The sequence below is a fragment of the Natator depressus genome, chromosome 3 (assembly GCF_965152275.1).
Source record: "Natator depressus isolate rNatDep1 chromosome 3, rNatDep2.hap1, whole genome shotgun sequence".
NCBI classification, from domain to species: domain Eukaryota; kingdom Metazoa; phylum Chordata; order Testudines; family Cheloniidae; genus Natator; species Natator depressus.
In genome coordinates, this window is record NC_134236.1 from 5,848,629 (window position 1) to 5,920,717 (window position 72,089).

Consider the following 72,089-nt stretch of genomic DNA (forward strand, 5'->3'; position numbering starts at 1 on the left):
CAGAGCCACATTACAAACACCCACATTCAAGGAGCTCATTGACAATTACTTTTTGAGATCTGTCAGTTAGCCATTAGCCTGTTCTCAATCCATTTAACCTGTGCTCCAGTGATATTGTATAGTACACTCAAGAAGGATGTTGAAAAATTGCAGAGGGTTCAGAGAAGAGCCATAAGAATGATTAAAGGATTAGAAAACATGCCTTGTAGTGATAGACTCTAGGAGCTCAGTCAATGTCGCTTAAAGAGGTTAAGAGTGGTTTGATTAAAAGTTTATAAATACCTACATGGGGAACAAATAATTACAAATGGGCTCTTCAATCTAGCAGAGAAAGGTCTAACATGGTCCAATGGCTGGAAGTTGAAACTAGAGAAATTCAGACTGGAAATAAGGCGTACATTTTTAACAGTGAGAGTAATTCACCACTGGAACAATTTTCAAGGTCCTGGTGGATTGATGCTCCATCACTGGCAATTTTTAAAATCAAGATTGGACATTTTGATAAAAGGTATGCTCTAGGAATTACTGTGGGGAAGTTCTTTGGCCTGTGCTAGACAGGAGGGTCAGACTAGAAGATCACAATGGGCCCATCTTGCCTTGGAATCTGTGAAAAACAACACCTTACAAAAGTCTAAGTTTGTCACATCTATGTTTGACATGACCCATGTTCCATAAAACATTGTTAACCTGCTTTAAATATACTCCCATCCTTTAATTCTTTAGTGATTGAATCCCATATCAATTTTTCCTTATTTCAGGCTAACTGGCCTATCATAAGCTGGGTCAACCTCCCGTACCTTTTTGAATATTGACAAAACATGAGCACACTTCCAGCCTTCTGAAATTCCCTCAGTTATCCTAAATTTGTTAAAAATTACTGTCAGTAGGCCAATAACCTCCTGAGCCAGTTCTTTGAGGACTCTTGGGTGTAGATAATCTGAGCCTGCTGATTCAATAATACTTATGTTTGGTTCCTGCATTCAACTGGCATCAATCCAGCCTTTCCATCTCTCGGATTCTCACTCACCTCAGATCTGGCGAGGCTCATCACAGCATGAAAGACGAGAAACAGCACCATGCATCTCAGGATGCTTAGGCAGGAGGCCCAGTTGAAATATAGGAGGAGTGAACTCATTTCCCCGGGCTCAGACACTAAGAACCAAAGACACTCTCAAACCAGCAACAAGCACCCAGGCTACACCTGACTGCAGCTTGCTGCTCTGGCATCAGGCAGGCGCTGATGTCGTCTCTAGGTCAGAATGGGCCTGCCCTCCTGCAATCTCCCTCTCGCCTGTGAGCTGTCAATGCCATACTTACATCAGGAGATAGGATGGGGCAACCGCCCCAGGAGGCTGAGCTGCTGAGCTCAGAATAAGGCAGGAGAGAGGGTATCCGATTTCCCAGGATAACCCTGGGTCTTTTCCGAGCTTTACGACTCTCAAGCCCCTAGGCAAGGGACATTTTTTCCCTACTTGTGGGAACTCATAAAATCCCTGTGACTGAGGCAGAATCTCCCAGCCTGAAGCGAGAAGCAGCCCTGAAGTGATTATCTAGCGTGACGAGTGCAGACAAACTTTCACGGTATCGCCAGCCCAAGCATTCCAAAACCATGAGTTGGGCCCCACCAAAATCATGAGATTGGTTTCAAAATAGTGAGATTTTCCAAAAAAATTCCTCTGGGGAACTCTTCATTTGCCTGCTGGTGTCTGAGCTGCTAGGGTGCATTCAATTCACGTTCTCCAGCTTCTCTTTCCAGCCATGAGGGCTTGAAAATGGTTAACAAATAAAATAAAAAGCAGAGATTCTCAAATAATTCACTTGACTCCAGGACTGGAAGCTTTAGGAAAAGCACCCTCTATCATAAGATAATAAAGAGCCCTACCTCTTATCTAACATATTCAATCAGTAGATCTCAAAGCTCTTTACAAAGGAGGCCTGGAACATTAGCCCCCTTTTAGAGATGGGAAACTGAGGCACAGGGAAGAGCAGTGACTTGCCCAAAGTCACGCAGAAAGACAGTAGCAGAGCCAGGACTAGCACTTAAGCCTTCTGAGTTCCATCTACCGGGCGGGGTGAGGGGGAGAAAACCTGGATTTGTGCTGGAAATGGCCCACCTTGATTATCATACACATTGTAAGGAGAGTGATCACTTTAGATAAGCTATTACCAGCAGGAGAGTGGGGGCAGAGAAAACCTTTTGTAGTGATAAACACCCATTTTTTCATGGTCTGTGTGTATAAAAACATCGTCTGTATTTTCCACAGTATGCATCCGATGAAGTGAGCTGTAGCTCACGAAAGCTTATGCTCAAATAAATTGGTTAGTCTCTAAGGTGCCACAAGTACTCCTTTTCTTTTTGCGAATACAGACTAACACGGCTGTTACTCTGAAATTGTTATTGAAGTTACACATTTTGACCTGTGACCTGTGCTGGCACAGGGGCATCATTATTAAAACGAGTTTCTCACAGCAGGTTGCATCTGAGTTCTTGTTCTGCCTGAACACAAGTTAACTGGACCATGTCTCCGATGTCCCCATGAGAAAGTTTAGAAGCCATTGAAGGCCTTGCAGTGCACTGACATACTGGGATTTTCAGAAAGCCTTTGACAAGGTCCCTCACCAAAGGCTCTTAAGCAACGGAAGCTGTCATGGGATAAGAGGGAGGGTCCTCTCATGGATCAGTAACTGGTTGAAACATAGGAAACAAAGGGTAGGAATAAATAATCCATTCTCACACTGGAGAGAGGTAAATAGTGGGGACTTTTCATTTTTGAAAAGACAAGTACAGGGGATATGATAGAGGTCTTCCAAATCATGATTAGTGTGGAGAAAGTAAAGAAGAAAGTGTTATTTACTCCTTCTCATAACACAAGAACTCAGGGTCACCACATGAAATTAAGAGGCAGCAGGTTGAAAACAAACAAAAGGAAGTATTTCTTCACACAATGCACAGTCAACCCAAGGAACTCTTTCCCAGAGGCTGTTGGGACGGCCAAGACTATAACAGGGTTCAAAAAAGAATGAGATAATTTCATGAAAGATAGGTCCATCAATGGCTATTAGCCAAGATGGGCAGGGATGCCACACCACGCTCTGAGTGTCCCTAGGTTCTGTTTGCCAGATGCTGGGAATGGGCGACAGGGGATGGATCACCTGCTGATTCCCTGTTCTGTCCATTCCCTCTGAAACACCTGGCATTGGCCACTGTCGGAAGACCGGAGACTGGGCTCGATGGACCTTTGGTCTGACCCAGCGTGGCCGTTCTTCTGTTACAGCTCTTCAATCTCCTTGATACCTGTGATGTCATAATCCTGCTCAGTTCCCCAGCCTTCCATGGAGTCTGGGTGGAAAGACAGGGGAGATGTCACCTCGTGAGCTGGGCCTGTAAGAGCAACCTGTGTTCAGGCAGAGAGGGGCTCCTGGGAGAGCAGAGTCAGTGCTCCGTTAAAGAGCCGGAGACAAGGGCCTGGCCTCAGTGTAACCCACCAAACTTTATTACACCCGTACCCATAATAATTCCACTTTAGTGCAGGGCTAGTGAGCAGGTTCAGTCTGTTCTGACAGCGGAACTCCCACCTGTGGAGAACAACACAAATATGCCAATTGGGGCAGTTGGGGATGCCAGTCACCTGAGTTGCTCCGATTTGGAGGAAAGACACCACAGTGTAGTAAAGCTGCTCAGACTAAACAAAAAAATCCTTCCCTTTTTAAGAAGAAAATCTGTGGGTTAACTAAGACGCCTCATAAATCTAAACATGCTCTTATCATTACAGCAATACAGCACCTAGCGGTCAAAGAAAAATAATAATATCCAGCAAACAGATTTCTTCAGTACTGAAAGGTACACGGGCCACTAAGCCTATGCATTTGAAGCATGCGCTGCTTATTTGGCATTTATGTCCTCACACCCTCCTGAGCTGAGCAAGCAGCAAGCACCCTGTTCTTTGAATGGGCTGGGATCCTTCTCCTGGCAGTTCTCTGCTTGCTGCAGGTAGTCAAAGCAGGCCTGCGAACATCAGCCCTCAGGGCAGGGATCTTCACTGCCCCTCCGATACGGCTGTCTCCCTCTGGCGCTGGATGAACTGGCGGAACAGGTTGGCACCCCCCTTTTTTTCAATTTGGGAGTGGAATTGGCCCTCCGCCCTTGGAGATGCCCTACTGAGCATGTGTGACCCAAAGCAGCCTTCTATTCACACCCTACATGCTATGGTAAGAATCTTTGTATGAAATATGCCTTGTGAGGTACCATTTGAAAAGGAACAACTCTCTGGTCAATAAGATCATGATGCAACATTACAAATAGAGTTATGAGTTCCCCCTCTACGACATTACTTGGGAAAACTCGACAGCCCCTCCTTGGCAAACGCTGTGAAAGATGTCTGTCCTAAGCAAAGGAGTGGGGGTTTATATAAGCAGCAAACAGGGTCCTCAAGACAGCAGAGGAAGGAGATGATAGAGAACAGAGCAATTTACATTTCAGCAAACACAAGTTGGGGCGGAAAGAAGAGCACATGTAACGTTGACAGACCCTGGTTATTGGCAGGCAGGATCAAACCTGGGACCTCTGGAGCTTAGTACAGGAGCCGCTACCGCATGAGCTCAGAGCCGACTGGCTGTTAGCTAAGGCTGTAGAGCAGACTCATTTCACTGTCTCTAAATGGTCTCGGTGCCACTCGATAGGACAGAACACCACACCCAGGAGGCGTGCGGGTTACATACTTCCCCTCGCTGAGGAAGCACGTCCCGAGCTCAGAGACTTCCCGGTTGAAATCCCAGACGAGCCCCACTTGTACCCTTGACAGACCCCTGTTGGCGGCGAGCGGGATTGAACCTAGGGCCTCTGGAACATACTGCATGAGTCTCTACCGCATGGGCTAAAAGCCGACTGGCTCTGAGCTGAGGCTGTAGCGCGGACTCATTTGATCTCTCGCTCAGTAAGTGGTCTTGGTGCCACTAGATGGGACAGGACACCTCACCCAGGAGGTGTGTGGGTTACACATGGAGCCTTCACCACCAGACTTCAGGTCGCCCTCCTCACAGCTTGGATAAACTTTGCTTTGAGGGGTGTCCTGTAGAACAGTGGCTCTCAACCTTTTCCATCTACTGTGCCTCTTTCCGGAGTCTGATTTGTCTTGTGTACCCCCAAGTTTCACCTCACTTCAAAACTACTTGGTTACAAAATGAGACATAAAATACAGATGTGTCACAGCACACTCTTACTGAAAAATTGCTGACTTTCTCCTTTTGTCTGTACGAAATGTTAGTTTGTACTTATTTCACTCGTGCTTTTTATGTAGCCTGCTACAAAACAAGGCAAATATCTGTAGGAGTTGCTGTATTCCCAAGAAGACCTCTGTCTACCCCGTACCCCTGTCTAAACCACTGCTTTAGAAGAATCAACTTCCAAAGGTCAGTGGACTATAAAAGAAAGAGGCAGACAACCCCACATTCTTTCACCTAAGAAAAGAAAAACACCAGCACCTTTGGACCCCTGAAAGAGAGCCTGAGCAAGGGGAGAGCCAGTCCCCATTTTGCCGCGAGACTGTGGATGAGAGAAACCACCTTGAACAGAGCCTGTGTCTTGCTAGATTAAGTTTTAGACCTTTTAAAGTGCAGCTTGTTTTGTTTTACTTGTAACTCTTTCTATCTGCATTCCTTATACTTGACTTCGATGACTCCTATGTGGGTTTTGTTAATAGACTCATTTCAGTTTCAGTTTTACCCTAAACTCAGGGCTGCGTTTCAAGGGAAGGGTCTAGTTACCCCCATTTAAGTTAATAAGCTGTGAAGGGCTTTGGTGTCTTTAAAGGAAGAAACAAACCAAATGATTTCTCTGGACTGTCCATGGGTTGAGGAAAATCCAGGACTGGGTGTGTGTTGGGGTCACCCTGCATGTAGTAACCCAGGCTGGTAGAAGCCAGAGTGGGGCTGTAGACAGGCTACTGGGGTCAGAGCTGCGGAACCAGGCCACCTGGCACACAGAAACTCAGGGGGTGACCCGCTTGCTGGTAGGCTGGTTGTGAGTGGCCCAGGTTGGGAGCTACAACAGCAAAGCATTGTGAGGCACCCACGCTTACAGGGAAGATGGTGACACAGCCCCTCGCTGGTCTGGATTTGTACCCTGAACCAGAAAGACCGTGACAGCACGTCCCAAGGGTTTGTGAACTTTCCCCCCTCCATTAGTCCCAGGCTAGCTGGAGCCAGTATCCAGCTGCCTCACTCTTCTGGCAAAAAGAACAAACCATCCTGTACTACTGTTTAAAGGAACAGTGACAGATGCATGTGTTACATGCGCACATGGGAAGAGGCCCTGGGAAAGGAAGCCAGAACAGTCTGGGATATAGGAGAGGCAGACCAATTGTTTGGGATCCCAAGGCCTGTAGTAGAGGGCGGGTGGGTGTTCCCCCTATGCTGCCCCATAACAAGGGCAACATTGGAGCCCAGGAGGGCTGGATGCTGGAGCCAACTGAGGGGCTGAAGCCAGCTGGGGAAAGGACAGACCCTCAGAGGAAGGGCTGGGCTGGAAGATGGGGTTTGGCATTTTCCTTTGGACTCTGATTGACTCCGACTGTGGTGAACTCTGTGACTTGGCTAAGTCACCCCAGTGCAGCAGTGTTCCCACATGAGAACCCCACAGCCGCTTGCCAGCCTGTGGATAACTTCTGAGAGGGGAAACTGAGGCAGAGGCTGGGCCTGCTGTCAGACTGGGTAGATTCCTATGCCTGGAGACAAGACCTGAATTTCTCATGTAAACCCCAGTAACAAGCAGAACCACCCCCACCCCCAACACACACATTTTCCAGCTTTCTGGCGCTCCCCCACCCTTTCCCCTTTGCAGGGGTGAACTGAGACAGCCATCACCACCGGCTGTGCACCGCTTGTCTCCAAGGCTCTTTGAGAAGGTCATAAGCAGACCTGAGGTTTTACTTTTGGAGCTGCCAGCACGGCTCCCTTTTATTCAGCCTGAGCCTGACTGGCAGGACTCGGGGATCTGGTGTGGCAGCCTAGGAATGTGCCCTTAAAGGCTGCTAAGAGGTTGGGGGAGCAGCTATGACAGAGGAGCAGAGTGCTTTGAACCCAGCTGCTTTTAAGCCAGCAGTGAACTCAGCTTCCCTGCTGCTGTTGCTGCTTCGTATCGTTCCCGCTTGGAAGCACTAACTGGAGCGATGTCGATGCTGAACATGAGGGTAGAGCAGGAGCAAACATCCTGAGCCTGTAAGCACGGACTTCTCTCCCAGCAAGGAAACCAAGGGTCAGATCGTCAGCCCGCAGAAATCAGCATGGCTCCACCAGCTGAGGCCCTGGCCCCAAATCTTTCCTGACTGCTAGGAAGCTACAACAAACGCAAAAGCAAAGTATTCCATGTTGAATCAGAAATTCACCTGAGGAGCTACACGTTGCGCTCGATTTGGAGCCCTGCAGCACAAAACACCACCCCTTAAGCTAGAGCAGAACCTCCGTCAGCTGACACCAGGACAACACCCACACTTGTCTGCTTTGCCCATGGTGGAGAAATAATATTTATCGCTATGTTAAAAGAGTAATAGGTAAAGCAAAGCGTCACTCCCCGAACTCCTGCTTTTAATACACTCCTCTGGAAACGACTAACCCTCTTTTAATTGGATTTGATTTTTGCAGAGACAGAATAATTACAAGAGCGAAGGGAGAAGCAGGGAGCTGCAAACAAACCTGGCTGAAAGGATCCGTTACCATGACTCTGAACAACCTTCGTCCTATGAATTTCTGGGTTTTAACCCCATTTGATGGCTCTTCCCCAACCTCAGATCTCAACTGTAGGGTCGTCTCTTATTTCCCTATGTTGCTTTTTATTAAAAGCCACACCTGGGGTTGGATGTTAAAGGTGGATATTTAGGTAGCCACATGAAATGGGTTGGAGGGTTTGGGAGACCAGGGAACCAGGGCCCCACTGTCCCCTCCCAGTTATTTGTGGGCTGAAGCCAGCCCCTGCAATCACAGGTCTCCTCTCCCCAGAGCAGGAGCTCAGGGCAGCAGCACCAGGACAATGGTGGGGGAGGCATCTTCACCGCCTCCTGGACCCAAAAGGATGGCACCAAATTCTGCTTTCTACCTATGCACTCTGGAGACTGTTTCCTCTCTACTGATTGGCTGTTTGTGGCAACATCCTCTGACCCATCTCCCGCAGACAGTCTCACTCTCCTGCCCTCCCTGCTCCTCCCTCCTCCCTTCCCTCCTCATGACGGGGGGAAGGATAGCTCAGTGGTTTGAGCTTTGGCCTGCTAAACCCAGAGTTGGGAGTTCAATCCCTGAGGGGGCCATTTAGGGATATGGGACAAAAATTGGGGATTGGTCCTGCTTTGAGCAGGGGGTTGGACTAGATGACCTCCTGAGGTCCCTTCCAACCCTGATATTCTATGATCCCCTGTCCCTATGCTGCCATGTCCCTTTCTTCCAGGGCTGGATTAACTTTTTGTGGGCCCGGCGCCAAACATATTTGTGAGCCCCCCCTGGGGAATGAAGAGGAATCAAGTTATGTTGAAAACTTTTCAGATGAGTTTTACAGCTATATCTCTGCACTGAGCTGAGGATGGGGGTGCAGGGTCTGGAAGGGAGTTAGGGTGCAGGAACAGGCTGGGGGCTGGGGTGCAGGGTCTGGCCAGGAGCTAGAATGAGGGAGGGGGTTCAGGGTTGGGGCAGGAGGTTGGCGTGTGGAGCGCTGTCCTGGGGCAGCTCCCATTCGGTGCAAGGGGTGCAGGTGGGTATGTGGGGGGGAGGTGGGAGAAGCTCCCGTTTGTTGCTCAGGGTGGGGGTGGAGATGTGGAGGGGGGTGCAGGAGTCAGGACTGCGGGTTGGGTGTGTGTGAGGGGGTGCAGGAATCAGGTCGTGGTGTTTGGGGTGGCTGGGTATGTCTGGCGATGCAGGAGACAGGGCTGGGGTTCTGGAGGCATGCAGGAGTCAGGGCAGAGGGCTGGGGGGCGTGGGGGGGGCGGGAGACAGGACTTGGGGCTGGGGGTGCGGGAGGGGGTGCGGGAGTCAGGGTGGGGGGGGGCAGGGGGATGCTCCGAGACCCTGGCCCTGAGTGGCCCACGGCAGGGGGCTGGAAGGGATATGCCCCGATTCCACCCCCTTCCCAAAGCCCCCCGCTTCTCCTCCCTCACCCCACCTCGCGCGGGCATACAGCAGATCGGTGGCAGGAAGGGCGGGGGTCACAGTGCGCTGGGGGAAGAGACGGCGGGCGGGGGGAACTTGGCTGCCACGTAGCCTGCCCGGCTGTAGCAGGACAGAGCCCGGGGAGCCGTGGCACCATAAGAGCCCCCTATTCCAACCCCTTCCCCAAATCCCCTGCCCTGCCTCCTCCCCCGCGCCGTGCTGGGGGCCGCGTCTCCTTCCACTGCGCATTCGACACACACAGCTCGCGGAGAAGGAGAACAAGGGGGAGAGAAAAATCAGACAAAGGAGACGTCCTCCCAGCCCAAGGCCGGGCAGACGAGACAGGCCTCAGCTGGAAACACGGCCTGTTCCAATCCTCACACCTGCGGATCAGCGTCCATCTCGAGCGCTGCCCTCCAGCGCTGCCTTTTCTCTTGCATGATGGGGAAGCTGGTTAATTCGCGCCAGGGTTGCCAGAGGCTTCCTGTTATGTCACAGAATAGCAGCTCCACGTAGGAGGTCACTCTACGCGCTGACACTCACCTCTCCGGGCCCTTGGCGATCGGGTCTTAGGCATGACGGAGCAGCCCGGGACCCCGCTATGAAAAGAGGCTGCGGGGCAGCATGGTTGGGTGTCTGGAGCCAGACCCCCCCTTGGTATAAAGCAGGAGAACTTCATTGGTGTCACTGGAGCTGGGCTGATTTACATCAGCTGAGGATCTGACCCATCGTTACCAGGCTGAGCGGTCTCTGGGCCGCTGGTTCTGACCCACGTTAGGCTGGCAGTGAAGGGAGTTTAGGCCCAACTCTTCCAAAGTGGCCCCTGGTTTGCGGGGGGCTCTTCTCTTTTCTATGCCCCGCTGAGATTCCTGCAGGCCACTTTTCCAAGGTGCTGAGCACCAGGGGCTGCCGTAGGAGCCAAGTGGAGTTGTGAGTTCTGAGTGCCCAGCACCTCTGCAGCTAGCTCCAAGGTGTAGCATGTTGGATGCCCAGAAACAGGGACGCCCACCAAGCGGGGGTCCTTGGGGGACATACAGGGCTGAGGGATTATCGGCTTCCTTCTGAGCACCCAGATTTCCTATTCGTTTCTCCTTTGAAGAAGAGGCCAGAGGATGTAGGATGACATATTTCTTTTAGTTCAGGCCACGGGGCTGTTTAGGAGCAGTCAGAGGTGACCAGGGACACTGGGAGCCTGACCTGAGACCCTGATTCTCACCCTCACTCCAAAAATTAGATCCCTTTAAGGAGAGCCAATCTGGGCCCTCAGAAAATGGAGGCATCTGAAATCACTAGGCCCGGCTGAAGATCTTGGCTCGGAGGATGAGAGTTAACATCTTGTGAAGGCCCCAGAAGTCCTAGCATGTAGCACGCTGCAGGCCAAGAACGCGGGCGGGGGGATCTGTTGTGGTGTTTAGCGGCCACATTGCAGCCTATGCTCATGCTTCTCTCGGCCACGTGTAACTGGTGCAGATTTGCTTTTGCTGAAGTGTTTCTGCCTAATTCCACTCGTCCAGGTTCCCCCGGTCTGTTTTCCCTCGGAGTGAATAATAAGCCCGCTCCTTTGCTCACCACCCTGCCTTTCCTAGGGCAGCTGAAATACCTACTTCCCAAACGCTGGCCTTTGGTCCTGACTGCTCCACACCTGAGCACATCCCCGGCCTCCTACAATCTAGTGCTCAGCACACGCCAACGCCAGCTGCTTTCGGGTACAGGGTCTCTGTGCGATCGGCCCAGAGCGACTTCTCCAGGCCCTGAGCAGAGCCCTTCTGGCTCCTGACAGCTCACATGGGAAGCTCACCTGGCAGAGCCGCTACCTACAGGCTACGAGGATCCCAAGTGCTTTGGGAAACTGAAAAAAAAAATCAGACCTCCCCCATGTATGCCTTGCTGACCTTTGGGAGATGCTTATAAACATAGTGATCTCTGGTGGTAACTGGCTGGTGGCCCACTGAACTGCCCTCCTCCTGTGGGAGAGGGCGGGTGCCTGCCTATCCCTGTTGGAATTGCTGTTCAGCCTTTCTGCCCCAAATGAGATCAAGAGCCCCCGGTGCATCCGCATAGCGAGCGACTCAGTCATTGCCCCGCAGAGCTTGCAGTCTAAGTGTTGGGGAGCGGGGCGTGGGCAGTGTGGCCGAGTGGTCGCAGCAAGCATCAGGAGCAGGGAAATCAAACCCAGAGTCAGAACCAGAGTTAGAGGGCAGATGCCAGAGCCAAGGATCAAGCCAGAGACAGAACCTCAGGAATTGTAGCCCAGTGTCAGAACCGAAATCAGGGGTCAAATGCCAGGCCAAGGGCCAAGCCGAAGTCCGAGTCCGAGGCAGGGACTGGAGCTGCAGACCAGAATGGGGGTCCCTGGAGTCAGGGAAGGCAGGAGAAGGGCTGGGTCCAAGGCAGCAGCAGCAGCCCTCAGCTGGTCTCCTTAGAGCAGATCTGCTGATCCACTCATCCTACAGGCGGTTTGGCCAATCAGGTGGCTCAACTGGGGCCCAGCTGGATTCGTTAGGCTGGAGAGTTTAAGCAGGCTGCTGTGGGTCCTTATTCCTGACACTAAACACACAGAATGGGCAACAGGCAGGAAGGCAACCAAGCACAGGGAGAAGCAAAGTGACTTGCCCAAGGTCACAGAGCAAGTCAGTGGCGGAGCCAGGAAAACCCACTCCATCTCCTGCCTCTTCATCCACAAACCAGGCCGCTCTGCCACACACATATGATCAGAGTACCTCACAGCCATTAATTAATGCTCACATCCCCTCAGGTGGAACCCGTAACCCCTCCTGCATGCCGCACCCCATGGCTCCAGCCCGGAGACCCTTCCTGCACCCCAAACACCTCATCCCCCGGCCTCACCCCAGAGCCTACACCCCTAAAAATTACTAGCACCCTGCCCTGGATATGCCCTATCTACAGTCCTTCCTTGCCTCCTGTGAGATGTGTGCCCACGCCAAGATGCCAAGCTACAAGCCTCCCAACCCGGCCACCTCAGACCTGTTGCAGCAGATTGGTGAGGCCCAGGAAGAAATGAAGAAGCACCTGGAAAAGGCAAGAGTGAATTATAAGCAGTATGCAGACAAGCATCAACAGCAAGGCCCCACCGATGCAGTGCGACAAAAGCTATGGCTCCCCACGGAGCATCTCTGCACGGGCAGACCTGCTCACCAGCTGGACTTTCGGTTCCTTGGCCCTTTTCAGATCCTGCGGCAGGTTAATCCAGTCATTTCTGAGCTCCAACCACCCCGCTCTCTGCAGGTCACCTGGTGCTTCACGTATCACTTTTGAAACCCTACCCAGAAAACCCTTTTCCTCACAGGACCCAGCCACCTCCTCCAGTGGTACAGGGCCACGAGGAATACATGGGCCACAAAATCCTGGACTCTAAAGGTGACCGTGGCAGGCTCGGGTGTCTTGTTGACTGGGAAAGGTATGGTCCTGAGGAGCGCACCTGGAAGCCTGTGGAAAACATAGATACTCCTACCTTTGTGCAAACGTTCCATAGGAATCACCCTGAAAAACCTGGTCCCACGTCACTCTGAGGGTGCCCCTCAGCAAGGGGCTGATGGCAGAGACTATGCGTCTTGAACCCTTGTCTGTACAGGCCATAGGCACTAGTGTGGTCTAACCTGCCGTGCAGTGACCATCTAACAGCTGCTGGAATAGGAGCTGAACTCTGAGAGAGACTGTCAATTCTGTCATCTGATTGACAGGACTCTGGGGATCCTGATTGGCGCACAGCTTCCATATAAACCCAGCAGAGGAGCAGGAAGTTATCCATGCAAGTGGGATCCACCTACCCCTGCCTAACTCCTGGTTTTGCCCTCTGGCCCACCTGGGGCTCTGACTTCCTGCTTGCTAATGTGGCCTGACTCCTGCTCTGATCACTAAGTTAGACGACCCATGCCCTGCTCATGACAACAAGTGGTCCATACTGGAGGGGGAGGGAACTGGCGTAGGGCAGAGGAGTGATCAAAGGCTTCACAGAAGAAGTGAGTTTTTGCTCTGCACATACAGCACCTAACACACTGGGGCCCTGATCCGTGACTAGGGCTCCTAAGTGCTACCAATATACAAATAATAATAATGCCTAGAATCCAGAGGTGCTGAAGGCAGAAAGGGCTACCCCACCTACTCCCAGTCTGAGCCTTGTCACCGAGAGCCCACTGATCAGGCAGGATGAGGGGCCGATGCAGACACAGCCAGGGGACAGTAACTCTTCATCCTTAGTTGAGCGATCTCTGCTTTAGATCTTTAGTTTTAGTTCAGTCTGCTCCCTAGAGCTGCTGTTCTTGTGAGAGCCGGGCTGCCTCATGAGTGCATCAAGCAGAGTCAAAAAGGGTAAAGTTTACAGTGTGAAGGGAGAGGAGGAACCCAGTGGTTCCTGGTCTTGTTGGCTGCCCCTGCTGCCGGCACCCAGTCCCGAGAGGCTAAACAACAGCTGAGGTTGGTTCGCTACCCGGTGTGCTACACCCAAGAATCACAACCGGGGGGAGAAGCAGAAAAGTTTATTTGCAGCTGCAAAAAGGTACAGGGAGAATAGAATCTCAAATCCTGCACCCAGAGCAGGAAGTTACACAGGCTTTTATACATCCTTTTTCCCAGCATACTTATCCAATAGCAAGCTGCCCTAAGTATCCATATAGCCAGCCAATCCAGTTCCCAGCTAGTTCCCTTCTTCTCTGTATCATTTGTTAAACCATACATAAAGCTGCTTTATTCAGCATTGTTCTTCCATATCTGCCCTGTGTGCCCTTGCTTAGTTTCAGGCAGTCTGAGTCTGCAACATATTGTTGCAGATCCTCAGCATAACTGCTGCGTGTGCCTCCAGGTCGGGGGGCCAAGGACACTTGGGCCTAGTACGCAGAGCTGCTGCAAGTGCCTCCAGGCGGGGGGGCGGGGGGGGGCAAGGATACTTGGGCCTAGTGCGAGGGGGCTTCATCGACACTCGTGGTCTTCCATCCCCTCGAGTTACCTAGTGTCCATGCCCCAGTGACCCCAACACCCCCAAGGAAATCTTTCAGAGCGATTTCTGTGTGAACCTGTGTGGGTAACTCTCTGCCTTGCCCTGTTCCCTGGCTTTGCTTCTTACTTCACATCCACTTAGCCCCTGAGCCAGGCTGCTCCCCACCTGTCTCTTGCTCTGTGTTTGCCCAGCCCTGCGGCCCTTCCCTCCCTCCGCACCGGCCCTTCCCTGAGCCCTGGTCAGTGCATTGAGTTCACACCAAAGACAATGTATTAAACAGCAACGGTGAGGAGAATAAGGAAAAATGGAAGAGGGTGAAGGGGAACAAGGGACCCGCCCTGTGGGCTCGGGGGCACCACCACCGGCGTCTCCGGGACGTAGGGAAAGTTCACCGGCTCTTCCTCACACCCCCAGCCTCCCTCCCAGGCCCGGGCTGGGCGCGGTGACACCGCGGGTCGCACCCGGCTCTGGCGCTGGCCACGGGCCCTCAGGCGCGAGCTGGCCGGGCCCCCCGACGGCGCGGCTGGTCTGCACGGCCCCAGCTCCCGGCTGCCCCGGCTCCCCCAGCTCTGGCCCCGCTCCGGCTGCTGCTCTGCCCTTAGCTCGGCCCCGCTCCCCTCCGCAGCTCCCCTCACACGCAGGACGGGACCCCAGGCTCCGGCTCCCTCGTGGGCTGGCCTGCCCTGTCAGTCGGGCTGAGCTGGAGCGTTGGCGTCTCCCCGTTGGCCCTGGGGACTGTCAGTCTCAGGACCCTGATTTCTCTCCCTCCATTCCCCTTTCTTTGGGGACTGGGAGAGGCCAGCCAGAAACCCCTCTGAGGGTCAGTGGGGGCCAGCAGCCCCCTCCCGCCGGCCTGGAGCCGATCTCCAGAGCAGGCCCCGTGGACTGAACCGGAAATCGGGTTCAAAACGCACACAGGGAGCCCCTGACGCTTGGAGCTCCAAACAGTCCTTAGATCTGGCGGAGGTTCCCCCTTCCAAGCTCTTCATCCACCCACCCTCCAGTCCCTCTTCCGACTGCACGGGAAGCCCGGGGCTGCCCTGACAAAACCTTCAGCACATCTGCCAGGGACCGGGTTGGAACGGTTCCCATCCCATACAGCTTGATATCAGTCTGTTTGCCCCGGGGGCCTCTGTCTGGGCTCGGTTGTGGTGGGTTTGCTTCACTGTGGAAACCAATGCAGATTGCCCCAGCACCTCCTGTCTGCAGCTCAGGCTCCCCTGGGACATGGGTTTACTGCAGGCAAAGGGGGGATGCCCCTCGATCACACAGTGGCCCAGACTCCCTGACTGGACGCCTAGGCACTACCACAGTGGGCTCTATCCAGAGCTAGAGCTGGGCACATAATGGATATTTCCGTTCAGTGGCACTTATGAGAAATACATTCTTTTGTTTGGGGTCAAACTGAATGTGAAACTTTTCAGTGACTCAAGGACAGGCTGTGGTGGGTCTATTCCAGAGCAGAGATTTGAACTGCTGTCTTTTACAGCAAGGGGAAATGCACCCGAACCACTGGACTAAAGACAGAGCAGTTGCAACAACACCAGGGGAACCACCTTTCTCCTTCTCTCCTGGCCCTTTTGGGACTGGCCAAAACTGTGTGTGTCAAATGCGCTATTCATTTCAGGTCACTCAGAAGTGCATTTTTCATGTAATAATCCTCCTCATCCAAAGAATGACACCCAGTTTTACACAGAACACCAAGAGCTAAATTCACAATGGACTGAGGTGCGGTGACACTGAACGTCACCATGCCGATCTTTCGGATGATTCACAAACCCTGCGTTGGTGCCTGGGCTCCCTGTAGAACAACTGGAGAGAGACAGGCACCTGAGAAAGGGGATCACAAAAGCTGGCGATGGAGAGGACTCCAGATGGAAATCCCACCCTCTAGCTGAGGGGAGAAGAATTTGAATGAGGATCTGCCACCTGTCAGGTGAACACAGTGGGCTTTGGGACAGCCTGACAGGGGCTCCCTCAATCACTCCCGTTGAAGCTATTCCATCGTGGGGGAAATAAGTAAAAAAAAACCTTGGTGCAGGGAGATTGGAGATTGGGTCTTTCACCTCTCCATCCTTCCTTCAACCTCTGTAAGCTCACTTAGAGGAGCCTGATCGGGCTCCACAGCCAAATTAGGTGGCAAACTCCGACCGTCCCTGGTGTGGGTGCTCAGAAACACAGATGCCCTGTGAACTTTTATTACAAAAAATGTTTAGGACCCTGCAGTGGTGAGCAGCAGCTGAGTGGGGGGTTGGGAATCCCAGTGGGGTCTGATTCTGGCAGTTAGGTGCCTAAAGGAACAGTTAGGCACTGAAGCCCTTTGGCCCCAAGAAGGAGGCAGAGCTGGGAAGAGATATGAGCTCATCGGAAGAAGAAATCACAACTGGGAGGGGCTCAAGAAGTTTAGGGGCTTACTACCTGGTATCCCCTCGGAGCCATTCCCATCTTTTGGAAAGCAAAGAAGTTCCTCCTAGACTTTAAGGCCAGGAGGGACCATTGTGATCATCTAGTCTGACCTCCTTCACCTTGCAAGCCAAAGAACCTCACCCATCCCCTCCTTTAATAGACCCATAACCTGCCCGGGCCCTTATGGCTTGGGGCAAACCAACCAGGACTTGGTTTTGTCATCAGTTGATCTCATCAGGTTCCTTGGGCTAGATACCACAATAATTCCCAGGCTTGAGAACCTCCTTCTGGAGGTATCAGCTACAACACCTTCCCTGGGCCCTAGTGCCACCCCATCCAGCCTCTCCCCACGCCCACTGATGCTGAGGATGGCTAGCCACTGGGTTGCTTGTACTTGAGGTTTGTATCCCTTTAAGACCGGAGAGTCCTGCTGTAATAGTACCTGCCTCTCTCAGAGGGTTAGCAGAACCTTATCTCCAGCCACTTGTCTGCTCCCAGACACCAGGTAGATGGCCCACGTTCTGCTCTCCAAACCTTGGCCTTGCTACGTCCCTGTGCTGCAGGTCATTGAGCCCAGAAAGCTCAGCTAACATGTGCAATGCAGGCACAGTAGACTGGGGTTTAAGTTGCAGGGCACCTCAATTATCCAAGCCTCAGCTCTTGAGATCTCTGTTTTCCACAGCTTGGCCGTGGCCATTCATTATGCTCAAGCCCCCTTTAATTATTGGTATCTATCTCCCCCGCTCCGACACCCCAGGCCCATGACATCTCAGCTCTTGCAAGGTGTGATGTAGAGAGGGGAAATGGGGGTTGGTCATCACTCCAGGTGGATGGCACTCCCCTCAGGTCTGTGGCCGATCTCTCCTTCTTTCTCTCTTTGGTTCAAGGACCTCACTTCCTGCCTACCCCAGCCCCTCCCTCGGGTTTTGGGTCTGCCACCTTGGAAATTCCAAACTCTGTCTTTCCATCACCCCAGGAAAGACCTGCCCTTTATCTCCCAGCAAGTTTCTCTTCTGAGCCCTGTGCAATCTAAGTGCCCCATGGAGTCCCCTGCTTTCCACTAATATAAACATCTCTGGGGCTTTTCCCCCCACTGCCACCACCCTTCCATGTCTAGCACCAGGTCAGTTTCTGAAATCTTGGAGGGTTTGCTCTTATCCTCCTCCATGGATTGTTGGCTTTTCTTCACACTTGTGGCCAAAACATCTGAAAGGACAAGACTTATCCCATGAATCTGCAAAGGAATGATTTATTCTCGAAGTAAATGAGGTAAAGTAACAAATCCAGTGAGCTATTCACACCCTCAGTCTCATCCAAGCCCCAGGCCTGCCTTTCACCTTGGAATCTGGGGTTAAACGTCATACCCCAAGGACAGTCTCTTATACATCAGTCTCTGTGTCCCAGGACAACATGCAATTGTTCTCAGCCACTTTGGTCCATGCTTATTAGGCCCGCTGGATGCGAGGGAGATGGTGGAATTTTTGGGCCCCTTCTGTGAGTGGGAATGCTGGCAGGGTGGGATTCAGTAATATGGAAACTGGAAGTAGTAGAAGGGCCCTACTGTCAAACAAACCCTAACCCCGCCCCTTGGCCCCTGAAACCCCGCCCCTTGACCTCTTATGCCCCGACCACCTGTCACTGGAAGTCCCACCAATGGGGGATATTACTACCGGGGTGAAGGTGGACACATGACCGGATGCAAAATGTGTCATGTGACCCCTCTAAGAACTCCTCCCACTGCCCTCAACCAATCAGGATGGGTTTTGCCCCAATACACCCGCTGCGAGAGGAGATTTGACCAATCAGTGGTGTTCCAGGGCAGGGTGACCCATCTGGAAGTGGTTCGTGTGACCCCTCTAAGACCTCTTCCCACCGCCCTCTACCACTCGCGATAGGTTTCAGCCGCATAGGACCGCCCCGAGAGCAGATGTGACCAATCAGGGGTGTACTGGGGTGGGCGACCCGCACTGAAGAGGGCCATGTGACCCCTCAAAGAACTCATCCCAGCGCCCTCTGCCAATCAGAGCGCAGCACCCTCATCCCATAAGTCCCAGCGCAGGGGCAGAAGAGGGCAGCTTTTACCAAGAATGCGTGCTTTAGTAATCGTGGAAAGATGGACACCTTCACCACCCTCGTGAGAACTTCGGAGTTTGTTTTAGCCTCGAGGGCCTTTAGACTTGTGTGGAGAAAGTGCTACATCAGCGACAGGTCTGACGAGGGCCCTTTGACTCACCCGTTGATGGATACGCCGGAACCTGAAACCCAAACTCTTCTGAGGCACGCCGAGGAGCATGATGGGCTCTCATTGTCAGCCCCCCGAGAGGTGGAAAGCAAACGCAGCTCGGGGGAGTCACCGGAAGACAAGGTGAACGGAAAAGACGTCGCTCAGGTAAATGAATGATTAAGAAGTGGCGGCTGATGAGGGGGTATAATGGGGTTAGGAACCGGGGGGCCGTGTAAATCTAAAAACAAGCAGTGGGGTGCTTACACTGTTTCTTCTCTGAAAATCTCTCAACAGCTCGACGATGCCTTCCCAGAGGCCTTTGAGAACTTCTACATCGGTTGCCCCGTGGGAATAAATATATCATGCATCCGCTGATTTTGCTCATGTCTGAGACACAGATCTCAAGAGGAAAATCCAGAAAAGGACAAAATGGAAGAATCACTCCCTTATGGTAGGGGTCATGGCGTCCATTTTTACAGGGGGCTGTAAAAGGTCGTGTTAAACCAGGCGATTAATAACACTTAGTTAAAAGTGTCAATATGAATGTGTCCCCCTTCATATTTGTGTGAGTAAGAGACGGTACCAGTAAGAGTCGTGTCTACACAGGCAGCTCTGTGAAAGAAAATATATTTGACCCCCGGGGAAGTTGGGAGCTTCGGCAGGGTGAACCCTCTTTTTCAAGTGGCCAAAAAGCAGAGTAAAACTTTAAATGAAGACGGGTAAGAGCTTGATTTTCACACCAGGACGCTTACACTTGATACAAACCAGCTCGAATATGTTTTAAAAGAAACAAGACCATTGTTTCAGATGTGGATGCGTAATGGCATGCAGATTTGATGGATATGCACCGGTTCTCCAAACGCAACAGCGGTTTTAAGTCCATCTTAACAGTCGTAGACATTCTATCCAAATATACCTGGGCCTTCGGCCTAAAAGACAAGATGAGTGGTGAGTTCTCCAAGGCCTTTACAGCTATTTTCAGCAAAGATCACGTGCCTCAAAAATTACATTCCGATCGGGGGAAAGAATTTTTAAACAAACCTTTAAGGAGACTGTTAAAGCGGCATGGAGTTCACCATATTGTTACTGATAATGAAGTCAAAGCAGGGGTTGTAGAGCGATTGAAGAAAACTTGAAAAACTAGGATGTGGAGATATTTTATGAGGGTGAGACAGTTACTGGATCTTTTTACCCTAAAGAATTACAAAAAGTAAACCCCAAACAAGACAGGATTTACAGGGTTGAAAAAGTTCAAGCGGCGAAAGGAAAAGGGAGAAAAAAGCAGCTACTGGTGAAATGGTTGGGGTGGCCCGATGAGTTTAACAGCTAGGTGAAAGCTTTTCAACTCTGTGACACTTACACCCAAACAGAGAGAGCGAGAGGGAGAGAGAGAGAGAAATGAGGGACGGCGGGTTTTACATTACTTTGCCCAGCAATGCCAGCTCTGCAGCGTTTCCTCAAAACACCAGCTCCAAGGTTACAATAGGACTAATTAAGCCCTTGGATCTCCTGGGTGCCTGGGAGGTGGGGTTAGTGGAAAGACAGTACCCGCACAGCTGGAACACTATCCACGAAGACACCCCTTTCAAAATCACCTTTGGAGATATGAGGTGGAATTTCATCCTACGACGAGGTTATTACTCGACCATACCCGAATGACTGGATCATATGAACAGCACCATGGCTGCCAATTTTACGTACATGTTTTCTACCAGCAGGGAGCTAGCTAACATTCTGGGTTTGGACCCCAAGCGCGGCGCTCAAAAATTTCCCGTCTCGGCAGACATCACAGGGGGTTTCAACTCCTTGTATCTGTACACAGATATCAAACAACACCAGTTTGTGGGGGACTTTTCTGTTGCCCTGTTACTCTGCGTAACCTCACTACGTCCCTGTCAGTAAAGACCACATTGACACCATCACCATTGAACTAAAGACAGATCAGAACAGACACGTCTCATTTTGCTTTGGCAAGGTGATCGTCAAGCTCCACCTGCGTCCGCGGAGAGAGTGAGGTTTCTAAAAAGCAAACTACTATTTTGGCGATCCTAAAAAATTACGGTGACCCCGCAATCAACAGGAACTATTACAAAGCCCAGGCTGGATACGCCCTTCCTGGATGTCATGGGGCCCCCGTGATACACGGGGCTGGTGTGGGTGGAAGATTTCACACCCTTTTTTGAAAAGCTGTACCACTTTTGAGGAGGGGGCTAGAGATTATAAAAGTCCACATAAAAACCGCCACTCAAAACATAGCTACAGACGTGGTAGGTCATGTCTCCCACGCTGTTCTGGAGAAAGTGGGGAATACAGTTTCACAGGAAGAATTGGGGCTGATGTACAATAAAAGGAGGAAGAGCACGAGAAATGTGTCATACCCGCAATGCTCAGGTCCCCCAAAACCCTTTAAAAGAAGGGCTTTGACCCGCAGGGCCAGCCACAAGTGAAAGTCCAAGAGGAAGCCTGGGCGAAAGAGGAAACGCTCTCCACCTGGTGAAAGAGATATATTTGAATCAACATGGCTTTTGTTCACTGCGGGTCTGAAGAGTGGACCACATCTGAACTAGACTTGTTCCAAATAGCCCCTACGCAGACCAGCATTGAGAAAAGCATCTACATCGAGGTGCCGCCTCTGTCGGTCATTATGGAGTCTGCCCCATTGACTTTTTTGTAGCAGGGAATGGTGTAGATTGTTTGGATTTAAACAACCCGCTGCTGGAGCTGTGTTGCAAGATTGTAAAAGGAGACGAAACTGAACTCACCGTGGACGCCGAGGTGGGCCTGGTGAATTACCCCGTGGCCTCTATTTTTAGTCAGTGCGATGTCACGCTGGGAGACCGCCTCGTAAGGCAAAGCAACAACTGTTACCCTTACAGGGCCTTTATAGAATTCGTACTCAATTACAGTGACGACACCCTCGCCACGCAGTTTTCCACCGGCCTGTTTTACAAAGACACTGCCAGACAACAGGAAGAAACTCGAGATGGATGGAGGGAATCTAGGGTTTGTGAGGTGTGCAAAGCTGATGGCCCAGAGCAGGACGGTAGAGCTGCTGGTTCATCTGCACAGCGACCTGTTTTTTCAAGAAAAACTTTTGTTGAATGGAGTGGAAGTGAAAATTAAACTGACGCGCAGTAAAGACACTTTCTGTTTAATGGGCAGTGCGGCTGAAGGCTTTAAACTGTGCATTGTATCACTGTATCATTGTATCAGCGTCCCTTTTTGAAGGAAGTACGGGTGTCCCCGAGTGTCGCATTTGCCGAGCGAGTGTAGAGATTTGTAATTTATCCCTGGGGTTTTTGAACAGAACCATGTACTTTGTGTTTAGGTTAATCTTGCGACTCTTTTTCCCCTGACAAAATAGGCTTTGAACTATAAACATAATGCTCTGGTTTCTGTGATGCACGTACTTGGTAAAGCCTTCCTCGATTTCACTGCTTTCACAAGCAGAGTTCATCAGATCGTTCATCAGATAATCGTCTTTACTTTACTGGTAGGAAACAAACGGTCATCGTCACAAGCATCAGGCAGCAACTCCACAAAACTGATAAAGGGATATTTACAGAGCAATTCTGTATACAGAGGTTGCCAACAACTGTAACACCACACGATATTCTCAGGCATAACAGACAGCGTTTGTTGGGCATTATCCAACACATTTTTTATAAAGTAACTTTTCTGGCAGTTGCTAGGCCCCGTGAGAATTGCAGAAAAGGGGTGTTTCGAAATTATCCATTTTTAAAAACCATGGGGCAGGGTTTTAAACCCTCTCCTTGACCTTCTTGTTGTAAACGACTTTCTGTGTTTGTTTTCTGAAGGGTTTTTGTCCCTATTTGCCACTGATTTTTGCTCCTTACGACAGAGGGCTGCCGCACCTCTGTCTTTTTTGAGGTGTTTTCTCGCAGGCCCGTGCAATAGTCCAGAACTCGGTCTTCCATACTGTCAAAGTTAATCTTTTCACAGTTTGCTACGTTCAGGATAATACCATTGACTTTCCTAAGGCCTTTCCTCCCGACAGCTTGTACCCATATGTTTTTGGGCCTTCCGACACAAAGTCGGTGATGTGTGGATCAGGCGGGATCTCGCTTGTGACGTCCCCTAAATAATCCCCCAGAGGGGGATTCCGGTCACCCTCCCTTTTCACAAATGTCACCAAGTCAGTGTCGTGGTACAGACACCGCTCTTGCAACCTGTCTAGGAGGTTGTCTAGTTCTAAGCGGGCATAAGCGGTGTGAAACAGGCTATGAAGACTGGTATTGCCAGAGACAGAGTGCTGGTCTTTTGCGTGCTTCCAAGACACATATGCGGTTTCATCCTCGATAAACTCGCAGGATGAATCCTCGTAATTGGGGGAAAACAGATACTGAAAGACTTCATCAGGATCTCTCACGATGCTGGTGTTGGGTAGATTTGTTCTTTGGCCAAACTGACCCCACAGAGATTTTAAAAACAGTTTAGTGATTTGGCATTTAGCGGAGTTTTAGACAGGCATTTGACTCGCTTTTTCGATGCACAGTCGACGTGTCTGTCTAAACGACAATACAGTCTAGAGCTAGGACACCTCAGCTGCACGCCCATGCTGTCCAAGCACGTTACGCTCAAACGGAGCCGGCAACGATACCTGCAAGAGTGGTCCTGACTGTACCCTGTGTGGCAAAACTCACAATAATTTTTCTCACCAAACAACTTTTTCACGTCCAGAACCCCATAGTAATGTTCATCGTGCAAGAGGATGAAAAAAGTCTTGGGGTACATGGCCCCCACCCCGCCCATTTTAAAGAAGCCCCGTCCGCCTTTCGCCGCAGACAGCACCACCTGTATGGTGACTCCTCAACGCTCTTCCAACGTTGCTACGGCACTGAGCAGAACCGTTTTTCGATCTGACCAGCCCAGTTTCTCATGCAACTTTCTCGCCCCCGCTAACAATTCCGCGTCCGTAGGTTTACAGTCGGACAAAACGGCCAAGAGCCCACCTGCAAAACCGGTGTAAGTCAGGACTACTAAGCATTGTCTCTTTATATGCATGATTTGACTACTGAGGATAGAATTTAAAACTCTACGAGCGCCACCACCCCTGTTTGTTCCAATTGTCACAACGTCCCATCGAGATGCAACTCTCTCTTGCTCTGTAGCAGCTTTGAGGCCTGATTTAAGAAATCCTCAGCAGACAGCTCATCCCTAGTTCTTCTGACCTCATACAAAGGGTTAGTTAAATTTCAGCTCTCTAAACGTAACTGAACAGAATCATCAGGGCCTACCCTACCATTAACCTCACCCAGAACTAACTCTATTCCCCTGTGTATGGCTTCACAAACATGCTGAGCTGAATTTATTCGCTCAAGATTGACAAAACAAAATTCCGCACAGTACACCGACCCCCCAAATCTAGGTAATTCACATTGCCACCTTCTCACTCTCTCCATGTACACCTCTGCATTTTCAGAGTTACTTGGGGGTTCCTCGACGGGACCATCAGAGGCATCTTCTACATCAGAGGCCATTTGAGAGTCAGACGCCGAGGAGCCTCCGGTATTCTGAACAAAGCGTCATATTTCCCCCAAATCTTCATCAGTTTTCTGAATACAGCATCATACTTTTCCCAAATACTAGAATATGGGGGAGGTGTGATGAGCTTATGGTGTTGGGAGAATGGTTTGTCAGTCCCGAGTTTTTTATTCACAACCCTTAGAGCGCGTGCACCGGGTTTGTGAATGTGGACGTTTTCGCTCACAGTTTTCTCAGGGCTTGGTGTGGTGGTGGCCTCTGAGGAACTGGAGGGGTGTTTGCGTGGTTGGTTTTTGTTTTGTCCTTGGGTTTGACGTCTAGGAGGTTTCGACTGCCCTGATGCTTCATCTGCACCCTTGTGCTGTTTTGCGTTAGCCTTCTTAAAGGTCTCAAAGCAGATTCCTGGTTCTTTGGCCGTTCTGGTGGAGGTGTCCCTGTCGCTTCGACTACAGCATTGCCAGGAAAGCTGCCCATGCCTGTGGGGGGCGGGGGAAAAGCATTTTACAAAACCGAACGTTACCATCTTTCTCACCCACACCTATGTATTTACTTCAAATACAAAACCTCATAAAACAACCAAACCAATAAGCAAAATATATTTACTGGGCTTCATCCATCCTTCAGTCACTGACGCTGGTCAATTTTCCTTTTCAGCTGGCTCTTTTCCTTTGTCTTTTCTGCTTGTTTACCCTCTCATGTTTTGACTGTACTGTGAAGCAAACAACATTATAATAAAACACATGGAACTGTCTTGTAAACTTAAAAAAATAAAATATTATTCGGATGTTCTTCTATTTAAAAAGTCACACCTTTAAAACAAAATAATCCCTTTCAGGCTGTACAACAAACACAGGTTTCTTTCTACCAATTGAAACAACTAACCCACAAACATTGTTTTAAAATACATCTCATTTTGCAAAATAAAAACCAAACTGCTTTTAAAACCCATTCTAAAACCCATTTTGCACAAAAACCCTTGTTAGTTTTAAAAACACCATTACCATCCGTTTGCAACCAAATACTTTTGAAAAAACCACCCCATCTCTCTCTCACACAGACACACAAAAACAGCAGCTTCATAAACACATCAAACCAGGTTTGCAACCAAAAACTCAGACACACACAACACACACACACACACACACACACTCCAGCAGTTGAAAAACACCAACAGTTTGCAATCAAATACTTTTCAGTAAACCCACATGCATTTAAAAGTCACACGGTTGTTCTGTTTCCCCGCCCCATCCCGATGTGTGTTTGGGCCTTCAGGTTAAAGAACAAGCAAAAATGTTAAGTTAGGGTTACTCTCTATACAACCTGTGTAATACCTGAAGTTTGTTTTTTGTTTGTTTGTTTTTTCTGTTTTTTAAATATAACAGTATTAAGCACAACTATAGTTAAAATGGTTTTTACCTTGGCCTGGTGGTGAAATGCAGCTTAAAGTTACCGGTTCCACGCTAAACAGATCACACTGCAAGAGAGATAGGCACCATTATTTACGAAGACAGCATGGCCAAAGAATGAACTTATAGAATATATATTTTCACAGTTAAAAACAGGGAGCATACCTTCTCTTCCAGTCCAGCAGCAATTCAAGAGAGTTTCTGTTGAAAGAGACAGTCTCCAAGCAACCTGAAGCTTTGTTTCAAAATAGTTAGCAGGGTGATTGGATCCCCCCTCCCTAGCATTCCCTTTTGTGATCTGGGGTGGGGGAATAAGTTGTCTGCACAACTGGGTTGCTTTTCTTTTCTTTTCTTTTCTTTTCTTTAAAAGACATACAGCTCCGTGAAAAGAAACCAAGGGCCAGAGACCTTCTAACAGAAACACAGATAGTCACAAAGCCCTTTTTTTCTTTTTTTTTCAATTTACAGCTACCAAGTTTTATGTCGCTGTTTGTCCCCTCACCATTTTCTAACTTAATCCTTTTTGGTTTCTTACAACTGGTCTTTTTCTGAAGCAGGGTTCTGTAACTTTTTGTGCAGACCAGACGGTCAATATAACGCTGGAAGCAGCATCTTCCGGTTTGGTCATTTTCTTTCAAAGACGGTCAGGGTCTGCACTAAATGGCACAGCATTTATCAAGGTCACCCCGTGCGCTAAATGTTCTTGGGTGAGGCACAGACATTGCACAGCTTAACCTATGGCAAGAACAGTGTTTAATAGGCTTTCCAAACACAGCTCAGCACACCGGCCCCGGAGCTGGCAGTTTATATCCACTGAAGTCCAAATCACACAGCCATGGTGACGTTGGGCTGGCGCATCCATGACACAGCCCTCACATCTTCAAACAGCGTTTCCCGAAGACAGCGATTGAGGACAGCAGAAACAGCAATGCGTACAATAGTCCGCATGACTTTTTTACACTCACGACGTGGCACTGGCTCAGTCGGTTCCATGCCAAACCTCCTCCTAAACGCCTCCTAGCCGTCATCCTCGGAGTCCTCTTCAACAATTTGGATCGGCGCTGAGCAAAAACAAGGTGGGCCTTGTTCATCTTCGATGCTTGATGCGACGCTGTCTGGGGCCTCTGGGGCCTCTGGAAAGACATCGTCGAGCTGTCAAGAGATTTTCAGAAAAGAAACAGTGTAAGTTCCCACTGCTTGTTTTTAAATTTACAAAACTCTCCCGCCCCTCTGGTTCCTAATCCCATTTCACCCCATCATCAACCGTCACTTCTTAATCATTCATTTACCTGAGCGATGTCTTTTCCATTGACCTTCTTCACCGGTGACTCCCCCAAGCTGCGTTTGCCTTCCTCCTCCAGTGGGGTGGACGTCAAGAGGCCACCACGCTCATCGGGGTGTCTCCACACAAGTCCAAAGGCCCTCAGGGCTAAAACAAAATCCGACTTCTCATCGGGGTGGTGAAGGAGTCCATGTTTCCACGATTTCTAAAGCACGCGTTCTTGGTAAAAGATGGCCTCTTCTGCCCCGGTCCTGGGACTTATGGGGTGATGGTGCTGCACTCTGATTGGCAGAGGGCACTGGGAGTAGTTCTTAGAGGGGTAACAGGACCCTCTTCTGGGCGGGTCACCCTGCCACGGAACACCCCTGATGGGTCAAATCTGCTCTCAGGCAGTCCTATGCAGCCAAAACCCATTGCGATTGGTAGAGGGAGGTGGGAGGAGGTCTTAGAGGGGTCACACAAACCACTTCCGGATGGGTCACCCCGCCCTGGAACACACCCAGTTGGTCAAATCTCCCCTCTGGGCAGCCCTATGTGGCTGAAACCCCTCCTGATTCGTAGAGGGCGGTGTGAGGAATTCTTTGAGGGGTCCCATGAAACACTTCCGGATGGGTCACCCAAACGTGGAACACCCCCGATTGGTCAAATCTGCTCTCAGGGCAGTCCTATGAGGCTGATACCCCTCCTGATTCGTAGAGGGCGGTGTGAGGAATTCTTTGAGGGGTCCCATGAAACACTTCCGGATGGGTCACCCAAACGTGGAACACCCCCGATTGGTCAAGTCTGCTCTCAGGGCAGTCCTATGAGGCTGAAACCCCTCCTCATTGGCAGAAGGGAAGTGGGAGGAGTTCTTAGTGGGGTCACATGAACCGCTTCCGGAGGGTCACCCTGCCCCGGAACTCCCCCGGATCAGTCAAATCTCTTCTCGGGGAGGCCTACGGGGGAAAAACTGAGCCTGATTAGTAGAGGGCAGTGGGAGGAGTTCTTCGAGGGGGTCACATGACACACTCTGCTTCCTGTCATGTGTCCGCCTTGACTCTGGAAGTAATACCCCCATGGGCGGAACTTCCGGTGACAGGTGGTCGGGGCTGAAGGGGTCAAGGGGTGGGGTATAAGGGGTAAAGGGGCAGAGTTAGGGTTTGATTGACAGTAGGTCTCCTATACTACTACCAGACACCCTTAGAGGCCCTTGCCTTTCGAAAGGGTGGCTTTGTAAATTTAGGATCAGGTGTTCTTGAACAAAAGTCCTTGGACATTTGGGACTTCACTTTGTTTTGAATCTTGGAGAAGGTTTGCTTCAGGCACACGAAGATCCCTTTGAGAACTGGAACTTTGTTCCTTGAAGGGGATGATGTCCTAGCTCTGGAGGCCTTTGGTGGCTTTGGAGGAGAAGCGTCAGGACTCCCAGTTGCTTTCTCCCCTGCTTGCGAAAGCCCTGTTGTACTTGTCGCAATGGACACCATCTTCGGTTGCTTGGGGGGAGCCCTTTTCCCCATTCCATCCTGCCTCTTGCTCCTGTCTGCTGGAAGGAGCCACACCACTGGCATCTTGTTGTGGTTGGATGATGCCGTAGAGTCTCCTGGAGTCCATCGCTGGGGAATTCCATGGGACGTTCTGGGCAAGTCAGCACCTGCAGAGCCAGCTGGTCTCTTCTGTAGAAGCTTACCGCACTTCTTGCAGACTCTGATAGGCTGCTGGTCCCTGAAGAGCTTTGAATTCACAGTTCCATCGAACCCATGTGGAGCCGGGATGTCTCGAAGATCATGAAGCTCAGCAGATTCTTGTGTCTCCTCCTGAGTTTTCTTACCCTTCACCTTTCCTTGATGTGCCTTGCGGCACAGATGGCAGACTGAGACATGGCCCGCCAAGGGACAGGAGCTGCTCAACATTTCCATCAGGTGATTGATCTGCAGGTCGTGTGCAGCCTGCCGAGCAATGAGAGAGTCAAGAATGGATCTTGGTAGCTGCCCAGAGCCTGGTGCCTCTGGGGCAACCTGATGGCATTGGGTCCTGGGAAGATCTGCCCTGCTCTCACCAGCCTGTGCCCCTGGCCTCAGGCAGGAGCCTTCTCTGGAGATAACCTTCCTCTCCACGTGCAGCTCCAGCTTCTCTTCAGTCCCTTTGATGCCACTCAAACTGGGAAGGGGCTTTCTCAGCTCACTCCTATCAATGTGGAGTGTCACAGCGAGCATCTTCTCTGTTATTACAGTTCCTGGAGGTGCCGATGTCAGATCCACCCCTGCTGGCAGAGTGCAGTGATCCAGGTTAGTTTGGTTTCCAGCTGTGCCATCACTCCTGCCCGTCTCCATGGTGGTATCTTCCACTGGTGTTGGAAGACGTGTGGAACAAGTCTGCTGCCTTCTGTCTGTGGGTAGGGCATGTCCATCCTCCAGCCACATCTTACTGGGGGCCCTTAGAGGCAACAGAAGAGCTGTGTGAGGTTTCTGCGGGGAGAGGGGTAAGCCCTGCTCATGCTGGAGTCTCTTTGTGTGCAAGTGAGAGTCCAGCTCCTCCAGGACTTCATGGCTTAGGAAAGGGACCCTGCTCGTGTTGAACTTCACTCTGGGGTCTCTGTCTGGTGGGCGCAGAGCGGTGGCATTAGGGATCATCTTGGCCAGTGACTCTGTGTATGGGGTAGGTGCCCCCAGTTGGCTCTGCAGATGCTTCTGTCTAATGTTGAAATCTAAGCCATTGGCTGATGTCTGGTCCAGACTCCTGATCTGCTCTCGCCGGTTTCGTCTGCTGTGGACAGGAGGCCTGGGGAGAGGCTGGTCTTGGATGGGATGAGTGGATCCTTCCCAGCCCTTGACAGCCATGATCTCCCTTGTGTGGCAGAGGGGCTCTGACCGAGCCGCGGAGGCTTCTCTCAGGAAAAAGGAGCTGGAATTCCAGGGGAAAGAGGTGATGGATTCCATGGAGGAATCAGAGAACCGGCTCATGGCAAATGTCATCACACTTGGCCTGTGGGAGAGAGCAGACAGGGACAGATGGGACATGGCCCTGCTGAGCAAAGGCAAAACTTGGGCACAGCCTTCCAACTGTACTGCAATGGGGTAGTGTCTAGGCATGCATGGCAAACCACACTCTGACACAAGGACATCAACTGGAGAACGAAGGACTGCGAGGGGGAGCTGGCACTCATTTTATCTATAACGATAACCCCTTTGTCACACGCACAGGTGCAGCACCTAGCACAATGGGGCCTTGAGCATGATTGGGGACCGAGAGCTCTTTTAATAGAAAGATTCTATTCTGTAACTCCTCTCTCGTTCCGGGAACTGCAGTGTCCTCTTTTTGTCTCAGCCCCGTGGCTAGGCCACTCAGCATTTCCTACTCTTCCAGGGTACAGTCCTTCAATTACCTCTCACTCCGAGAGTGACCCAGATAGTCTTGCTTTTCAGTCCCCCACCCGCCTATGCCGTGCCCTCGGTGGCCGTTCGGGAAACCCTGGCCCGCAGTTTACACCTGGTTCCAGGCCAGGGACCCTCAACGCAGGAGTTTTGGGCTTTCCTCTCCCAGCCTGCACTGCTACTTCCCTGGACTGCTTCCTACTACTCCTGGTTCCCCTCCTTGCTCTGGGTGTACCAGCTCCAAACTGGGTGTACCAGCTCCAAGCTGGTACTTCCCCCTCTTCCCAGGGAGGGACTGCCGTTTCCCAGCAGTAGCCCCTATCTCTTGCCAGCTTTCTGGCTTTAGAGGCCCCGCCTATTCCTGCACAGCTGAGTCTGCTTGCAATCAATTCCCTGCTCCCTGACTCTTCCTCCGGGTGAACCCTGTAGAGTTCATACGTCTGCCTGGCCAGCTTAGCCCCTTCCAGTCCTGGTGGGGTGGACAGCTCATCACAGAGCCTCCCACTCAAGACTGCTCCTCATAGGGGGAGGAGAGGAAGGTAGCACCTCCCCTGCCTCTCATGCAGCCAAGTGTACAGACTTTCCCTCTCTTTCTTTATGTCACCCACCATGAGTAGTTTCCCTTTCTCCCCCGTGCTGTCGCTCCGTTTCTGCTGCTGAGATTCCAGGTCTTGCACAACCTCTTGCAGGGTCTGCGCTGCAGCTACTAGCCTGCCCTACAGCTGCTTCATCTGCCCCACCGAGTCCTCCAGCACCCTCGCTCTCAGGGTCTCAGTCCCCACTGTCTTGTGGGTCACCTCGGCATTAATTCCTACCTGCTTCAGCTTCCTCCCCTGGGGGGTGTCTCTGCTCCCCCCAGTCTCACCTGCCTTTTGGCTTTCACCACAACATCTACAGGTTCACTAGGGGCTCTCTTTCTCCTTTTCTTTTCTTTCTTCAGGCCTTTGCCTTTTTCTTGACTGTCTTTCTTTCCCCTTGGGGTCCGTTCCCAAAATACGGACCCTTTTGGCAGCGTTCAGCTGCTTTACAGTCTCGTTCTAGCCCCCTTGGGGTACTCATCCTGCATAATCTAGATCTGATCCCTTACATTAGGGCTGACCGTTAGGTACAGTCTCTCTCACAGTCCCCTGACATCAGGGTGACTGTCTCATAAAACGCTTCACTCGGTCTACAGTCCTCTGCACAATCCCTTTCCCACAGAGGTGACCGAGTACCCGCATTTCCCACCACATTGGCATGGAGGGCACCCCTCATTGCTTCTCTGGTGCCTCCTCCTGGTCACTCCGTGGATGGGCTCTTCAGGTCAATACCCCTTCCCATGTCGCACACCATCACTCCGTCTCTCTCTTGGGAGTGCAGCTCCTCTCTTGTTTCAGGAACCTCAGTCTTCATGACTCAGCCCGCTGGCCCTGTCACTCAGCGTTTCTCCCCTTTGGGATACAGTCCTTCAATTCTCTATGATTCTTCCAGTGACCCAGGCAGGCTTCCCGTTCATTGTCCTTCCAGTCTGTGCCATGCCCTCAGTAGCTGGTAGGGGAACCTGGGCCTGCCCTCTACTCCCGGTTCCAGTCCAGGGACACTACAGCCAGGAGTTCTGGGCTTTCCTCTCCCAGCCGTCTCCGCTTCTTCCCTGGACTGCTTCCTGATACTCCTCGTTCCCCTGCTGGGTGTACAACCTCCAAACACTCCCCCTTCTTCCCAGGGAGGGACTGCCCTTTCCCAGCGGCAGCCTCCGTCTGTTGCCAGTGTCCTGGATTTATAGGCCTGGCCAACTGATCCTGCTTGCAATCAATTCCCTGCTCCCTCACCTCACTTTCTCTGCTGCCTCACCTTGGAAGCTAAAGCCTCTTAGAGGCTTTTTCCCTGTTATTTTAGGATCCTGGAGTGTGTGGTTTTCTCTGCTCCCTCCTCTCTACATTCACTATCCCCTCCCACGCAGACCCCAGTCTGGTGCCCCCCATTCAGTTGCCTTACGGTATCAGAACTTCATCCAGGTATCTGGCCACGTACTGTGTCCTCCTCTCAACCAGCCTGAGGCTGTCAGCCAAGGTGAGCCTCTCCAGGGGCACGCGGCAGCTGCGGAACAGACAGAGCAGATAGTTGAGGGCAGGCCCTGCCCTCAGGCCCTCTTTCACCCAGGGGTGCGGCACTGAAAGGCTCCCTGTCCCATTCTGCACTGAGGCAACCTCCTCCCCTGCAATACCCAGGCCTTGGATGTTCTGGTTTTGGGTTAGCTGGATTGTTCGGTGATCCCTGTGCAGTGCTGAGAAGGTGGGAGTGTGTCCTGCTGGCAGCGTGTGGGTCATGTCCCTTCCGCACAAGCAAATCAACAAACAGGAGAATGGCCTACTCCAGCTACCAACTAATGCACCTACCTCCTTCGCTCGAAGAGGTGCTTTATGCTGCAGAGCTGAAGGTCCAAGGTTGAAGTCCAACTGGGAACCCATGCTGGGAGACTGGAGGTGGGGGTGTTGGAGGGGCCATTACAGAAGTGCTGCCAGATCCCTTTCACCCTACTCACCCTCCCAGAAAGGCCAGCCTTCCTCCCTGAACTCTCCACCTCACCTCCCAGGTGAGCACGGGGCTGCTCCCAGAAAACGTTTTCTCCCGCTCTTGCAGGGGAGGATGGTCCAGTCCAGTCGACACAATCTACTGCCCCTCCCCCACTCCAGATTAAATGAGCCGCATGATGCTTGAAGAAGGGAATGACCCACTGTATGATGCATGGGGGTGGATAAGAGATGGCAGCTTCTGCTGGGTGAGAATGAATTTCATGATTCTAAAGGAGAATAGGTGCTTGCCTGGTATATAGGTCGGGGCAGGGGAGGGATTACTAGGGCTACTACCCCTGAGTGGGGATGAATTGCATGACGCTAAAGGAGGGGACTGACCCACTGCAGATTTATGGAGGGGGGCATTGCTTACCATGTCTCTAGGGATGCACAAGCCTCTTCCAACTCTTTGTAACGACTTCCAAAAGCTGCCAGAAGTGAGACATCAAGGAGACATTGAGCTGCTTGGGCACCCTTTGCTTCCTAGCACCCCAGAGCCCCAGATTTCAGGGTCAGCATGTGAATGGAGCCCCAGCCAGTGCTTCTGCACGACTCTGGGCGTGTCTGTGCCTTCGCAGGAAGAGGAGAGGCAAGTGGGGGAATAGACCCGATTTCTCTGCTTTGCATGGGGCCCGAGTCTGCCACCACAGCTGTGGGGTCAGGGACTGCTTACCTTTCTTTTTCTTCTTTTTGTGTCTGTGCCTCATCTTCCTCTGAGAAGCCTGCCACACACAGAAAAAGCAGCAGGGTTAGAGAGAACTCCTCAATAAAACTGGGATAACAAGGAGCCAGAGGGGATTGCCATGTGGGGCCAGAGGGAAGTTTTTCCTTGTGGGAGAGTATTGCACTCTGAGGCATCATGGGTAGGCATTGTGCTTTCCTATGATTCAGCCCATATAGGGCACACAGCACAACCCATGACAGGGGTCACTGGAATAATCCAGGTTTCAGAGTACCAGCCGTGAGCTGTAGCTCATGAAAGCTTATGCTCAAATAAATTTGTTAGTCTCTAAGGTGCCACAAGTACTCCTTTTCTTTTTGGAATAATCCAGGAGTTGGAGAAACAGGGATTGCTGGTACCAGGAGCCTGCAGAGTTGATCAGCGTTGAAGGAGAGAGCCTGCAAAGTTCTCCCTCCTGCAGAGATTCTAAAACTCTGCAGGTTTAAGGACTGCAGGGTATGCAACGAACCACAGATACCAGCCCCCGAATTCAGATCTTGGGGGAGAAATCTGACATCTGGACAACAGTGTTTCCTATTTCCATATTTAGGGAATGCATGATATAGGGGTTTTATCTGCATGCATTTGCGATCGCCATGCTCCTCCTGAGTGGTGAAGCCAGGAATGGGTTATGCAAATTCTCCCAAACAAGTGCTGATATAACCCCTATACCATCCTTAACAGCAGCTGTTTTACACCAAAAGAAAACAGTTTGGCATGAGTTCAGCCCACTTGCCTGGGAGCTGCTGAGCTCTCATGGGCTCTTCATGGTGACCTTAGGATCATTATCAGGACCATTTGGGTCAGTGGTGCTGGTTCTGGTGGCCAGTCCTAGGCTAGTCCTGCAGGTAGGGGTGTCATCTGACCCGGAGGCTGGAGAAAGCTGCTATCTCACATTTGAGGCTGCTGCTTCTTCTTCTTAGCGTATGCACAACATGCCTCAAGTGGCAAGTGACCAGGATTCATCAATGAATTTGGTCTGTTGGTTGGATCATTGGCTTCCCCGGCCCGGCCTGGGTACTGCTGGGGTCAGGGAGTGCAATGTGAACATTGATCCATGCCCCCCGAGGCTGCCGAGATGCCATTTGTCAAAGGAATAGCAGTGCTGTTGCTGGGTCTGGTTCTCTGCCCACCACAGCAGCAGTCATTGGGTTATGGTGCCTTGTAGATCCCACTCTTGGCACCACACCTGCCAGCCCCCATGGGGCTGATGAAGGTCTGCCAACTTCAGGCTTCAACCACTTCGCTACATACCCACTGCAGGTCTTATTTCACCCTCTTGAGGCATTAACTCACAACAAAGTGTCCCTGGTTGACCGGGGACTGTTATGACAGTGCTAAGAGGACCAAGCACCCTGAGATGAGAGAGCATCAGTCTGCTCAGCTCTGGGTCCTTTCTGTAGCACAAGTATTCTCAACCCAGGCCCAGACTGAGTGCGCTTCTTTCTGTGAGCAAGGACTTCTCCCCTGGCTCAAAATCTTCCTTTTAAAGAGCTTCTGACCCAGACCCAGCTGTCATCAGGGACCATCCCTTTGGGGTGTGGAAGATACTTTCCCTGCATTCCAAAGCACTTTAACCTCCTCTTCTGGGGGCAGTGGGGAAGGGTGGGGCACCCTGTCATGAATTGAAATGGGAGGGTCCAAAATGATGAAAGGCCTGGAAAGACTCCTCTATACAGAGAGAGATTGAAAAGACTGGGACTATTTCAAGAGGGAACATGCTAGAGGTGTAAAATCATTCACAGATTCATAGCATTTAAGGCTAGAAGGGACCATTCGATCATCTAGTCTGACCTTTTGAATCACTCAGGCCAGAATATTTCATCCTGTATGGGGTCCTATCACTTGAGTTTGGCTCAAAGAATGGTTTCGAGAAGGCACTCCCTATTCACCCTCGAGTACTGCAGGAACTCGGATATGAAATTGCAGAACTACTAACTGTGGTATTTAAGCTATTGCTTAAATCATCCTCTGTATGAGATGTCTGAAGGGTAGCTAATGTAACGCCGATTTTTAAAAAAGGTTCCAGAGACGATCATGGCAATTACAGGCCAGTGAGCTTAGTTTCAGTACAAGGCAAATTGGTCGAAACTCTAGTAAAGAACAGAATTATCAGATACATCGATGCACACGATTTGTTGGGGAAGAGTCAACACGGCTTTTGAAAAGGGAAATCCTGCCTCACTAATCTCCTGGAATTCTTTGAGGGGGGTGTGATGGGTTGGACCCCCCCACTGCGGGATGCCACCTGATCTACTGGGGTCCCACTGAGCCCAACTGTTCCACCAGCCTGGTCTCCCTCACCCTGCCCTGCTACACACACACACTGGCAGGGACACACCCAGCTGTAGGATCACGCAGAGTATGCAATCAGCTCTCTTTGGGAAGACTCAGCTCGGTGATTGCCCAGCACTCAGGTGCACGCACCCTCGGGAGTGTAAACCCAAAATGATATTCTCTTGCACTGTACAGAGATCTATACAACGTAAGCGCATGACATTCTCTCCCTCCCTCAATGTGCAGGAAGATATGCATAGCTGCCCCCAACCCCGCCAGTTATGAATTGCACAAACTGGTTTTTAGAAGAAACCAAAAATAAGTTTATTAACTACAAAAGGTAAATGTTAAGAGATTAGAAGGGATAGCAAACAGATCAAAGCAGATTACTGAGCAAATAAAACAAAACACACCACCTCAACTCAATACGCGAAATTAACTGCTTAATAGAAAGTACATTCTCACCCTAAATGTTGTTTTGTGCAGTTGCAAAGTTTCTTGAAGGTAAACTGCACTGCTTGCAACTTAAATATCCAGCTATTCCTTTCACAGGCTAGATCTTTCTCACCTGGGCTCAGCCCCTGCCCTCCTCCCCCACAGTTTAGTTTCTTTCTTTCTCCAGGTGTTTTCAGCAGTCTTCCTTTTTGAGCAGGGAGGTGGTAGACAAGAACCCAGATTAACTCCAGTCCAAAAGCCTTAAATAGGATTTGGATAGGACAGGAATCCTTTGTCTCCCAGTTTGACCCCCCACTCCCTCCTAGTGGACAAATACCACCAGTCCATAATGATGCTCAGTACTGGGTGACATGATCACATGACCCTGCAGTGTCAAAGAAGCATCCCAGGAAACGTCTCAGGAAGGAGGAAGATTCGTATCTTCCAAGTCCTATTGTCCTTCCTAATGACCCATCCAGGCTGACTCCCTACTGTTTGGTGGGCATTCCCCTGGTGCAAGCACTTTTGTAATTGATACATAGCTCATATTCCTGACTTCAGATACAGAAATGATACATCCACACAAAAAGGATAATCACATTCAGTAAATCATAACCTTTCCAATGATATCTCACATGACCCATATTGCATAAAACATATCTTAGTTATGCCACATTCATCTAACAATATTTCTATGAAGAATATGGGGCGTCGCAGGGGTGAACAAGCATGTGGACAAGGGCGATCCAGTGGATCTAGTGGACCTCAACTTTCAGAAAGTTTTTAAGCAAAATAAGTTGTTATGGGAGAAGAGGGAATGTCTTCTCATGGAGCAGTAACTGGTTTAAAGATAGGAAACAAAAGGTAGGAAGAAATGTTGAGTTTATAAAGAGAGATAAATAGCAAGGTTCCCCAAGGATCTGTACTGGGACCAGAGTTGTTCAACATATTCATATGTGATCTAGAAAAGGGGGGAAACAGGGAAGTGGCCAGACTGGCAGATGATACAAAACTAAAGCTAGTCCATTCCAAAGCTGAATATGCCCTCCCTTTTCGAGATGTATAACTCTGTTTTGGGCTGTGTGAACATTCATTTTGTTTGAAGGGCCCCATTTGCCAAACAAACTCTCCAAAACTCTCTGTGTGACTGCCCTGTCCTCATCGTTATTCACCATTCCGCCAATCTTTGGGTCATCAGCAAATTTTTATCAGCAGCAGTTTTATAGTTACTTCCAAGTCATTGAAAAAAATAGTGACGAGCATCAGACCGAGTACTGATCCCTGCAGAGCCCCATTAGAAACACCCACATTTGAGGAGCCCGTTGACAATTACTTTTTGAGATCTGTCAGCTGGCCATTAGCCTGTACTCAATCCATTTAACCTGTGCTCCATTGATATTGTATAGTTCTAATTTTTTAATCCAAATGTCCTGCGGTACTTGAATGCATAAACAGGGGAATCTCAAGTTGGAGGAGAGAGGTTAGAAGCCTGTGTCCAGTTCTGGTGTCTAACATTTAGAAAGGATGTTGCTAAATTGCAGAGGGTTCAGAGAAGAGCCAAAAGACTGATTAAAGGATTAGAAAACATGCCTTGCACTGATAGACTCTAGGAGCTCAGTCAATGTCGCTTAAAGAGGTTAAGGGTGGTTTGATTAAAAGGCTATAAATACCGACATGGGGAACAAATAATTACAAATGGACTCTTCAATCTAGCAGAGAAAGGTCTAACATGGTCCAACGGCTGGAACTTGAAACTAGACAAATTCAGACTGGAAATAAGGCGTATATTTTTAACGGTGAGACTAATTACCCATTGGAACAATTTCCCAAGGTCCTGGTGGATTGATTCTCCATCCCTGGCAATTTTTAAAATCAAGATTGGATATTTTGATAAAAGGTATGCTCTAGGAATTACTGTGGGGAAGATCTTTGGCCTGTGCTATGCAGGAGGGTCAGACTAGAAGATCACAATGGACCCATCTTGCCCTGGAATCTATGAAAAACAACACCTTACAAAAGTCTAAGTTTGTCACATCTATGTTTGACATGACCCATTTTCCATAAAACATTGTTCACCTGCTTTAAATATATTCCCGTCCTTTAATTGTTTAGCGATTGAATCCTGTATCGCTTTGCCCATTATTTCAGGCTAACTGGCCTATAATAAGCCGGGTCAACCTCCCATACCTTTTTGAATATTGACAAAACATGAGCACACTTCTAGCCTTCTGGAATTCCCTCAGTAATCCTAAATTTGTTAAAAAGTAATGTCAGTGGGCCAATAACCTTGTGAACCAGCTCTTTGAGGACTCTTTGGTGTAGATGATCCGATCCTGCTGATTTAAAAATACTTATGTTTGGTTCCTGCATTCAGCTGGCACCAGTCCAGCCTTTCCCTCTCTCAAGGATTCTCACTTACCTCCGATGTGGCGAGGCTCATCACAGCATGAAAGGCAAGAAACAGCACCGTGCATCTCAGGATCGTTAGGCAGGAGGCCCAGTTGAGATATAGGAGGAGTGAACTCATTTCCCAGGGCTCAGACACTAAGAACCACAGATACTCTCAAACCAGCAACAAGTACCCAGGCTACACCTGACTGCAGCTTGCTGCTCTGGCATCAGGCAGGCGCTGATGTCGTCTCTAGGTCAGAATGGGGCTGCCCTCCTGCAATCTCCCTCTCGCCTGTGAGCTGTCAATGCCGTACTTACATCAGGAGATAGGATGGGGCAACCGCCCCAGGGGGCTGAGCTGCTGAGCTCAGAATAAGGCAGGAGAGAGGGCATCCGATTTCCCAGGATAACCCCGGCTCTTTTCCGAGCTTTATGACTCTCAAGCCCCTAGGCAAGGGACGTTTTCCCCCTCCTTGTGGGAACTCATAAAACCCCTGTGACTGAGGCAGAATCTCCCAGCCTGAAGTGAGAAGCAGCCCTGAAGTGATTATCTAGCGCTACGAGTGCAGACAAACTTTCACGGTATCGCCAGCCCAAGCATTCCAAAACCATGAGTTGGGCCCCACCAAAATCATGAGATTGGCTTCAAAATAATGAGCTCTTCCAAAAAAAATTCCTCTGAGGAACTCTTCATTTGCCTGCTGGTGTCTAAGCTGCTAGGGTGCATTCAATTCACGTCCTCCAGCTTCTCTTTGCAGCCATGAGGGCTTGAAAATGGTTAACAAATAAAATAAAAAGCAGAGATTCTCAAATAATTCACTTGACTCCAGGCCTGGAAGCTTTAGGAAAAGCACCCTCTATCATAAGAAAATAAAGAGCCCTAGCTCTTATCTAACATGTTCAATCAGTAGATCTCAAAGCACTTTACAAAGGAGGCGTGGAACATTAGCCCCCTTTTAGAGATGGGAAACTGAGCCACAGAGAAGAGCAGTGACTTGCCCAAGATCACCCAGCAAGACAGTAGCAGAGCCAGGACTAGCACTTAAGCCTTCTGAGTTCCATCTAGTGCTCTATCCACGAGGCCACAGTGCATTTGAAGTAAGGGGTCATAGTCAGTACATTCCTGTGGTGCTTAGTTTGGGCTCTTCCAATCACCATTGTTCTTGAAGTTACACATTTTGACCTGTGACCTGTCCTGGCACAGGGGCATCATTATTAAAATGAGTTTCTCATAGCAGGTTGCATCTGAGTTCTTGTTAGGCCTGAACCACAAGTTAACTGGACCATGTCTCCGATGTCCCCATGAGAAAGTTTAGAAGCCATTGAAGGCCTTGCAGTGCACTGACATACTGGGATTTTCAGAAAGCCTTTGACAAGGTCCCTCACCAAAGGCTCTTAAGCAAAGAAAGCTGTCATGGGATAAGAGGGAGGGTCCTCTCATGGATCAGTAACTGGCTGAAACATAGGAAACAAAGGGTAGGAATAAAGAATCCATTTTCACAGTGGAGAGAGGTAAATAGTGGTGTCCCCAGGGATCTCTACTGGGAACAGTACTGTTCAACAGATTCATAAACGATCCGGAAAAAGGGGTAAAGAGTCAGGTGGCAAAATTTGCAGATGATACAAAACTACTCAAGCTAGTTGAGTCCAAAGCAGACTGCGAAGGGATCTCACAAAACTGGGTGACAGGGCAAGAAAATGGCAGATGAAATTCAAGGTTGATAAATGCAAAGGAATGCACATTGGAAAGCATAATCCCAACTATACAGTGAAAATGATGGGGGCTAATTAGCTGTTACCACTCAACAAGAGATTTTGGAGCCATTGTGAGTAGTTCTCTGAAAACATCCACTCAATGTGTAGCAGCAGTCAAAAAAGGAAACAGAAAGTTGGGAATCATTAGGAAAAGGATAGATAACAAGACAGAAAATGTCATCTTGCCCCTCTAAGAATCCATGGTACAGCCAGATCTTGACTACTGCATGCAGATGTGGTCTCCCCACCTCAAAAAAGATATATTGGCATTGGAAAAGGTTCAGAAAAGGGCAACACAAATGAGTAGGGGTATGGAACAGCTTGCATATGGGGAGAGATGAATAAGACTGGGACTTTTCATCTTCGAAAAGACAAGTACAGGGGATATGATAGAGGTCTACCAAATCATGATTCGTGTGGAAAAAGTAAAGAAGGAAGTGTTATTTACTCCCTCTCATAACACAAGAACTCAGGGTCACCACATGAAATTAAGAGGCAGCAGGTTGAAAACAAACAAAAGGAAGTATTTCTTCACACAATGCACAGTCAACCCAAGGAACTCTTTCCCAGAGGCTCTTGGGAAGGCCAAGACTCAAATAGGGTTCAAAAAAGAACGAGATAATTTTAATTTCATGAAAGATAGGTCCATCAATGGCTCTTAGCCAAGATGGGCAGGGATGCCACACCACGCTCTGAGTGTCCCTAGGTTCTGTTTGCCAGAAGCTGGGAATGGGCGACCGGGGATGGATCACTTGATGATTCCCTGTTCTGTCCATTCCCTCTGAAACACCTGGCATTGGCCACTGTCGGAAGACCGGAGACTGGGCTCGATGGACCTTTGGTCTGACCCAGCGTGGCCGTTCTTCTGTTACAGCTCTTCAGTCTCCTTGATACCTGTGATGTCATAATCCTGCTCAGTTCTCCAGTCTTCCATGGAGTCTGGGTGGAAAGACAGGGGAGATGTCACCTCGTGAGCTGGGCCTGTAAGAGCAACCTGTGTTCAGGCAGAGAGGGGCTCCTGGGAGAGAAGAGCCAGTGCTCCGTTACAGAGCCGGAGACAAGGGCCTGACCTGAGTGTAACCCACCAAACTTTGATTACACCTGTACCCATAATAATTCCACTTTAGTGCAGGGCTAGTGAGCAGGTTCAGTCTGTTCTGACCGCGGAACTCCCACCTGTGGAGAACAACACAAATATGCCAATTGGGGCAGTTGGGGATGCCAGTCACCTGAGTTGCTCCGATTTGGAGGAAAGACACCACAGTGTAGTAAAGCTGCTCAGACTAAACAAAAAAATCCTTCCCTTTATAAGAAGAAAATCTGTGGGTTAACTAAGACGCCTCATAAATCTAAACATGCTCTTATCATTACAGCAATACAGCACCTAGCGGTCAAAGAAAAATAATCGTGTCCAACAAACAGATTTCTTCACTACTGAAAGGCACATGGGCCACTAAGCCTATGCATTTGAAGCATGCGCTGCTTATTTGGCATTTATGTCCTCACACCCTCCTGAGCTGAGCAAGCAACAAGCACCCTGTTCTTTGAATGGGCTGGGATCCTTCTCCTGGCAGTTCTCTGCTTGCTGCAGGTAGTCAAAGCAGGCCTGTGAACATCAGTCCTCAGGGCAGGGATCTTCACCGCCCCTCCGATACGGCTGTCTCCCTCTGGCGCTGGCTGAACTGGTGGAACAGGTTGGCACTCCCCTTTTTTTCAATTTGGGAGTGAAATTGGCCCTCCACCCTTCGAGATGCCCTACTGAGCATGTGTGACCCAAAGCAGCCCTCTATTCACACCCTACATGCTATGGTAAGAATCTTTGTACGAAATATGCCTTGTGAGGTACCATTTGAAAAGGAACAACTCTCTGGTCAATAAGATCATGTTGCAACGTCACATATAGAGTTAGGAGTTCCCCCTCTACGACTTTACTTTGGAAAACCTGACAGCCCCTCCTAGGCAAACGTTGTTAAAGAGGTCTATCCTAAACAAAGGAATGGGGGTTTACATCAGCAGCAAACAGGGTCCTCAAGACAGCAGGGGAAGGAGACGGTAGCCAACAGAGCAATTTACTTTTCAGCAAACAGAAGGGGGGTGGGGAAAGAAGAGCATGCGTCATGTTGACAGACCCTGGTTGTTGGCAGAGCAGGATCAAACCTGGGACCTCTGGAGCTTTGTGCATGAGGTGCTACCGCATGAGCTCAGAGCCGACTGGCTGTTAGCTAAGGCTGTAGAGCAGATTCATTTCACTGTCTCTAAATGGTCTCGGTGCCACTCGATAGGACAGAACACCACACCCAGGATGTATGCTGGTTTCACCTTACTTAGAAACTACTTCTTTACAAAATCAGACATAAAATGCACTCAGCACACTCGTACTGAAAAATTGCTGACTTTCTCCTTTTGTCTGCATGAAATGTTAGTTTGTACTTCTTTTGCTCATGATTTTTATGTAGCCTGCTGGAAAACTAGGCAAATATCTACAGGAGTTGATGTACTCCCTGGAAGACCTCTGTGTACCCCATACCCCTGGTTGACAACCTCTGCTGTCAAGAATCAACTTCCAAGACTCAATGGACTATAAAAGAAAGGGGCAGACAACCCCACATTCTTTCACTTAAGAAACCAAAAACACCAGCACCTTTGGGCCCTTGGAAGAGAGCCTGAGCAAGGAGAGAGACAGTCCCCATTTTGCCGCGAGACTGTGGATGAGAAAAACTATCTTCAACATAGCCTGTGTCTTGCTAGATTAAGTTTTAGACCTTGAAAAGTGTACTTTGTTTTCTTTTAACTGCAACTCTTTCTATCTGCATTCCTTATACTTGACTTCAATGACTCCTATGTAGGTTTTGTTAATAGATTTGTTTCAGTTTTACCCTAAACTAAGGCTGCGTTTCAAGGGAAGGGTCTAGTAACCCCCAGTTGAGTTAATAAGCTGTGAAGGGCTTTGGTGTCTTTAAAGGAAGAAACAAACCATATGATTTCTCTGGACTGTCCACGGGTTGAGGAAAATCCAGGACTGGGCGCTTGATTTGGAGCCCTGCAGCACAAAACACCACCCCTTAAGCTAGAGCAGAACCTCCGTCAGCTGACACCAGGACAACACCCACACTTGTCTGCTTTGCCCATGGTGGAGAAATAATATTTATCGCTATGTTAAAAGAGTAATAGGTAAAGCAAAGCGTCACTCCCCGAACTCCTGCTTTTAATACATTCCTCTGGAAATGACTAACCCTCTTTTAATTGGATTTGATTTTTGCAGAGACAGAATGAATACAAGAGCGAAGGGGGACGCGGGGAGCTGCAAACAAACTCAGCTGAAAGGATCCGTTCCCATGACTCTGAACAACCTTCGTCCTATGAATTACCGGGTTTTAGCCCCATTTGATGGCTCCTCCCCAATCTCAGATCTCAACCGTAGGGTCGTCTCTTATTTCCATATGTTGCTTTTTATTAAACCCCACACCTGGGGCTGGATATTTAGGTAGCCACATGAAATGGGTTGGAGGGTTTGGGGGACCAGGGAACCAGGGCCCCACTGTCCTCTCCCAGTTATTTGTGGGCTGAAGCCAGCCCCTGCAATCACAGGTCTCCCATCCTCAGAGCAGGAGCTCGGGGCAGAAGCACCAGGACGATGGTGGGGGAGGCATCTTCACAGCCTCCTGGTCCCAAAAGGATGGCACCAAATTCTGCTTTCTACCTATGCACTCTGGAGACTCTTTCCTCTCTACTGATTGGCTTTTTGTGGCAACATCCTCTGAACCATCTCCCGCAGACAGTCTTACTCTCCTGCCCTCCCTGCTCCTCCCTCCTTCCTTCCCTCCTCATCATTCCCCCCTCCCCACGCTGTCATGTCCCTTTCTTCCAGGGCTGGATTAACTTTTTGTGGGCCCAACGCCAAACATATTTGTGGGCCCCCCTGTTGACCGAAATAGGAGCTGAAATTAAAAGTGGCCCAGATTTTTTGGTTTTAGGTTTGTTTTTTACCCGTATTTATTACCAGGGGCTTGTAAATTTTACATAAAACTTAAACCAAGAAAGGTACAACAGAATTTATTAAAGGGGGTGGCAAAAACTCCCGGGATAAACTAGGTAAACAGGTAACAATTAGGCAAATCACAAAATGAGGCAAGCTGTACCAATAAAGGACCTGTGAACACAATCGAGTGATGGTGACAGGACCATTTTTGGCAGCTTGATTTACAGATGTTTTTTCCCAAGGGTAGCACAGGACAGCAGGACTGCTGGATCCCTCCGATGGAACCAGGGAACCCGGGACAGGGTCAGGCGAGTGTTTTTTTAGGTAAGTTGCTAAAACCCTTCCACTCCTATTCTGCGTTGCTGTGCGTGTGGTGAGTGAATTCTAGACAGTTGGATTAGGTGTGTGGAGGTCAGTATGACAAGTAACCCTTGTGGGGTGAATGGCCTACCCTTAATTACCGAGTTTGTCTTCACCAGACACTACCACTCAGATGGGCCGCCCCGATCTGATTTGAACACTGCCTTACCTAGACTTTTGGTCACTAGGCAGATTAGGAGATTGACAGCTCCTGTCATTTTCCGCCAAAACAGAAAAAACGCCAAACTGCAGGTAGGAGGGGACGAGAAGGGCTTACAAGATGGATGCTCAGTTGTTCTTTAGAGGAATTCGAGATGGCCTTATGATTTTATCTTTACACCCCTGGGGAATGAAGAGGCAAGGGGCAAGAGCACGGGGGGGCAGGGTGGATTTGATTTAAATCACGAGTTAGGAAGACTCGATTTAATCATGGGTTTCGAGATAAAAGTGCCTTCTTGTTGGTTGTTATAACCTGAATACATATTCTTCACAACTCAGAGATACATGTAGGTTTCAGTTTTACAATGTACACACTACACACTTTTAAACCGTGCAGGAAGAGGCTGGGGTCAGGGTCTGGCAAGGAGCTAGAATGAGGGAGGGGGCTCAGGGTTGGGGCAGGAGGTTGGGGTGTGGAGCGCTTACCTGGGGCAGCTCCCATTTGGGGCAAGGGGTGCAGGTGGGTATGTGGGGGGAAAGGTGGAGGAGCTCCCGTTTGGTGCTCAGGGTGGGGGTGGGAATGTGGGAGGGGGGGTTTGCAGGAGTCAGGACTGGGGTCTGGGTGTGTGTGAGGGGGTGCAGGAATCAGGGCAGGGGGCTGGGGGGCATGAGGGTGGTGTGGGAGTCAGGGGAGAGGCAGGGCAGGGGATATGCCCCAATTCCACCCCCTTCCCCAAGGCCCCGCCCCCTTCTCTGTCCTCCCCCCCTCGCGTGGGCATACAGCTGACTGGCGGCGGGGGGGTGGTCGCAGTGCGCTGGGGGCAGAGGCGGGGGAGGGGGAACTTGGCGGCTGTGGAGCCAGCCCGGCTGCAGCAGGACAGAGCCCGGGGAGCCGCAGCACCACAGGCCCCCCCGCCCCGGCCCCGCCCCCATTCCAACCCCTTCCCCAGATCCCCTGCCCGGCCTCCTCCCCCGGGCACGCCGCATTCCCCCCCCCCGCAAACCTGGGAGGGAGGGGGGAGGAGCAGAGCGGCGGCGCGCCTCGGGGAGGAGGCGGAACAGAGGTGAGGGGGGCAGGGGCTCAGGAAGTAACCCTGGGGGGGGCAGAGGAACCGCTCCCCGCCCCAGCTCGCCTCCGCTCCGCCTCCGCCCCCGAGCGCGCCGCTCCCTCTCCGCTTCTCCCCCTCCCTCCCTCCCTCCCTCTCCAGCCCCGGAGCACCCCGGAGTCGGCGCCTGTCCACAGCACCAAGCTGAGCGAGCCGGGGAGCGCGGGGGACGGAGCAGAGCGGCTGCCGGGGCCCCTTAGGAGCGTGGGCCCGGCGCAGGGCTGGCGCCATGGTAAATCCGCTCCTGCTTCCTTCGTTTATTTTTAAACACTCTGCACACACAGCTAGAATAGATGGTCATTCATGATCCCCCTAAGTGCCTCTTATCGGAACTACAGGGGTTTCAAAGGCATTGCCCCAGGTTTTTCCTCTCATTTCAGAAATTGGGGCCATATCCCCTGTCCTCAGTCACCTTTACAGGCTTCTCCAAATCCTAGCCACTGCAGATCCAATTCAAAATTGTTCTCGTTGTTTTCCAAACTCATTTGACCACGAATATGACAGCCACCGATTCTCCCATTTGGTTGCTCTCCCTTCCTCCACTCTTGTTCTCTGCTCTCCAGCTCCACATAACTTTCCAGAGTTGGGGAGGGTCGCTCTTTTCACTTCGTCCCAGATTTATAGGGCATTCTCCCTTCCTTCAAGCTACTTCCTCTCTTCAGATCTTGCCTAAGGACCATCTTGGTTGTGTTAGTTTGACTCAGAATCCCATTCATCTTTCCCTTCCCTCCCATTATTTCCTACTCCCATTCTTCTCCAATTGAAACTAATGTGCAGTGATAATTACCTTTTAGTTTGACCAGGACTGCTCTTAAATTTCAGTTTCCTTTTCTTTTACTTTCCTCCATCTTTGCACATTAGCACTTCTATAGCACCTACCAGCCAAGGATTTCAAACCACTTTACAAACAGTTTTGCCTCTATACCCCTCAGAGGTATTAGCCTCATTTTACTGAAAGGGGAATGAGGTAGAGATAGGCCTAATCATTCTAGGTCTCACAAATCCATGGCAGAGCCAGGAGCTGTGTTCCCTCAAAGCTGCACGGTCACCCAGGAGTGAATCAGGTACCGTGCACATCCGGGGGTGTGTGTTCAGGCACCCTCCCCCTGCTGCTCTGCAGTCACGTTGCTCCTGCCCTCTGCCTTGGAGCCCCTGGCGAGCTGCTCCTGGGACCCTCCTGCTTGCTGTGCAGAGCACGGCAAGGGCGGGAGAGAGAAGGGGGTACTGATGCACACGCACGCACACACACACCCACCTCCCAACACATACTTGTGTTATTGTTGTTACTTCTTGGTACTTCCTGCAATGCACATATATTCTTGGTAATTTTATTCTTTCAAAGTGCTGTTATTTGTGGTTTTATTTCTCTTTTATGCTTAAATTTAATTCTTTGAGTAGTGAGTTCTAAAATGCTTAACCTGTCCTGACTGGAGTAATTATCCCTATGGTAACTTTTTAAAAATATATATATTATAGTGAGGTTTTTTGTTTCTACTGGTGGCGCACATCACCTCGATATTAGTGCATGTGGATGGAAAAAATTAGAGGGAATATTGATCAGGCGCTGTACTCAGATGAGGAGACTTCCAGCTTTGTCCTAGATTTTGGTTGCACCGTTTCCCCTGCCCTTCCTAGGTTGCATACTAACAGATGCCCAAGTTCTGCTACACACCTGCGCCCTTGCAGACCGCCATTAACATCAGAGGCGCCATGTGTGAGCAGCTGGGTCTGTGCATTCAGAGCTCATAGTGGAATGGGAGCCTCAGATTGTAAGATCTTCAGGGCAGGTATCGTGACTTCCTATGTGTGTGAATAATGCCTAGCATATTATGCGCATCATCAGAACACAAATTCCCCCACATTTAGGTGTATAATCTCAATAAACATTGGAGGCAACAAACCCTCCTTAACCAGGGAGAACGAGACTTAACATTTCTGAAAGTTCTAGGGTTCAAAATAAGCAGAGAAAGCCAACTCCTGAAAAAATATTTTCTGGAAATGAGAGGATACAAACCCAATTTTTAAGCAATCCTTTGCAGGTCACTGTTATATCAGTACATATTTGTTTAACTGCACCGGGATGCTGTGATCACCTTGTGTAATCGGAGGTACACATGTGCAGAGGAGAGCTTATCCACATGAAACCTACAGAATAAAAAGGCCCATTTAGCAGAGGGTCGCTTGCTCTGAAATAAATGCTACAATACAGCTTGGCATAACAGACTAGGAGGCCCATGGGTAAAAGCATTAAAATAAATTCTGAACATGCATATTTGACAGCATGCAACGGAATTGTTACACCTTATCAGGTGTTTCAATCTTTGAGCAAATATTCACCCACCTGTAAGAGGAGGAAATTGAAAAGCTAAATATTTTCTCTGAAACATAATATACTTAGACATTAACAGAAAGATCTTATGAATAAGATATTGCTATTTGCTCCCTCTAGTGATTCCTATGGAAATGACATAGATCTCTACCCTTTCTAAAAAAAGAAAAGGAGTACTTGTGGCACCTTGGAGACTAACAAATTTATTAGAGCATAAGCTTTCGTGAGCTACAGCTCACTTCATCGGATGCATAGAATGGCTTTCTAACTAACTAATGATGTGAGAGAAACAAATTAGTATATCACTATAGCAAAGCATGTTATTAAAAGCGACGGTTACTCTAACAAGACCCAAGGATCTTCCATCATAGGGTATGTCTATATTGCAATAAAACACTCACAGCTGGCCCATGTCAGCTGACTTGGGCTCATGGAACTTGGGTGCCCGGGTTATCAAATTTCAGTGTCGATGTCCGGGCTCGGGCGGGAGCCTAGGCTCTGGAGCCCGGCGATATCTACACTGCAATTTTATAACCTTGCAGTCCAAGCCCCGCAAGCCCAAGACAGCTGACACAGGCCAACCGCAGGTGTTTTACGGCAGGGTATACATACTCCCAGAGTCTTACATCCTCAATTTGCAGAGCTGGTGCAAGACAAGCAGAGGCAGGGCACACTTCTTACACACTAGCTCCACCAATATGCCTCAGTCCACCTGCAAAAAGACCATCTCTAGGAATGAGAAGGGAGGACAGTCTATATGGCCCACTCAGTCGTTAGCCTCTCAGCTGAAATGGCTAACAAGGAAGCCAGTATCAATTAAGATGATGGGGTTTGTATGTGGAAGCCTGTCTACTGAAACAACTGGCCCATTCCATTGATCATCTAACAGCTTTACAAGGCCCCAAGCAAATTTGGCCACTGCCAACATAGAAAATCTGGCGAGGATTAACACAAAGAGCAATCGAGAGCATATCTGCAGCTAACAGTGAGTTGTCCTAACTGCCCTCTCTGATTATTTCCTTTTCCATGTAGGGGGACCAAACCTACGTCAACATGTGTGGTAGAGAGCAGTGCCCACAGCCAGCCCTGTGCATGCGACCAGTTAGGTCTGCTTAGGTCAAGCACAGCTTTTGCCTCTCAGGATTCTGAGAGTCGCTCAAGCTCAACTCATGGAGCCAGAACAAAGGCAAGAGCTGAGACAAGAAGACAGGGAATATTTCACTCTGCCAGGCAGCGTGTGTATACAGTAGACATGATGGTGACATTGTGTATATACAAGTACAAGAAGAAATCAGACAAAGTGATTGGGTTGAAGACCCAGCATGCTCCTGCAGAGAGGATACTGATCTGGGGTCAGGAGACCTCGGTTCTATTCCCATCACTGTTGCTGATCTGCCATGTGACCTGGGACATGTTATTTCACCTCTGTGCCCGTCTCCCCTATCACTGAGGCCCTACCAAAGTCTTGGCCATGAAAAACACATCACGAAGCATGAAATCTGGTCTCCGCCCACGAAATCTGGTATTTTATGTGCTTGTATCCTACATTATATAGATTTCATGGGGGAAACCAGCGTTTCTCAAATTGGGGGTCCTAACCCAAAAGGGAGTTTAGGGGGGTCGCAAGGTTATTTTAGGCAGGTCATGGTATTGCCACCCTTCCTTCTGCGCTGACTTCAGAGCTGGGCAGCCGGAGAGCAGCAGCTCTTGGCCATGCCCCCAGCTTTGAAGGCAACGCCCCTCCAGCAGCAGCGCCGAAGTAAGGGTGGCAATACCATACCATGCCACCCTTCCCTGCTGCTGCCTTCAGAGCTGGGCGGCCGGAGAGTGGCGGCTGCTGACGGAGGGCCCAGCTCTGCAGCAGCAGCGCAGAAGTAAGGGTAGCAAGACCACACCAGGCCATCCTTACTTCTGCGCTGCTGTTGGCAGAGGTTCTGCCTTCAGAGCTCAGATCCCGGCCAGCAGCTGCCGCTCTCTGGCTGCCCAGCTCGGAAGGCAGCGCCGCTGCCAGCAGCGCAGAGGTAAGAATAGCAGAACTGCAACCTCCCCGACAATAACCTTGTGACCCCCCCCACACACACACACACACACACAATTCCTTTTTGAGTCAGGACCTCTACAATTACAACGCTGTGAAATTTCAGATTTAAATAGCTGAAATCATGAAATTTACAATTTTTTAAATCCTATGACTGTGAAATTGACCAGAATGGACCTATTCCTGAATAGCTCCATGTGTGGGCACACCTATTCCATGTGCACACAAGCCATGTGGATAGCTCAGTGGTTTGAGCTTTGGCCTGCTAAACCCAGGCTTGTGAGTTCAATCCTTGAGGGGGCCATTTAGGGATATGGGGCAAAAATTGGGGATTGGGCAGGGGGTTGGACTAGATGACCTCCTGAGGTCCCTTCCAACCCTGATATTCTATGATTCTATGACAAACGCTTCGGGGGGCAGGGACCAGCTCTTACTATGTGTGTGAGAAAGTACCTAACACAGTGTGTCCCCAGCCTCGGTTGGGACCTCTAGGTGCTACTCTATAACAGCCCTCCGTGACTGTGTTTCAACTAGTTAATATTCTGAATAGCACCTATAGTAACCAGAAGAGCCTTCCACTGAAGTTCACTATGAAGGCATTTCATTTCACAAGCATAAAGGACTTACATGGCTCTTTTCAGTACCTACCAAATATCTTCAGGCCAGCCATATTTTATCAGGTCTTCATCTGCAGGCATTAAAAAAAGAATACTGAGCAAAGAAGGATACCTCCCCCAGCAGCCAGCCAAACGGCCCATTGAGAGACCGGCAATGAGGGGAAATGATTGCTTGAGTTAGGGTCCTGAACTCATTTTGACACACCACTAGTTACTTTTTAAAAGCTAAAGGGCCTTAATATCAAGAGTGGTTGCCCTACAATATGGCACCTGGAGAGCGAGTGTGATGGAACCGCAAATAAGGCCTGAAACACACATTGCTCTCGGGCACAAAGGTGCGAAGGCCAAAACTCTGAACAGTTCTAATTTCTCCCCCTTTTCCTCCACTCCAGTCTCAGGGGGGTTTTTTATTGGGAGACACTGATCTTTGCATAACTTATCCTTTCTGTCTTCTGCGAATCTTAGATTCCGACAATATAAATGTACTAATTTCTCTCTCTCTCTCTCTCTCTCTCTCTCTCTCTTTAGTGGCTTGTCATACATCACTTAAAGAGTTCTCTAAAAAATACATTGATTGCACGATGTTGACCTGTAGAAGGGATGTTACACGCTAGAAGTTATAACATTAGTTTGGCAGCAAAAGCAAGGAAGGAGGGAAATAGAATTCACTGCAGACTACCAGCCCCTAACACAGAACTGTTACACTTCAAAGGATGGAACCTCTGAATGGCTTCAGTAGACTGTCCTTTAAAACTTAGTACCAGACACTGTTAACATCCCCACAAACTGGAAGTAAACACAGAATATTCGCTTCTGCGTTTTAAAACTCCTCTCCCACTTGGACATGCTTTTCATCATTTGAATGAAAAAATGTGAAAACGAAAGGTTAATCATCCTGTCAAGGGAATTATCAACATTCTGCAACTGCATGCTCTGAATGCTGCCAATAACCAGGCTAAACGGGTATTCAGCACTGAAAACTCACTTACATTTTTATTGTTAGGCACGATCCTCTATTTTTATGTGGTCCTATTACAATATAATGCCACAGGAAGCCTCAAACTATTAACCACCTCTGAAACGTTGAGCTTGTCTACAGGGAGTGAAGCAAACATTGACCTTTTTCGATAGAGCATAGCTTGCAAAGTTGCTAATATTGTCTTCTCATATTTTAGAGCCTTTGGGACAATATTAAAAGACCCCCAGTCCTTGCCAAATTGCACAAATAGAGTAAAGAAATGATACTTCTTTGGTTTCCTACAGACTGGCTCCATGTTGCAGGGAGATCATCCCAGAAGAGCTACAACTCGAACTTGCTTTTTATTTTCTACTCCCGCGGTTGGAAAGAAGGTGCACTGCAGAGGTGCCCAGCTCACGGGTACATAATGGCCCAACCTGTGGCATCTGAAGTGCTGACTGTGACAAGCGCTGCAGGCTTCAAGAAAACATAATGAAGTCCTGGAACATTCTTCCAGATAAATCTCTATTAAAATTAAATATTCAAAAGGACATGAGCCTCTTCTTACCGGATCACTTTATATGGAGTGGTCCCAGCAGGGACAAAATGGCACAGGTATTTCTTATATTCACACCCACCCCCCAACCCCTCCGGCCCCCGTCCCTCCACTGCCCAGTAGCAGGCAATGCCTGGCCTGCTAGAAGCTGCCTTTGTAAACGGCTCTCTAACTGCAGCCGCAACCCTCTGTATGGCCACCCAGCTCCCTGGGGGTGCATCCACACTCTTTGTAAACCCGGGGCTGCCCGATCCGTTTCCGTGACTGCACTTGAGTGTCCAGGCTGCATTGTGAGCCTGGGTTTCCAGTCGCTGGAGTCGGGTCTCACAGCTGTGTTAGCGCGTCCCTCTGCGCTACACCCACCTTCTGACTCGGGCCTGTGTCCACACTGCTCAAGGACAGGGCGTGGACCCGAGTCACAGCAGGGCTCAGCTCTGACCCATGCCCCAGCCAGGACCGAGGAGCCACATCCTGGGTGCTCGCTGGCCCGAGTCAGCCTGATGTGTGTGTGAACGGAAAGGGGCTTGGGCTCAAAGCTGAGCCAGAGCCTGGGCATAGCCTGGGAGGCTCAGCCACGCAGAGTCGTTAACGCCAGCGAGATTGCTGCTCCTGCTGGGGAAATGGGCCATCCACAGGGAAATCCCTCGGCAAATGGGCACCATGAAAAGCCAGCGTGGCCCAGGCCAGCCGGATCTGGAATCGCAACTCTTGGATTTGCAAGGCATGGTCATCTCCCTCTCCCCTGCCCTTCTCCTAGACATCCCCACTGCTTAGAACTGAGGGGGATCCTTTTCCCTCCCTCTGAGAACCTGCTACTGCCTCAACACCAGCTCGGAGGAGACCCTCCACCCCCAGTCGCCAAGCTACAAAGTCGTCCCTATCCCAGCATTACAAGGGAGGAAAGCCAGGGTCTGTCTTCACTGCAGGTGGGCGGAGCCTCCCAGCCCAGGTAGTCAGACTCTTGCTAGCAATCACAGTGCGGACCTTGCGGCTCAAGCCGCAATACAGAATCCAGAAGGATACAGAAGGACCTAGACAAATTGGAGGATTGGGCCAAAAGAAATCTGATGAGGTTCAATAAGGATAAGTGCAGGGTCCTGCACTTAGGATGGAAGAATCCAATGCACAGCTACAGACTAGGGACCGAATGGCTAGGCAGCAGTTCTGCGGAAAAGGACCTAGGGGTGACAGTGGACGAGAAGCTGGATATCAGTCAGCAGTGTGCCCTTGTTGCCAAGAAGGCCAATGGCATTTTGGGATGTATAAGTAGGGGCATAGCGAGCAGATCGAGGGACGTGATCGTTCCCCTCTATTCGACACTGGTGAGGCCTCATCTGGAGTACTGTGTCCAGTTTTGGGCCCCACACTACAAGAAGGATGTGGATAAATTGGAGAGAGTCCAGCGAAGGGCAACAAAAATGATTAGGGGTCTAGAGCACATGACTTATGAGGAGAGGCTGAGGGAGCTGGGATTGTTTAGTCTGCAGAAGAGAAGAATGAGGGGGGATTTGATAGCTGCTTTCAACTACCTGAAAGGGGGTTCCAAAGAGGATGGCTCTAGACTGTTCTCAATGGTAGCAGATGACAGAACGAGGAGTAATGGTCTCAAGTTGCAATGGGGGAGGTTTAGATTGGATATTAGGAAAAACTTTTTCACTAAGAGGGTGGTGAAACACTGGAATGCGTTACCTAGGGAGGTGGTAGAATCTCCTTCCTTAGAGGTTTTTAAGGTCAGGCTTGACAAAGCCCTGGCTGGGATGATTTAACTGGGAATTGGTCCTGCTTCGAGCAGGGGGTTGGACTAGATGACCTTCTGGGGTCCCTTCCAACCCTGATATTCTATGATTCTATGATTCAAGCCCACCCAACTCTACAGGCTTGAGATCCCCGGCTCTGAGCTCCCAGCTATTGCTTGCGCACTGCCTTGTGGCCGTGTAGCCGGGCTGGGCGGCTCGCTCCCAGCTGCAGCGTGGACACCCCCTTTGGCACACGCAGCAGACCTGGATTAGAACCCCAAGGCTGCTTCCTCACTTCTCTTTCAGCTCCCCCCGCCAGATCCTCTCCTGGACCCTGCCCCCCCACACCCCCAGTCTCAGAGCTGTTGGTGCAAGAGCATCTCCCATCAACTGGAGCAGCCCTGCTGCATCCACTCCCCATCTGCTGCACTCCTGACACACTCCCACACCCCCTTTGCTAGTGCACGGGTAGTGTCGCTTTGTGTTTGCACTCTGGGGACCCAGTTTGTCTAGAAGAGGCTGTACAAATAAGGCCCTTTGTCATTGCATTGTCTGTTCTCCGCCTGGGGCCCCCAGCAAGCAGCCAGTACCCATCTCCCATCTCAAACACCTGCCCTGGAGACAGAGTCCTTGGGTGGGGGTGGGGGGGTTCCTCCAGGGCCAGGGGTTGGGGAGTGGCCAGCAGCGCATGGGCTCTGTTTGCATTGGTGCTCCCTGTGCGGAGCACAGAGTCCCCCCCAACCCCGCCCCCTCGCTCAGCACTAAATCCACTGACCAAACCCAGCCTCTGGATTACAGCTGCAGGGCCAGGCCAAGTCAGTTCTGCTAGGGCATTCTGAAAACGTTTTCATTGCTTTCACATTTCCCATGACTTTTTTTTTCCTATGAAAAACCTAAACCAAAAACTCAACGAAAAACTCAGTGTTTGGTTAAACAAAAATGTTCCCTTTTAAAAACACGCGCGTGTTCCAGCTAATCAGTCAGAACAAAATAATTCTGAGTATCGGGGGTCGCCGTGTTAGTCTGTACCCACAAAAACAACGAGGAGTCCGGTGGCACCGAAAAGACTAACAGATTGAATTGGGCACAAGCTTTCGTGGGTAGGCTTTTCGTGGGGGTTTCTACCCACGAAAGCTTATGCCCAAAATAATGCTGCTTTCCCAAGCCCCCAACCTGACCGTTGGGTCCCAAAAACGAAGCGGTTTCAGGTGTGGGGCCTGTTTGCTTCATCAACAAGCTGGGAGTTGGTCAAAGAGGTATTTTTCATCCACCCCCCCACAAGTTACAATTTTAAAATTCTCCCCCATGTGTGCTCTGCACCCCTGGGTGCCCCTGGATTATTCCTGAGCCGTAGCAGGGGGTTTCACCCTCACACCTGCTCCCCGAGAGGCCAGAAGCAGTTTCCTCCAGGAGCAGATCCTTACCATCCTGCTGGTTTCACTGAGGTCTGGTCTCTGACCAAAGCAGGGCCCCTGGGCTGTGGCTCCAGGTGAAGGGGGGCTGTGGTGTGTGGGGGGCTGTGCCCAGATGGGGCAGAAGAAGACGAGCAGTAGCGGGGCGTGGGGAGACCGTTCTCCTGACCTGCAAGGGCAGCGGAGAGCAGCCGCTGAGTCAGCCTGGCTGGGTGCAGTACCTGTTTGGGGAAATTTGTGTCTCTAAGATGCCACAAGTACTCCTGTTCCTTTTGCGGATACAGACGAACACGGCTGCGACTCTGAAACCTGTTTGGGGAAGTGTCTGGCCAGCAAAGCACCTCCCTCCTCCAGGCGAAGAAGGGCTAATGAGAAACCGCTCTCGCCTTGTCTCTGCAACCTGCCCCCTGCCCTCCTCTGAGCAAGCCAGACCCCAGGACACAGGGGGAACCATGGCAGATCTGATCTCTCAGACCCGGTGCCCCCCGGGCCAGCTGGAACCAAAGAGGGTGGACCAGCCACGCGCGGGGCCTCCCCAAGTGGCCGGCGTGTTAGCTCCAGGTCTGGCAGGAAGCAGATTGGCACCAGGCTCACGCCTCCTGCTGCCTCCAGGAGCCACCTAGGAAAGATACAGGACACGGACAGCTTGGGATCAGCCCACTGAATGGCTCAGTCCTGGAGTTCTGCTCATCCAATCAGGGAACAGAAGTCAAGTCATATGACCCGAGTGTCCAATCCACACACTGTGAGTTTTAACGAGCAAACTGATTCCTGAATAAGAATTATTCATTGAACTCACCCCGTGATGATGTTTGAAATGGGGATAAATTATGTACCTTGTAAGCTTCTTACGGAGAATTTCTGAAGAGGAAAACGGGACGGATTCACAGCCTAAATTATCCCCCAGGAATTATTTGCTTGGCTGTAAAGAGAAGTGTTTCCAAACCCCCCAGACATCGCCAAGTAAAGCCGACCCAATTCATTCCAGCATCACAAGTCAGGCCTCCCAAATCAGGAGATTTTAAAATGATCTGGGGGATTCTCTTTATTTGCCTTCTACTTTTTGAACCTTGCGGGGGGGGGTCACATTTTCAAGCATGACGGGCGAGACATTTCCTATTTTTCAAATGAAAGTGGAGATTCTTGTCGGCTCGGGGGCGGCCCCACTCTGGGGTGCTCCCTCCGCACCGGCCCTTCCCTGAGCCCTGGTCAGTGCATTGAGTTCACACCAAAGACAATGTATTAAACAGCAACGGTGAGGAGAATAAGGAAAAATGGAAGAGGGTGAAGAGGAACAAGGGACCCGCCCTGTGGGCTCGGGGGCACCACCACCGGCGTCTCCGGGACGTAGGGAAAGTTCACCGGCTCTTCCTCACACCCCCAGCCTCCCTCCCAGGCCCGGGCTGGGCGCGGTGACACCGCGGGTGGCACCCGGCTCTGGCGCTGGCCACGGGCCCTCAGGCGCGAGCTGGCCGGGCCCCCCGACGGCGCGGCTGGTCTGCACGGCCCCAGCCCTCGGCTGCCCCGGCTCCCCAGCTCTGGCCCCGCTCCGGCTGCTGCTCTGCCCTTAGCTCGGCCCCACTCGCCCCCGCAGCTCCCCTCACACGCAGGACGGGACCCCGGGCTCCGGCTCCCTCGTGGGCTGGCCTGCCCTGTCAGTCGGGCTGAGCTGGAGCGTTGGCATCTCCCCATTGGCCCTGGGGACTGTCAGTCTCAGGACCCTGATTTCTCTCCCTCCATTCCCCTTTCTTTGGGGACTGGGAGAGGCCAGCCAGAAACCCCTCTGAGTGTCAGTGGGGGCCAGCAGCCCCCTCCCGCCGGCCTGGAGCCGATCTCCAGAGCAGGCCCCGTGGACTGAACCGGAAATCGGGTTCAAAACTCACACAGGGAGCCCCTGACGCTTGGAGCTCCAAACAGTCCTTAGATCTGGCGGAGGTTCCCCCCTTCCAAGCTCTTCATCCACCCACCCTCCAGTCCCTCTTCCGACTGCACGGGAAGCCCGGGGCTGCCCTGACAAAACCTTCAGCACATCTGCCAGGGACCGGGTTGGAACGGTTCCCATCCCATACAGCTTGATATCAGTCTGTTTGCCCCGGGGGCCTCGGTCTGTGTGGTGGTTTTGCTTCACTGTGGAAACCAATGCAGATTGCCCCAGCGCCTCCTGTCTGCAGCTCAGGCTCCCCTGGGACATGGGGTTTACTGCAGGCGAAGGGGGGATGCCCCTCGATCACACAGTGGCCCAGACTCCCTGACTGGACGCCTAGGCACTACCACAGTGGGCTCTATCCAGAGCTAGAGCTGGGCACATAATGGATATTTCCGTTCAGTGCCACTTATGAGAAATACATTCTTTTGTTTGGGGTCAAACTGAATGTGAAGCTTTTCAGTGACTCAAGGACAGGCTGTGGTGGGTCTATTCCAGAGCAGAGATTTGAACTGCTGTCTTTTACAGCGAGGGGAAATGCACCCGAACCACTGGACTAAAGACAGAGCAGTTGCAACAACACCAGGAGCACCACCTTTCTCCTTCTCTCCTGGCCCTTTTGGGACTGGCCAAAACTGTGTGTGTCAAATGCGCTATTCATTTCAGGTCACTCAGAAGTGCGTTTTTCATGTAATAATCCTCCTCATCCAAAGAATGTCACCCAGTTTTACACAGAACACCAAAAGCTAAATTCACAACGGACTGAGGTGCGGTGACACTGAACGTCACCATGCCGATCTTTTGGATGATTCACAAACCCTGCGTTGGTGCCTGGGCTCCCTGTAGAACAAGTGGGGAGAGACAGACACCTGAGAAAGGGAATCACAAAAGCTGGCAATGGAGAAGACTCCAGGTTCAAGTCCCACCCTCTAGCTGAGGGGAGAAGAATTTGAATGGGGATCTGCCACCTGTCAGGTGAACACAGTGGGCTTTGGGACAGCCTGACAGGGGCTCCCTCAATCACTCCCTGTCAAGGTTCCTTCCCCACTCTGAACTCTAGGGTACAGATGTGGGGACCTGCATGAAAACATCCTAAGCTTACTTTTACCAGCTTAGGTTAAAACTTCCCCAAGGTACAAACTAATTTTACCCTTTGCCCTTGGACTTCCACTGCCACCACCAAACTTTATCTGGGTTCCTGAAAAAAACGTAGTTTGTAAACGTCTTTCCCCCCCAAAATCCTCCCAACCCTTGCACCCCACTTCCTGGGGAAGGTTTGGTAAAAATCCTCACCAATTTGCGTAGGTGACCACAGACCCAAACCCTTGGATCTTAGAACAATGAAAAAAGCATTCAGTTTTCCTACAAGAAGACTTTTAATAGAAGTAAAAAAGTATCACCTCTGTAAAATCAGGATGGTAAATACCTTACAGGGTAGTTAGATTCAAAACATAGAGAATCCCTCTAGGCAAAACCTTAAGTTACAAAAAAAACACACACACAGGAATATTCATTCTATTCAGCACAGCTATTTTCTCAGCCATTTAAAGAAATCATAATCTAACACATACCTAGCTAGATTACTTACTAAGTTCTAAGACTCCATTCCTATTCTATCCCCGACCAAAGCATCATACAGACAAACACAGACCCTTTGTTTTTCTCCCTCCTCCCAGCTTTTGAAAATATCTTGTCTCCTCATTGGTCATTTTGGTCACGAGGTTACCTTTAGGTTCTTAACCCTTTCCAGGTGAGAGGATTTTTCCTCTGGCCAGGAGGGATTTTAAAGGGGTTTACCCTTCCCTTTATATTTATGACACTCCCGCTGAAGCTATTCTATCGTGGGGGAAATAACTACAAAAAACCATTGGTGCAGGGAGATTGGACATTGGGTCTTCCACCTCCCCATCCTTCCTTCAACCTATGTAAGCTCCCTTAGAGGAGCCTGATTGGGTCCCACAGCCAAGTTAGGTGGCAAACTCCTACCATCCCTGGTGTGGGGGCTGCAGGGTGCATGCTCAGAAACACAGATGCCCTGTGAACTTTTACTACAAAAAATGTTTAGGACGCTGCAATAGTGAGCAGCAGCTGAGCGGGGGGTTGGAAATCCCAGTGGGGCCTGATTCTGGCAGTTAGGTGCCTAAACGAAAAGTTAGGCACTTAAGCCCTTTGGTGAATCTGGCCCCAAGAAGGAGGCAGAGCTGGGAAGAGATATGAGCTCATCGGAAGAAGAAATCACAACTGGGATGGGCTCAAGAAGGTTAGGGGCTTACTACCCGGTATCCCCTCGGAGCCATTCCCATCTTTTGGAAAGCAAAGAAGTTCCTCCTAGACTTTAAGGCCAGGAGGGACCATTGTGATCATTTAGTCTGACCTCCTTCACCATGCAAGCCAAAGAACCTCACCCATCCCCTCCTTTAATAGACCCATAACCTGCCCGGGCCCTTATGTCTTGGGGCAAACCAACCAGGACTTGGTTTTGTCATCAGTTGATCTCATCAGGTTCCTTGGGCTAGATACCACAATAATTCCCAGGCTTGAGAAGCTCCTTGTACAGGTATCAGCTACGACACCTTCCCTGGGCCCTAGTGCCACCCCATCCAGCCTCTCCCCACGCCCACTGATGCTGAGGATGGCTAGCCACTGGGTTGCTTGTACTTGAGGTTTGTATCCCTTTAAGACCGGAGAGTCCTGCTGTAATAGTACCTGCCTCTCTCAGAGGGTTAGCAGAACCTTATCTCCAGCCACTTGTCTGCTCCCAGATACCAGGTAGATGGCCCATGTTCAGCTCTCCAAACCTTGGCCTTGCTATGTCCCTGTGCTGCAGGTAATTGAGCCCAGGAAGCTCAGCTAACATGTGCAATGCAGGCACAGTTGCAGGGCACCTCATTTATCCAAGCCTCAGCTCTTGAGATCTCTGTTTTCCACAGCTTGGCCGTGGCCATTCATTATGCTCAAGCTCCCTTTAATTATTGGTATCTATCTCCCCCGCTCCGACACCCCAGGCCCATGACATCTCAGCTCTTGGAAGGTGTGATGTAGAGAGGGGAAATGGGGGTTGGTCATCACTCCAGGTGGATGGCAGTCCCCTCAGGTCTGTGGCCGATCTCTCCTTCTTTCTCTCTTTGGTTCAAGGACCTCACTTCCTGCCTACCCCAGTCCCTCCCTTGGGTTTTGGGTCTGCCACCTTGGAAATTCCAAACTCTGTCTTTCCATCACCCCAGGAAAGACCTGCCCTTTATCACCCAGTAAGTTTCTCTTCTGAGCCCTGTGCAATCTAAGTGCCCCATGGAGTCCCCTGCTTTCCACTAGTATAAACATCTCTGGGGCTTTTCCCCCCACTGCCACCACCCTTCCATGTCTAGCACCAGGTCAGTTTCTTAAAACTTGGAGGGTTTGCTCTTATCCTCCTCCATGGATTGTTGGCTTTTCTTCACACTTGTGGCCAAAACATCTGAAAGGACAAGACTTATCCCATGAATCTGCAAAGGAATGATTTATTCTCAAACTAAATGAGGTAAAGTAACAAATCCAGTGAGCTATTCACACCCTCAGTCTCATCCAACCCCAGGCCTGCCTTTCACCTTGGAATCTGGGGTTAAACGTCATACCCCAAGGACAGTCTCTTATACACCGGTCTCTGTGTCCCAGGACAACATGCAATTGTTCTCAGCCACTTTGGTCCATGCTTACCAGGCCCGCTGGATGCGAGGGAGATGGTGGAATTTGTGGGCCCCTTCTGTGAGTGGGAATGCTGGCAGGGTGGGATTCAGTAATATGGAAACTGGAAGTAGTAGAAGGGCCCTACTGTCAAACAAACCCTAACCCCGCCCCTTGTCCCCTGAAACCCCGCCCCTTAACCCCTTAAGCCCCGACCACCTGTCACTGGAAGTCCCACCAATGGGGAATATTACTACCAGGATGAAGGCGGACATATGACCGGATGCAAAATGTGTCATGTGACCCCTCTAAGAACTCCTCCCACTGCCCTCTACCACTCAGGATGGGTTTCACCCCGATACGCCCGCTGCAAGAGGAGATTTGACCAATCAGTGGTGTTCCAGGGCAGGGTGACCCATCTGGAAGTGGTTCGTGTGACCCCTCTAAGACCTCCTCCCACCGCCCTCTACCAGTCGCGATAGGTTTCAGCCGCATAGGACCACCCCGAGAGCAGATGTGACCAATCAGGGGTGTACAGGGGCGGGTGACCCGCACCGAAGAGGGCCACGTGACCCTTCAAAGAACTCATCCCAGCGCCCTCTGCCAATCAGAGCACAGCACCATCACCCCATAAGTCCCAGCGCAGGGGCAGAAGAGGGCACCTTTTACCAAGAATGCGTGCTTTAGAAATCGTGGAAAGATGGACTCCTTCAGCACCCCCGTGAGAACTTTGGAGTTTGTTTTAGCCTCGAGGGCCTTTGGACCTATGTGGAGAAAGCACTACATCAGGGACAGGTCCGACGACGGCCCTTTGACTCACCCGTTGATGGATACGCCAGAACCTGAAACCCAAACTCTTCTGAGGCACCCCGAGGATCATGATGGTCTCTCATTGTCAGCCCCCCGAGAGGTGGAAGGCAAACGTAGCTCGGGGGAGTCACCGGAGGACAAGGTGAATGGAAAAGACGTCGCTCAGGAAATGAATGATTAAGAAGTGATGGCTGATGATGGGGTGTAATGGGGTTAGGAACCGGGGGGCTGTGTAAATCTAAAAACAAGCAGTGGGGTGCTTACACTGTTTCTTTTCTGAAAATCTCTCAACAGCTCGACGATGCCTTTCTAGAGGCCTTTGAGAACTTCTACAGCGGTTGCCCCGTGGGAGTAAATATTTCATGCATCCACTGGTTTTGCTCATGTCTGAGACACAGATCTCAAGAGGAAAATCCAGAAAAGGACAAAATGGAAGAATCACTCCCTTATGGTAGGGGTCATGGTGTCCATTTTTACAGGGGGCTGTAAAAGGTCATGTTAAACCAGGCGATTAATAACACTTTGTTAAATGTGTCAATATGAATGTGTTCCCCTTCATATTTGTGTGAGTAAAAGACGGTACCAGTAAGAGTCATGTCTACACAAGCAGCTCTGTGTAAGAAAATATATTTGACCCCCCCGGGGAAGTTGGGAGCTTCGGCAGGGTGAACCCTCTTTTTCAAGTGGCCAAAAAGCAGAGTAAAACTTTAAATGAAGACGGGTAAGAGCTTGGCTTTCAGACCAGGATGCTTACACTTGACACAAACCGGCTCGAATATGTTTTAAAAGAAATAAGACCATTGTTTCAGGTGTGGATGTGTAATGGCAGGCAGATTTGATGGATATGCACCGGTCCTCCAAACGCAACAGTGGTTTTAAGTCCATCTTAACAGTCGTAGACATTCTATCCAAATATGCCTGGGCCTTCGGCCTAAAAGACAAGATGAGCGGTGAGGTATCCAAGGCCTTTAAAGCTATTTTCAACAAAGGTCGCGTGCCTCAAAAATTAGATTCCAATCGGGGGAAAGAATTTTTAAACAAACCTTGAAGGAGACTGTTAAAGCGGCATGGAGTTCACCATATTGTTACTAATACTGAAGTCAAAGCAGGGGTTGTAGAGCGATTGAAGAAAACTTGAAAAACTAGGATGTGGAGATATTTTACGAGGGTGAGACAGTTACTGGATCTTTTTACCCTGAAGAATTACAAAAAGTAAACCCCAAACGAGACAGGATTTACAGGGTTGAAAAACTGCGAGCGGCGAAAGGAAAAGGGAGAAAAAAGCAGCTACTGGTGAAATGGTTGGGGTGGCCCGATGAGTTTAACAGCTAGGTGAAAGCTTTCCAACTCTGTGACATTTAGAGCCAAACAGAGAGAGAGAGAGGGAGAGAGAGAGAGAAATGAGGGAGGGCGGGTTTTACATTACTTTGCCCAGCAATGCCAGCTCTGCAGCTTTTCCTCAAAACACCAGCTCCAAGGTTACAATAGGACTAATTAAGCCCTTGGATCTCCCGGGTGCCTGGGAGGTGGGGTTAGTGGAAAGACAGTACCCGCACAGCTGGAACACTATCCATGAAGACACCCCTTTCAAAATCACCTTTGGAGATATGAGGTGGAATTTCATCCTGCGACGAGGTTATTACTCGACCATACCCGAATGACTGGATCATATGAACAGCACCGTGGCTCGTCATTCTGCACCACCTGAGGTGGTCATGAACTACGACCCTGTGGGTATGAAATTGAGACTTAAATCTGCCAATTTTACGTCCATGTTTTCTACCAGCGGGGAGCTAGCTAACATTCTGGGTTTGGGCCCCAAGCGCAGCGCCCCAAAATTTCCCATCACGGCAGACATCACAGGGGGTTTCAACTCCTTGTATCTGTACACAGATATCATACAACACCAGTTTGTGGGGGACTTTTCTGTTGCCCTGTTATGCTGCGTCCCCGTCCGAGGAAGGAACAACGAGTTTCTCACCATCACTTATGATAAACCTCACTACGTCGCTGTCAGTAAAGACCACATTGACACCATCACCACTGAACTAAAGACAGATCAGAACAGACGCGTCTCATTTTGCTTCGGCAAGGTGATCGTGAATCTGCGTCCGCGGAGAGAGCGAGGTTTCTAAAAAGCAAACTACTATTTTGGCGATCCTAAAAAATTACGGTGACCCCGCAATCAACAGGAACTATTACAAAGCCCAGGCTGGATACGCCCTTCCTGGATGTCATGGGGCCCCCGTGATATACGGGGTTGGTGTAGGTGGAAGATTTCGTAGCCTCTTTTGAAAAGCTGTACCACTTTTGAGGAGGGGGCTAGAGATTATTAAAGTCCACGTAAAAACCGTCGCTCAAAACATAGCTACAGACGTGGTAGGTCATGTCTCCCACGCTGTTCTGGAGAAAGTGGGGAATACAGTTTCACAGGAAGGATTGGGGCTGATGTACATTAAAAGGAGCAAGAGCACGAGAAATGTGTCATACCCGCAATGCTCAGGTCCCCCAAAACCCTTTAAAAGAAGGTCTTTGACCCGCAGGGCCAGCCACAAGTGAAAGTCCAAGAGGAAGCCTGGGTGAAAGAGGAGATGCTCTCTGCCTGGTGAAAGAGATATATTTGAATTAACATGGCTTTTGTTCACTGCGGGTCTGAAGAGTGGACCACATCCGAACTAGACTTGTTCCAAATAGCCCCTACGCAGACCAGCATTGAGAAAAGCATCTACATCGAGGTGCCGCCTCTGTCGGTCATTATGGAGTCTGCCCCCATTGACTTTTTTATAGCAGGGAATGGTGTAGATTGTATGGATTTAAACAACCCGCTGCTGGAGCTGTGTTGCAAGATTGTAAAAGGAGACGAAACTGAACTCACCGTGGATGCCAAGTTGGGCCTGGTGAATTACCCCATGGCCTCTATTTTTAGTCAGTGCGATGTCACGCTGGGAGACCGCCTTGTAAGCCAAAGCAACAACTGTTACCCTTACAGGGCCTTTATAGAATTCGTGCTCAATTACAGTGACAAAACCCTCGCCACGCAGTTTTCCACCGGCCTGTTTTACAAAGACACTGCCGGACAACAGGAAGAAACTCGAGTTGGACCGAGGGAATCTAGGGTTTGTGAGGTGCGCAGAGCTGATGGCCCAGAGCAGGACAGTAGAGCTGCTGGGTCATCTGCACAGCGACCTGTTTTTTCAAGAAAAACTTTTGTTGAACAGAGTGGATGTGAAAATTAAACTGACGTGCAGTAAAGACGCTTTCTGTTTAATGGGCAGTGCTGCTGAAGGCTTTAAACTGTGCATTGTATCACTGTATCATTGTATCAGTGTCCCTTTTTGAAGGAAGTACGGGTGTCCCCGAGTGTCGCATTTGCCGAGCGAGTGTCGAGATTTGTAATTTATCCCTGGGGTTTTTGAACAGAACCATGTACTTTGTGTTTAGGTTAATCTTGCGACTCTTTTTCCCCTGACAAAATATGCTTTGAACTGCTAACATAATGCTCTGGTTTCTGTGATGCACATACTTGGTAAAGCCTTTCTCGATTTCAGCGCTTTCACAAGCAGAGTTCATCAGATGGTTCATCAGACAATCATCTTTACTTTACTGGTAGGAAACAAACGGTCATCGTCACAAGCATCAGGCAGCCCCTCCACAAAATTGATAAAGGGATATTTACAGAGCAATTCTGTATACAGAGGTTGCCAACAACTGTAACACCACACGATATTCTCAGGCACAACAGACAGCGTTTGTTGGGCATTATCCAACATATTTTTTATAAAGTAACTTTTCTGGCAGTTGCTAGGCCCCGTGAGAATTGCAGAAAAGGGGTGTTTCGAAATTATCCATTTTTAAAAACCATGGGGCAGGGTTTTAAACCCTCTCCTTGACCTTCTTGTTGTAAACGACTTTCTGTGTTTGTTTTCTGAAGGGTTTTTGTCGCTATTTGCCACTGATTTTTGTTCCTTACGACAGAGGGCTGCTGCACCTCTGTCTTTTTTGAGGTGCTTTCTCGCAGGCCCGTGCAATAGTCCAGAACTCGATCTTTCATACTGTCAAAGTTGATCTTTTCACAGTTTGCTACGTTCAGGGTAATACCTTTGACTTTCCTAAGGCCTTTCCTCCCGACAGCTTATACCCATATGTTTTTGGGCCTTCCAACACAAAGTCGGTGATGTGTGGATCAGGCGGGATCTCGCTTGTGAGGTCCCCTAAATAACCCCCCAGAGAGGGATTCTAGTCACGCTCCCTTTTCACAAATGTCACCAAGTCAGTGTCGTGGTACAGACACCGCTCTTGCAACCTGTCTAGGAGGTTGTATAGTTCTAAGTGGGCATAAGCGGTGGTGAAACAGGCTATGAAGACTGGTATTGCCAGAGACAGAGTGCAGGTCTTTTGCGTGCTTCCAAGACACACACGCGGTTTCATCCTCGATAAACTCGCAGGATGAAACCTCGTAATTGGGGGAAAACAGGTTCTGAAAGAGTTTGTCAGGATCTCTCACGATGCTGGTGTTGGGTAGGTTTGTTCTTTGTCCAAACTGACCCCACAGAGATTTTAAAAACAGTTTAGTGATTTGGCATTTAGCGGAGTTTTAGACAGGCATTTGACTCGCTTTTTCGATGCACAGTCGACGTGTCTGTCTAAACGACAATACAGTCTAGAGCTAGGACACCTCAGCAGCACGCCCACGCTGTCCAAGCACGTTACGCTCAAAAGGAGCCGGCAACGATACCTGCAAGAGTGGTCCTGACTGTACCCTGTGTGGCAAAACTCACAATAATTTTTCTCACCAAACAACTTTTTCACGTCCAGAACCCCATAGTAATGTTCATCGTGCAAGAGGATGAAAAAAGTCTTGGGGTACATGGCCCCCACCCCGCCCATTTTAAAGAAGCCCCGTCCGCCTTTCGCCGCAGACAGCACCACCTGTATGGTGACTCCTCAACGCTCTTCCAACGTTGCTACGGCACTGAGCAGAACCGTTTTTCGATCTGACCACCCCAGTTTCCCATGCAACTTTCTCGCCCCCGCTAACGATTCCGCGTCCGTAGGTTTACGGTCGGACAAAACGGCCAAGAGCCCACCCGCAAAACCGGTGTAAGTCAGGTCTACTAAGCATTGTCTCTTTATATGCATGATTTGACTACTGAGGATAGAATTTAAAACTCTATGAGCGCCGCCACCCCTGTTTGTTCCAATTGTCACAACGTCCCATCAAGATGCAACTCTCTCTTGCTCTGTAGCAGCTTTGAGGCCTGATTTAAAAAATCCTTAGCAGACAGCTCATCCCTAGTTCTTCTGACCGCAAACAAAGGGTTAGTTAAATTTCGCCTCTCTAAATGTAACTGAACAGAATCATCAGGGCCTACCCTACCATTAACCTCATCCAGAACGAACTGTATTCCCCTGTGTATGGCTTCAACAACCTGCTGAGCTGAATTTATTCACTCAAGATTGACAAAACTTGAGTGAAACAAAATATTCCTCACAATATACTGACCCCTCAAATCTGGGTAATTCACGTTGCCAACTTCTCACTCTCTCCATCTACACCTCTGCATTTTCAGGGTTACTTGGGGGCTTCCTCTACGGGACCATCAGCGGTATCTTCTACATCAGAGGCTATTTGAGAGTCAGACTCCGAGGAGCCTCCGGGAGGGTCATCAGGATAGACGGGGACCCTTCTAGAGAGCCCTCTGGGGAATTTTCTAAATCAGACTCTGCCTGAGAGTCGGGTTCTGCCTCCCCATTTTCAGACAAGCCAGTTTGAGAGCCTCCAGGAGGGGGCATCTCTTTCTGGTTCTTTTTCCTCATTACCTCTTTAGCCTTTTTAAAACATTTTACAGTGACCGTGGCCTGGAACTCTTTGGCAGCCATTTGTTTGTCCACCAAGAGCGGGCCCCCTTTTTCTGAACACCTGAGCTGATGTGTACCCTTGAGGGTGCCCTTTTTACCCAGGCCCCTTTCCACAGCTACTCACAACTGCTCAGAGCCACCTTTTGGAAAAATTGAAGTATTTTTCAAAAAGTCACCATCGCCAGAGCTTTTGCATTTTGATGTCGTTTCCAGCCCGCCTTTCTTTTAGGCCCCCGAGGATAGAGCAGCCACCAGTATTCTGAACAAAGCCTCATATTTCCCCCAAATCTTCATCATTTTCTGAATGTAGCATCATACTTTTCCCAAATACTAGAATATGGGGGAGGTGTGATGAGCTTATGGTGTTGGGAGAATGGTTTGTCAGTCCCGAGTTTTTATTCACAACCCTTAGAGCGCGTGCTCCGGGTTTGTGAATGTGGACGTTTTCGCTCACAGTTTTCTCAGGGCTTGGTGTGGTGGTGGCCTCTGAGGAACTGGAGGGGTGTTTGCGTGGTTGGTTTTTGTTTTGTCCTTGGGTTTGACGTCTAGGAGGTTTCGACTGCCCTGATGCTTCATCTGCACCCTTGTGCTGTTTTGCGTTAGCCTTCTTAAAGGTCTCAACGCAGATTCCTGGTTCTTTGGCCGTTCTGGTGGACGTGTCCCTGTCGCTTCGACTACAGCATTGCCAGGAAAGCTGCCCATGCCTATGTGGCGGGGAAAGACATTTTACAAAACCGAACGTTACCATCTTTCTCACCCACACCTATGTATATACTTCAAATACAAAACCTCATAAAACAACCAAACCAATAAGCAAAATATATTTACTGGGCTTCATCCATCCTTCAGTCACTGACGCTGGTCAATTTTCCTTTTCAGCTGGCTCTTTTCCTTTGTCTTTTCTGCTTGTTTACCCTCTCATGTTTTGACCGCACTGTGAAGCAAACAACATTATAATAAAACACATGGAACTGTCTTGTAAACTTAAAAAAATAAAATATTCATTCGGATGTTTTTCTATTTAAAAAGTCACAGCTTTAAAGCAAAATAATCCCTTTCAGGCTGTACAACAAACACAGGTTTAGAGTTGATTTCTACCAATTGAAACAACTAACCCACAAACATTTTTTTAAAATACATCTCATTTTGCAAAATAAAAACCAAACTGCTTTTAAAATCCATTCTAAAACCCATTTTGCACAAAAACCCTTGTTAGTTTTAAAAACACCATTACCATCAGTTTGCAACCAAATACTTTTGAAAAAAACTACCCCATCTCTCTCTCTCACACACACACACACACACACACACACACACACAGCAGCTTCATAAACACATCAAACCAGGTTTGCAACCAAAAACTCAGACACACACACACACACACTCCAGCAGTTGAAAAACACCAACAGTTTGCAATCAAATACTTTTCAGTAAACCCACATGCATTTAAAAGGCACACGGTTGTTCTGTTTCCCCGCCCCGCCCCGATGTGTGTTTGGGCCTTCAGGTTAAAGAACAAGCAAAAATGTTAAGTTAGGATTACTCTCTATACAACCTGTGTAATACCTGAAGTTTGTTTTTTGTCTGTTTGTTTTTTCTGTTTTTTTAATATAACAGTATTAAGCACAACTATAGTTAAAATGGTTTTTACCTTGGCCTGGTGGTGAAATGCAGCTTAAAGTTACCGGTTCCACGCTAAACAGATCACACTGCAATAAAGATAGGCACCATTATTTACGAAGACAGCATGGCCAAAGAATGGCCTTATAGAATATATTTTTTTCAGAGTTAAAAACAGGGAGCATACCTCCTCTTGCAGTCCAGCAGCAATTCAAGAGAGTTTCTGTTGAAAGAGACAGTCTCCAAGCTACCTGAGGCTTTTATACCATCGTAACTCTTTGTTTCAAAATAACTAGCAGGGTGATTGGATCCCCCCTCCCTAGCATTCCCTTTTGTGATCTGGGGTGGGGGAATAAGTTGTCTGCACAACTGGGCTGCTTTTCTTTTCTTTTCTTTTCTTTTCTTTTCTTTTCTTTAAAAGACATACAGCTCCGTGAAAAGAAACCAAGGGCCAGAGACCTTCTAACAGAAACACAGATATTCACAAAGCCCTTTTTTTCTTTTTTTTTTTTCAATTTACAGCTACCAAGTTTTATGTTGCTGTTTGACCCCTCACCATTTTCTAACTTAATCCTTTTTCATTTCTTACAACTGGTCTTTTTCTGAAGCAGGGTTCTGTAACTTTTTGTGCAGACCAGACGGTCAATGTAACGCTGGAAGCAGCATCTTCCGGTTTGCTCATTTTCTTTCAAACACGGTCAGGGTCTGCACTAAATTGCACAGCATTTATCAAGGTCACCCCGTGCGCTAAATGGTCACCCCGTGCGCTAAATGGGTGAGGCACAGACATTGCACAGCATTTATCAAGGTCACCCCGTGCGCTAAATGGTCACCCCGTGCGCTAAATGGGTGAGGCACAGACATTGCACAGCTTAACCTATGGCAAGAACAGTGTTTAATAGGCTTTCCAAACACAGCTCAGCACACCGGCCCCGGAGCTGGCAGTTTATATCCACTGAAGTCCAAATCACACAGCCATGGTGACGTTGGGCTGGCGCATCCATGACACAGCCCTCACATCTTCAAACAGCTTTTCCCGAAGGCAGCGATTGAGGACAGCAGAAACAGCAACCCGTACAATAGTCCGCATGACTTCTTTACACTCACGACGTGGCACTGGCTCAGTCGGTTCCATGCCAAACCTCCTCCTAAACAACCTCCTAGCCGTCATCCTCGGAGTCCTCTTCAACAATTTGGATCAGCGCTGAGCAAAAACAAGGTGGGCCTTGTTCATCTTCGATGCTTGATGCGACGCTGTCTGGGGCCTCCGGGGCCTCTGGAAAGACATCGTCGAGCTGTCGAGAGATTTTCAGAAAAGAAACAGTGTAAGTTCCCACTGCTTGTTTTTAAATTTACAAAACTCCCCTGCCCCTCCGGTTCCTAACCCCATTTCACCCCATCATCAACCGCCACTTCTTAATCATTCATTTACCTGAGCCATGTCTTTTCCGTTCACCTTGTTCTCTGGTGACTCTCCCAAGCTTCGTTCGCCTTCCTCCTCCAGGGGGGTGGACAACAAGAGGCCACCACGCTCATCGGGGTGTCTCCACACAAGTCCAAAGGCCTTTGGGGCTAAAACAAAGTCCCAAGTTCTCACGGGGGTGGTGAAGGAGTCCATGTTTCCACGATTTCTAAAGCACGCGTTCTTGGTGAAAGATGGCCTCTTCTGCTCCGGTGCTGGGACTTATGGGGTGATGGTGCTGCACTCTGACTGGCAGAGGGCACTGCGAGTAGTTCTTAGAGGGGTAACACAACCCTCTTCTGGGCGGGTCACCCCACCACGGAACACCCCCGAAAGGTCAAATCTGCTCTCAGGGAGGTCCTATGCAGCCAAAACCCATTGCGATTGGTAGAGGATGGTGGGAGGAGGTCTTAGTGGGGTCACACGAACCACTTCCGGATGGGTCACCCTGCTCTGGAACACACCCAATTGGTCAAATCTCCTCTCGGGGTGGTCCTATGCACCTGAAACCCCTCCTGATTTGTAGAGAGCGGTGGGATGAGTTCTTAGTGGGCTCACACGAACCACTTCCGGATTGGTCAGCCCGCCCTGGAACACCCCCAATTGGTCAAATCTGCTCTCAGGGCAGTTCTATGAGGCTGAAACCTCTCCTGATTGGTCGAGGGCAGTGGGAAGTTTCTTTGAGTGGTCACACAAACTACTTCCGGGTGGGACACACCACCCTGGAACACCCCCGATTGCTCAAATCTCCTCTCGTAGAGGCCTATAGGGGCAAAACTGAGCCTCATTGCTAGAGGGCATTGGGAGGAGTTCTTCAAGGGGGTCACATGAGACACTTTGCTTCCAGTCATGTGTCCGCCTTGACTCCGGAAGTAATACCCCCCCATGGGTGGGACTTCTGGTGACAGGGGGTCGGGGTTTAAGGGCTCAAGGGGCGGAGTTTAAGGGGTAAAGAGGCGGGCTTAGGGTTTCCTTGACAGTAGGTCCCTTATACTACTACCAGACACCCTTAGAGGCCCTTGCCTTTCAAAAGGGTGGCTTTGTAAATTTAGGATCAGGTGTTCTTGAACGAGAGTCCTTGGACATTTGGGACTTCACTTTCTTTTGAAGATTGGAG